This window comes from Leucoraja erinacea, unplaced genomic scaffold (genome assembly GCF_028641065.1).
Source record: "Leucoraja erinacea ecotype New England unplaced genomic scaffold, Leri_hhj_1 Leri_558S, whole genome shotgun sequence".
In the NCBI taxonomy this organism is placed as follows: domain Eukaryota; kingdom Metazoa; phylum Chordata; class Chondrichthyes; order Rajiformes; family Rajidae; genus Leucoraja; species Leucoraja erinaceus.
Genome location: NW_026576463.1, coordinates 8,616 through 79,559, shown reverse-complemented (window position 1 = coordinate 79,559; position 70,944 = coordinate 8,616). Strand labels below are relative to the sequence as shown.

General features: G+C 48.4%; 3 protein-coding genes across 10 annotated transcripts in view; 2 read left to right on the top strand and 1 right to left on the bottom strand.

Annotated features, from left to right (window-relative positions):
* Positions 1-3,607, top strand: part of LOC129694151 (gastrula zinc finger protein XlCGF7.1-like) — a 12,608-nt gene extending 9,001 nt beyond the window's left edge. Inside the window, exon 2 of the mRNA XM_055630869.1 lies at positions 1,083-3,607. Within this exon, the coding sequence (XP_055486844.1) occupies positions 1,209-1,643 (435 nt within the window). The 5' untranslated portion in view covers positions 1,083-1,208 and the 3' untranslated portion in view covers positions 1,644-3,607. The remainder of the gene's footprint in view (positions 1-1,082) is intronic.
* A 26,156-nt stretch (positions 3,608-29,763) lies between these two features.
* On the bottom strand, positions 29,764-48,694 carry LOC129694150 (zinc finger protein 239-like). 8 transcript variants are annotated; one of them, XR_008722964.1, is made up of 4 exons: positions 48,570-48,694; positions 36,944-37,761; positions 33,843-34,371; positions 29,764-30,843 (listed from the first exon to the last, which is right to left on the bottom strand). XR_008722964.1 is itself a non-coding variant. In XM_055630868.1 (3 exons), exons 2-3 carry the CDS (start codon positions 37,663-37,665, stop codon positions 31,954-31,956), a joined length of 726 nt encoding a protein of 241 aa, XP_055486843.1. In that variant the 5' UTR covers positions 37,666-37,761; positions 47,950-48,105; the 3' UTR covers positions 30,851-31,953. The 8 variants fall into 8 exon arrangements, 2 of the variants coding, with proteins under 2 accessions (XP_055486843.1, XP_055486842.1); XR_008722962.1 differs by lacking the exon at positions 48,570-48,694 and adding an exon at positions 47,950-48,105; XR_008722967.1 differs by lacking the exon at positions 48,570-48,694 and adding an exon at positions 47,809-47,900.
* Positions 38,207-40,501, top strand: LOC129694149 (zinc finger protein 383-like). Its single transcript, XM_055630865.1, has 2 exons — positions 38,207-38,351; positions 39,419-40,501. Exons 1-2 carry the CDS (start codon positions 38,207-38,209, stop codon positions 40,207-40,209), a joined length of 936 nt encoding a protein of 311 aa, XP_055486840.1. The 3' UTR covers positions 40,210-40,501.
* Positions 48,695-70,944: the final 22,250 nt, after the last annotated feature.

Genomic DNA, 70,944 nt, shown 5'->3' with positions numbered 1-70,944 from the left:
CAACTCGAGGTTAGAAATAAACTTGAATGACTTGGAAAGTTCAGATACTAGTCTCAGCTGAATAAAGAATCGATTTCAACAGCAACAAGTGTTTGAGTCAAGTTGACTTTAGATTGACAAAATAACTCAGTTTAACATTTGGTGTCAGGAGTGGGATTCTTCGATTCTCAGCCAACAAGTTACCGAAGTTAAGAGTCGAACTACCTACAGATAGGACCAGAGGAATTGGCCAAAGCAGAGTGAGTAGTCATCACTCTGTTTTCGTCTCTTCCATTTTTCTGTTGGTAGTAGACCTTTCGTTATTGCGTTGTGTGGGATCTCGACAGAATCAAGTCAATCTAACAAACCTTGTTGAGTGGTAAGATAGACTTTTAAACAGACTGGTCCATTGGGAATGGGGAGACTTGGTCAATAGATTCAATCCATTAGACTTCAGATTGACAAAATAACTCAGTTTAACAGCGAGAGGTCAGGTTGGTTATTGCGAACTGAGTGGAGGTGTTGTGCTTCCGAGGTTGATCATACGCTGAATAATCCAACCACATTTTTGTTTGGAAGTGGAAAGAAATAATAGAAATTGCATTCATTGCAACGTGTAAAAAGAGTTGAGATACTGTATTATAATTTTTGCTGCATGTCATTGTGGTATATATCATGTCTTGATTGGTGAATATGTTTAGTTTGTGACTTTATTTGAAGCAGAAATAATATGCGAATGCTTCATTGAGCATAATTCCGACTGGTAACTACGCACTTCGTCCGAGCACATTATCGCACGCGTCATGCAAGCCGTCTTAAATTACCACCTAAACTATCATTTGGCAACTTAAAAAGCTGCCGAGGTTGCCCAGCTGACAACAGTGACAAAAAGTTAAGAGTGAGCCCTGCTCCCCCCTCTCGCCCTCCTACCCAACTCCCCTCCCTTCTCCTCTTCACCCCCTCCACCCTTTTCCCCTCCCCCTCCCCCCCACTCTCGTGCCCTGCCGCCCCCCCCCCCCACCCCTTTCAAGCACTAGTAATGTTCATGTGTTAAGAATGTCCTGTTTGCCAGCATGTTGACCCTCTGTGTTCCCCTCCAGCAGGGTTTAGGAGCCGTTGCTGTGGACGGAGAGATGGGGACGTGAACGACCATTGATGGCGGCCAGGGTTCCGGTGAGCCCCTCCCATCTGCTCGCTGTGCGGGTTGAGCTTTGAGGGGCTGAGCTTTGATGGAGGACCACATGGCATGGCACAACGAGGATAAGGGTTGTGAGTGCGACGTGTGTGGCAAGGTCTGGCAGTACCCGAGCGAGCTGGAGACCCACCGGCGGATTCACACGGGAGAACGCCCCTTTGACTGCTCGGTGTGCGGCAAGAACTTCACCCGCTACGACAACCTGCTGCGGCACAACCGTGTGCACTCCGACGAGAGGCCCTTCACCTGCTCTAACTGCGGCATGAGCTTCAAGACAACGCAGGTCCTGAAGATCCACCAGCGAATTCACACGGGAGAGAAGCCCAAGGCTGCTCAACCTGCGGGAAGCACTTTGCCCAGTCGTCGGGGCTACAGTGGCACCGGTGGGTGCACAGCAGTGAACTACCCTTCACCTACTCCAACTGCAGCGACTGAGGCAAGGGCTTCACCTCCTCCAACAACCCGCTAGAGCACAAGCACACTCATACTTGGAAGCGGCCCTATACCTGCAGCGACTGCGGCAAGGGCTTCACCCACTCCCACTGTCCCACCAGCGGGTGCACTCCGTCAAGAGGCCCTTCGGCTGCTCCGACCGCGGCAAGAGCTTCAAGATGACGAAAGAACTGAAGGTCCACCAGCGGGTGCCCACGGGCAAGAAGCCCTATGGCTGCTCCACCTGCGGCCCAGTTGTTTGGGGCTGTGGGTGCACCGGCGGGTGCACAGCAGCGAGAGGCCCTTCACCTGCTCTGACTGCGGCAAAGGCTTCAAGTCATCGCCGGAACTGAAGGTGCACAGGTGCCTGCCACCGGGGAGCGGCCCTATTCCTGCAGCAACTGCGGCAAGAGCTTCACCCACTCCCAAAGCCTGCTGGATCATCAGCGCACCCACACCGGCGCCCCTACACCTGCGCCCAGTGCAGCAAGGGCTTCATCCGCTCCTCCAAGCTGCTGTCCCACCAACAGCTGCATGCCGACGACCGTCCCTTCCCCAGCCCACTATGTGGCGAGCACTTTGCCATGGCCTACCACGCCCTGTCTCACCAGCGCTTGCACACCAGTAGCCCGCCCTGCAACTGCCCGTACTGAGGTGAGGTGTTTGACAGCTCGCGGGCGTTGCGGCAGCACTGGCGAGCCCACGCTGGCGAGCAGCTACTCCGATTGCGGCAAGCGTTTTAAGAGAGCACGGGGGCTGCGGGAGCACCAGCGGATAAACACCGGAGAGAGACCCTTTCTGTGCGCTGAGTGTGGCAACGGTTTCACCCGCACGTCCAGCCTGTGGCAGCACCAGCGTACCCACAGCAGTGAGCGTCCCTTACCCTGCCTGTCCTGTGGTAGGGGCTTCACCTGCCTTGACCATCTGCTGGAGCACCGGCGAGTCCACACCGGCCAGCGCTCCACTGTCCGCTCTGTGGCAAATCCTTTGCCTGCTCCAGCCTGCTGGCGCACCACCACATGGATAGATAGGCATTGTTTAGGTAGACACAAAATTGTGGAAGGAATGGGTTCCATTTCGGATCGAGACCCTTCTTCAGTCTCGACCCGAAACATCACCCATTCCTTCTATCCAGAAATGCTGCCTGTCCCACTGAGTTACCCAAGATGGCGGATTGAAGGAGTGGGGCGCCGTTGTGTATGGCTGCTCTGCCTGCAGCCCTGTTAGATCAAAATGTTTGTTGTAGGTCTTTTATGTGGTGGGTGGGGGGAGGGGAAGGGGGAAACTTTATTTCTACGGTTTTCCTCCGAATCCCATCTTCGCCCTCTCCGTACGGCCTACCATCGGACTGGAGCGGCGTTTCCTGCCGGGACCGGCCGGGACTACAGCTTCGGTGGCGGCACAGCGCTGGGTCACCATCACGGAGCGGGCGATGCCTTACCGGGTCGCCTTGGGGTAAGCTCCGGAGTGCTGTGACCGCTGACTCCAACATCCGAGGCTGCGGAGCGTCCAGCCGCGGGCGGCGCTGGATTTAAAACACCGCAGAGCCTGGGATCCGAGATCGCCAGTCGGAGCTCCAAACAGTCTGAGGACTTCGGGTGCCGCGGTCTCTGGGGAGGGTGCGACCGTTCCAGCCATTTCCATACCGCTGAGGACTTTTCACCCGATGACGGTGTTCTATCTTCCCGGCAGGAGGGCCTATAACATTGGGCCGTCGTTGCTGAGACTGGCTGCGGAGGCCTCAAACAGGCCCCGACCTCGGGTGGTCTAGGAGGAGGAGGAAGACTGGACATTTTGGTGCCTTCCCGCACAGTGGAAAGTGTTGATTCTGCTCTGGGGGGGATGTTCATGTTGACTCCTATAATGTATTGTGTCTTTTTTCTTCTTTTTTTATTTTATATGGATGTATGGTAATCTAATTAATTTTCTCTGTTAAGCACTTTGGCTTCAACATGAGTTGATTTAAAAGTGCTCTATAAATAAAAATTAATTACTTACTTACATACTCCAACATTTTGTGTCTTTTTTGAAAACCAGCATCTGCAGTTCGTTGTTTTTAAACCATTCTGGTTAACCATCTCTGCACCTTCCCCAAAACCTCCACATCAGTCCTGTAATGGAGTGACGAGAACTGTATGCAATACTCCAAATGCTACCTGACCAATGTCCCTTCAAGCTGCACATTTACATTCCTCTCCTTATCTCACACCCTTTTATCTCCTTATTTTCTCTCACCTGTCACTTTCTTCACTCATCTGCCAATCACCCCCTCATCTGTTAACATAGTGTCAGTCTGAGGAATGTCCCGACCCGAAATGTCACCTATCCACGTTCTCCACAGATGCTGCCTGATCCACCGAGTTAGACAATAATAGACAATAGGTGCAGGTGTAGGCCATTCAGCCCTTCGAGCCAGGAACGCCATTCAATGTGATCATGGCTGATCATCCCCAAACAGTACCCCGTTCCTGCCTTCTCCCTATATCCCCTAACTCCGCTATTTTTAAGAGCCCTATCTAGCTCTCTTGAAAGCATCCAGAGAACCTGCCTCCACCGCCCTCTGAGGCAGAGAATTCCACACACTCACCACTCTCTGTGAGAAAAAGTGTTTCCTCGTCTCCATTCTAAATGGCTTGCCCCTTATTCTTAAACTGTGGCCCCTGGTTCTGGACTCCCCCAACATCGGGAACATGTTTCCTGCCTCTAGTGTGTCCAAGCCCTTAACAATCTTATATGTTTCAATGAGATACCCTCTCATCCTTCTAAACTCCAGAGTGTACAAGCCCAGCTACTAAATTCTCTCAGCATATGACAGTCCCGCCATCCCGGGAATTAACCTTGTAAACCTACGCTGCACTACCTCAATTGTAAGAACGTCCTTCCTCAAATTAGAGGACCATAACTACATACAATACTCCAGGTGTGGTCTCACTAGGGCTCTGTACAACTGCAGAAGCACCTCTTTGCTCCTATATTCGATTCCTCTTGTTATAAAGGCCAACATGCCATTCGCTTTCTTCACTGCCTGCTGTATCTGCATGCTTACTTTCATAGACTGATGTACAAGGACCCCCCAGTTCCGTTGTACTTCCCCTTTGCCCAATGGCGCCATTTAGACGGTAGTCTGCCCTCCTGTTTTTGATACCATAGGATACCATCGGTTTCATAGGTTACCAGTGGATAACCTCACATTTACCCGCATTAAACCTCATCTGCCATGCACCTGCCCACTCCCCCAGCCTGTCCAAGTCACTCTGCAGTCTCATCGCATCCCCCTCACAGTTACACCGCCACCCTGCTTTATGCCATCTACAAATTTGCTGGTTACTTTGAATCCCTTCATCCAAATCATTGATGCATATTGTAAATATCTGAGGTCCCAGCACCGAGCCTTGTGATACCCCACTAGTCACTGCCTGCCATTCTGAAAGGGACCCGTTAATCCCTACTCTTTGTTTCCTGTCTGCCAACCAATTTTCAATCCATGTCAGCACTCTACCCCCAATGCTATGTGCCCTGATTTTGCCCACTAATCTATGTGGGACCTTATCAAATGCTTTCTGAAAGTTCAGGTACACTACATCCACTGGCTCTACCTTGTCCATTTTCCTAGTTACATCTTCAAAACATTCCAGAAGATTAGTCAAGCATAATTTCCCCTTCATAAATCCATGTTGACTCGGACCGATCCTGTTACTGCTATCCAAATGTTTGGCTATCTCATCTTTTATAATTGACTCCAGCATCTTCCCCACCACCGATGTCAGGCTAACTAGTCTATAATTCCGTTTTCTCTCGCCCGCCTTTCTTAAAAAGTGGGATAACATTAGCTACCTTCCAATCCACAGGAACTGATCCTGAGTCTATAGAACATTGGAAAATTATCACCAATGCATCCACGATTTCTAGAGCCACTTCCTTAAGTACCCTGGGATGCAGACCAGCAGGCCCTGGGGATTTATTAGCCTTCAGGTAAATTGAATGGATTAAAGGCCGATAAATCCCCAGGGGCAGATAGGCTGCATCCCAGAGTACTTAAGGAAGTAGCTCCAGAAATAGTGGATGCATTAGTAATAATCTTTCAAAACTCTTTAGATTCTGGAGTAGTTCCAGAGGATTGGCGGGTAGCAAATGGAACCCCACTTTTAAGAAGGGAGGGAGAGAGAAAACGGGGAATTACAGACCAGTTAGTCTAACATCGGTAGTGGGGAAACTGCTAGAGTCAGTTATTAAAGATGGGATAGCAGCACATTTGGAAAGTGGTGAAATCATTGGACAAAGTCAGCATGGATTTACGAAAGGTAAATCATGTCTGACGAATCTTATAGAATTTTTCGAGGATGTAACTAGTAGCGTGGATAGGGGAGAACCTGTGGATGTGGTGTATCTGGACTTCCAGAAGGCTTTCGACAAGGTCCCACATAAGAGATTAGTATACAAACTTAAAGCAAATGGCATTGGGGGTTCAGTATTGATGTGGCTAGAGAACTGGCTGGCAAACAGGAAGCAAAGAGTAGGAGTAAACGGGTCCTTTTCACAATGGCAGGCAGTGACTAGTGGGGTACCGCAAGGCTCAGTACTGGGACCCCAGCTATTTACAATAAATATTAATGATCTGGATGAGGGAATTGAAGGCAATATCTCCAAGTTTGCAGATGACACTAAGCTGGAGGGCAGTGTTAGATGTGAGGAGGATGCTAGGAGACTGCAAGGTGACTTGGATAGGCTGGGTGAGTGGGCAAATGTTTGGCAGATGCAGTATAATGTGGATAAATGTGAGGTTATCCATTTTGGTGGCAAAAACGGGAAAGCAGATTATTATCTAAATGGTGGCCGATTGGGAAAGGGGGAGATGCAGCGAGACCTGGGTGTCATGGTACACCAGTCATTGAAGGTAGGCATGCAGGTGCAGCAGGCAGTACAGAAAGCGAATGGTATGTTGGCTTTCATAGCAAGGGGATTTGAGTATAGGAGCAGGGAGGTTCTACTGCAGTTGTACAGGGTCTTGGTGAGACCACACCTGGAGTATTGCGTGCAGTTTTGGTCTCCAAATCTGAGGAAGGACATTATTGCCATAGAGGGAGTGCAGAGAAGGTTCACCAGACTGATTCCTGGGATGTCAGGACTGTCTTATGAAGAAAGACTGGATAGACTTGGTTTATACTCTCTAGAATTTAGGAGATTGAGAGGGGATCTTATAGAAACTTACAAAATTCTTAAGGGGTTGGACAGGCTAGATGCAGGAAGATTGTTCCCGATGTTGGGGAAGTCCAGGACAAGGGGTCACAGCTTAAGGATAAGGGGGAAATCCTTTAAAACCGAGATGAGGAGAACTTTTTTCATACAGAGAGTGGTGAATCGCTGGAACTCTCTGCCGCAGAGGGTAGTTGAGGCCGGTTCATTGGCTATATTTAAGAGGGAGTTAGATGTGGCCCTTGTGGCCAAGGGGATCAGAGGGTATGGAGAGAAGGCAGGTACGGGATACTGAGTTGGATGATCGGCCATGATCATATTGAATGGCGGTGCAGGCTCGAAGGGCCGAATGGCCTACTCCTGCACCTAATTTCTATGTTTCTGTCCCATCAGTCTATCCAACACCATTTCCTGCCTAATGTGGATTTCCTTCAGTTCCTCTGTCACCCCAGATCCTCTGGCCACTACTATATTAGGAAGATTGTTTGTGTCCTCCTTAGTGAAGACAGATCCAAAGTACCTGTTCAACTCATCTGCCACTTCCTTGTTCCCCATAATAAATTCACCTTTTTCGGTCGTCAAGGGTCCAACTTTGGTCTTAACTATTTTTTTCCTCTTCACTTTATATTCTTGGCTAGCTTACCTTTGTACCTCATCTTTTCTCCCCGTATTGTATTTTTAGTTATCTTCTGTTCTTTAAACATTACCCAATCCTCTTGCTTACCGCTCATCTTTGCTATGTTGTACTTCGCTTTAATTTTAATACTGTCCCTGACGTCCCATGTCAGCCATGGTCATCCCTTTCTCCCCTTGGAGTTACTCCAGCACTCTGTGAAACGTCACCTATCCATGTTCTCCTGAGATGCTGACTGACCCGCTGAGTTACTCCAGCACTTTGAAACGTCACCTATCCATGTTCTCCACAGATGCTGCCTGACCTGTCGCGTTATCACAGCACTTCGTGTTAGAGTCATAGTGTGATACAGTGTGGAAACAGGCTCTTCGGCCCAACTTACCCTCACTGACCAACATGTCCCACTAGTCCCTCTTGCCTGCGTTTGATCCATATCGCTTTAAATCCATCTTATCCATGTACCTGTCTAACTGTTTCTTAAACGTTGGGATAGTCCCAGCCTTAACTACCTCCTCCAGCAGCTTGTTCCATTCACCCACTATGTGAAAAAGTTACCCCTCAGATTCCTATTAAATCTTTTCCCCTTCACCTTGAACCCATGTCCTCTGGTCCTCAATTCCCCCTCTGGGCAAGAGACTCTGCACATCTAACTAAATTGTGTTCCATGCAGGATCCCAGCATCTGTAGATTCTTGTGTCTCCTGCACATATATCTACCTATCACTTCTGAAGAAGGATCTCAACCTGAAACGTCACCCATTCCTTCTCTCTAGAGATGCTGCCTGTCCCGCTGAGTTACTCCAGCATTTTCTGTCCACCTATCACTTGCCAGGCTTTGTCCAGGCCCCATCTCTTTTCCAGCTTCCTCCCCCCACTCACTCCAATCAGTCTGAAGAAGAGTCCTGACTCAAAACGTCATCTGTCCATTCCCTCTAAAGCGGTGGAGGAAACTCATTGGTTCATAGAAACATAGAAAATAGATGCAGGAGTAGGCCATTCGGCCCTTCGAGCCTGCACCGCCATTCAATATGTTATATGGTTAAAGCACTGCTGTAATATCTTCCCTGATAAGCAATGCAACACCTCCACCTCTTGCCCCTCCAATTCTATCACACCTGAAGCAACAAAATCCTGGAATATTTAGTTTCCAATCACAGCCCTCCTGCAACCACGTTTCACTGATCGCCACAACATCATACTTCCAGGTGTCAATCCAGGCTCTAAGTTCATCCACCTTTCTTACAATGCTCCTAGCATTAAAATATACACATTTAAGAGACCCACCATCTCTTATTCTCTGTTTATTGTCTTTTTCTTCTCTCTCCCCTACATTTTGGGTCAGAGTGCTACCATTCTCTGCCTCCTGCCTTACAAGCTGACTGCTAGCTTTCCCAATTTGAGTCCCTCTCCCCAACCATACTAGTTTAAAGTCTCCCCAGTAGCCTTTGCAAATCTCCCCGCCAGAATATTGGTCCCCCTCGAGTTCAAGTGCAACCCGTCCTTTCTATACAGGTCGCACCTTCCTCAAAAGAGGTCCCAATGATCCAGAAACTTGAATCCATACCCACTGCACCAGTCCCTCATTCACGCATTTATTCTCCACCTCGCTCCATTCCTACTCTTACTGTCGCGTGGCACAGGCAGTAATCCTGAGATTGTTACCTTTGCAGTCTTTCTCCTTAACCCTCTACCTAACTCCCTAAATTCTTCTTTCAGGACCTCTTCTCTTTTTTACCTATGTCGTTGGTACCTATATGTACCACAACCTCAGGCTCCTCTCCCTCCCATTCCAGGATTTCTGGGACACGTTCAGACACATCCCTGACCCTGGCACCAGGGAGGCAAACCAAAGATCCTATAGCATAGGATCTTTGGTTTTTATACTCACAGCTCCAGGCAACTCCTCCTCTCACCAACGGCTCCCCGGGCCTCTGTAGAAGCAAGCCCCGCGCTGTTTTTATACTCACAGCTCCAATCAAACTCTCCCACCTAAATTTCAATTATCCAGGGGCAATAGACAAGGGTGTGTATTATCACCAATGTTAATTGCGATATATTTTCCTCAATACTTAAAACTAAATTGGATCCCGACATAAAATTGATCACACTAGGTATATCAGAGGCCTGATCTGAGCTACGATATTTCAAAGACGTTTCCTTAACTATGGCCTGATAACAGCAAAAAACAATACTTAAATTTTGGAAACAGACAACAGTCCCTACAGTGAAGATGTGGATCACAAACATGTCCCAGACACTATATTTCGAAAACATTAGGCAGATCAGTTTCTCAAGACATGGACACCCTTCACCGAATTCCTACAACAATAGTATGGTGCAACACAAATTTAAATTTAAATCCGATGCTGGGTTTGGGGCGGGGGGGGTGAGGGGAGGGGAAAGGTATATCTGTGGGTTTAGGGTTCAGAGGAGCTCAGCGGGATTTAGAGGGGTTTAGAGGAATTCAGAGGGATTTGGAGGGGTTTACAGGTGATTAGAGGTGGTCAGAGGGGTCCAGTATGTTTCAGAAATGTACGAGCCTGCTACGAAATAAACGAGCCTGGTACGAACAGTGCGATCCTGCTGCGAAAAGAGCGAGCCTGGTGCGAAAACTGCGATCCTGGTGCGAAAACTGCGAGCGTGGCGCAAAAGAATGCGAGCCTGGTGCGAAAAATGCGAGACTGATGCGAAAAGAACGAGCCGTCTGCGAAAAAATGCCATCCATGTCCGAGAGTGCGAGCTGGTGCGCAAAGTGCGAGCCTGGTGCTATATGTGCGTACCTGGTGCGAAATTTGCTAACCTGCTGCGAAAGCTGCGTACCTCGTCAGCAAACTATGAGCCCGGCGCACAAGCTGCGAGCCTGGTGTAAAAAGAGCACGCCTCAGTAAATGGGGAATTAGATGAGGGCACTAATAATTGGGGAATTAGAGAGCGCACCATTAAATGGTGAATCAGGAGGACACCAGTAAATGGGGATTTATGGGATGGCACCAGTAAATCGGAAATTAGGGGAGGGTGACAGTGAACAGTGGCACAGCAGTAGAGTTGCGGCCTCACGTTCAGACCCGGGTTCTATTCCGACCATGTCCGTACGGTTTGTAGACACACAGGTTTAAATGTAAATTGTCCCCAGTGTGTGTCGGACATCGATAATGTATGGGGATCGTTTGTCAGTGCGGACTCGCACTGTTTCCTTTTCGAGACACTTCTCCAGAGCTGCTTTGTCACGCGGGGTTACTCCAGCATTTTGGGAGGAAACCAGTATCTGAAGCTCCTTCCTATGCAAAGCTGATCTTAATTCTGGACATTTGAGGGGTTTACATAATTTTGAGGGGGCTTAGTGGGTTTTTTTTAGGTGGTTTAGACTGGGATAGATGGGTTTGTAGGGGGTTTGGAGGGGTTTAGAGAGGTTTCGGTAGGTTTAGAGTGGTTTCAATGGGTTTCAAAGGGTCAGAGTGGCTTATAGGGGTTTCGAGGGGGTTAGAGATGTTTCGATGGGTTCAGAGGAGCTTAGAGACGCTTAGAAGGCTTTAGAGGGTTTTGAGTGGTTTAGAAGCGTTTCGAATGGTTTAGAGGGGTTTAATGTGGCTAGTGTTCAGATGGTTTAGAGGTTTAGATGGGGTTATACGGGTTTAGAGGTGTTTCGAGGGATTTAGATTAGTTTTGATGGGTTTAGAGGGCTAGATGGGTTTTAAGGGGTTTAGAGGTGGTCAGACAGGTTCAGTATAGTTCAGAAAAGCAGGAGCCTGCTACGACTTTATAAACTCCACCATCAATAGTGTCACCTCCCTCAAACAGGTGACCATATACCCGAATCAGAAGCCATGGATGAACAGCGAGGTCAGGCTACTGCTGAAAGCACGGGACACCGCTTTCAGGTCAGGCGATGCTCGAGCCTACAGTTCATCCAGGGCTAACCTGAAGAGGGGCATCAGGAAGGCCAAGCACTGCCATAAGCTCAGGATTGAGGAGCACTTCAACAACAACTCCGACCCCCGACGCATGTGGCAAGGCATCCAGGTCATCACGGACTACAGACCCTCCAACATCACCCCCACATCCAGCGACGCCTCCTTCCTTGAGGAGCTTAATCACTTCTATGGCCGCTTCGACAGGGACAATCTAGAAACAGCCATCAAGGCTGTGCTACCTGCCGATCACCAACCCCTCACACTCACCCCCTACGACGTGTACGTGGCACTGAGTAGGACTAATGCACGTAAAGCTGCTGGCCCTGACGGCATCCCCGGGCGCCTGCTCAGGGCCTGTGCTGCGCAGCTGACAGACGTCTGGACTGACATCTTCAACCTGTCACTTGCCCAAGCAGTTGTCCCCACTTGCCTTAAAACCACCTCCATCGTGCCAGTGCCAAAACACTCCACTGCGGCAAACCTCAACGACTTCCGCCCAGTTGCACTTACCCCCATCATCACCAAGTGCTTCGAGAGGCTGGTCCTGGCACACCTCAAAAGCTGCCAACCCCCCACACTGGATCCCTATCAGTTTGCCTACCGCAAGAACAGGAGTACGGAGGATGCCATCTCAACGGCACTTCACTCCGCCCTCTCCCACCTCGACAACAGAGACACTTACGTAAGAATGCTGTTCATCGATTACAGCTCAGCATTCAACACCATTATACCATCAAAACTGATCACCAAACTCGGTAACCTGGGCATCGACCCCTCCCTCTGCAACTGGATACTGGACTTTCTAACCAACAGACCCCAGTCTGTGAGGTTAGACAAGCACACCTCTTCAACCTTCACCCTGAACACCGGCGTTCCACAGGGCTGTGTGCTGAGCCCCCTCCTCTACTCCCTCTTCACCTATGACTGCACACCTGTACATGGTACTAACACCATCATCAAGTATGCAGATGATACAACGGTGATTGGCCTCATCAGCAACAACGATTAGCTGGCCTACAGGGAGGAGGTCCAGCACTTAGCAGCATGGTGCGCTGACAACAACCTGGCCCTTAACTCCAAGAAGACCAAGGAGCTCATTGTAGACTTCAGGAAGTCCAGAGGCGGCACGCACACCCCCATCCACATTAACGGGACGGAGGTGGAACGTGTTTCTAGCTTCAGGTTCCTGGGAGTCAACATCTCCGATGACCTCTCTTGGACCCACAATACCTCTACTCTGATCAAGAAGGCTCATCAGCGTCTCTTCTTCCTGAGGAGACTGAAGAAGGTCCATCTGTCTCCTCAGATCCTGGTGAACTTCTACCGCTGCACCATCGAGAGCATCCTTACCAACTGCATCACAGTATGGTATGGCAACTGCTCTGTCTCCGACCGGAAGGCATTGCAGAGGGTGGTGAAAATTGCCCAACGCATCACCGGTTCCTCGCTCCCCTCCATTGAGTCTGTCCAAAGCAAGCGCTGTCTGCGGAGGGCGCTCAGCATCGCCAAGGACTGCTCTCACCCCAACCATGGACTGTTTACCCTCCTACCATCCGGGAGGCGCTACAGGTCTCTCCGTTGCCGAACCAGCAGGTCGAGGAACAGCTTCTTTCCGGCGGCTGTCACTCTACTCAACAACGCACCTCAGTGACTGCCAATCACCACCCCCCCCCCCCCCCCCCCACACTTATTATTATTTATTCAAATCGTTTCCTATGTCGCTCTTCAAGGGAGATGCTAAATGCATTTCGTTGTCTCTGTACTGTAGACTGACAATGACAATTAAAATTGAATCTGAATCTGAATCTGATCTGAATCTGAATCTGAAAAGAGCGAGCCTGGTAGGAACCGTGCGATCCTGCTGCGCAAACCGACACAAGCGCAAAATGTGGGAGCCTGGTGCGAAAACTGCGAGCCTGGTACGAAAAGAACCAACCGTCTGCGAAAAATTCCAGCCTTGTCCGAAATGTGCGAGCCTGGTGCGCAAATTGCGAGCCTGCTGCGAATGCTGCATACCTCATCTGCAAACTATGAGCCTGGCGCACAAGCTGCGAGCTGGTGTAAAAAGAGTAAGTCTCAGTAAATGGGGAATTAGGGGAGGGCACTAATAAATGGGGAATTAGGGAGCGCACCATTAAATGGCGAATCAGGAGAGGACACCAGTAAATTGGGATTTAGGGGATGGCACCAGTAAATCGGAAATTAGGAGAGGGTGCCAGTAAACAGCAAGGATCTTTGGTAAACAGTGGCACAGCAGTAGAGTTTCGGCCTCACGTTCAGAGACCCGGCTTCTATTCCGACTGTCCGCACCGTTTGTACGCTCTCCACGTGACCGCGTGGATTTTCTGTGCGCCCAGCTGTTACTCCAGCTTTTTGTGACAACATATGTTATATCTGTGATTCTCAGCTATAGCTCTCTAGCACGGTGGCACAGCGGTTGAGTTGCTGCCTTACAGCGCCAGAGACGTGGGTTCAATCCCGACCAAAGGTGCTGTTTGTACGGAGTTTGTACATTCTCCCCCTGACCGCGTGGGATTTTCTCCCACATCTTCGGTTTCCTCCCAAACAAGACGCATAGGTTTGTAGAATCACAGGTTTAAATGTAAATTGTCCCCAGTACGCCCCTCTAAAACATCGATAGGACATCGATAATGTGTGCGGATCGCTGGTCAGTGCGGACTCGCACTGTTTCCTTTTCGAGACACTTTTCTCCAGAGATGCTGTCTGTCACGCTGGATTACTCAAGCATTTTGTGTCTATCTTCGGATGTATCTTCTGAAGCTCCTTCCTGTGCAAAGCTGTTCTTAAATCTGGAAATTTGAAGGGTTTAGAGAGTTTTAGATTCATTTTGAGGGGGTTTAGAGGGTACAGGGGTTTTGAGGTGGTTTAGACGGGGATAGATGAGTTTGTAGTGTGTTTAGAGGGGTTTCGAGTGGTTTAAAGGGGTTACGGAGGTTTAAGGACGTTTGGGGAGGGGGAGGTTTACAGGAGTTTAGAGTGGTTTACAGAGATTTAGGGTGGTTTAGAGTGGTTTAGAGGTGATTGGAGTGGTTACAGGGTTTACATGGGGTTTCAGGTGTTTTAGAGGGGTTAGAAGGGTTCAGAGGCGTTTGGATGGGTTTAGAGGGGGTTTGCAAGGGTTAGAGGTGTTTTGCAGGGGTGCACAAGGGTTCAGAGGGATATAGATGGGGTTAGAGCCGTTCAGAGGTGTTAAGGTGGGTTTACAGGGGTTCAAGGGGATTTAGGTTTAGAAGGGATTATGGGTGCTTAGGGTTGGAGGGTTTTAAAGATGCTTTGAGGGGTTTCCGGGTTGCGAGGGGTTTAAAGGGATTTAGAAGGAATTAGGGGGGTTCAGATGTGTTTCAGAATTGTTCAGAGAGGTTAAGAGGGGTTTAGAGGGGATCTGAGGGGTTCAGATGGATTTAGATGTGTTTAGAGGGATTTAGGGCTTCAGAGGGGTTCAGAGAGGTTTAGATGGGTTCAGTGTGGTTTAGACGGGTTTCCAGGGCGTTAAAGAGGTTTGGAGGGGTTTACATGGGGTTTTTAAGAGCTACAGTGGTCTACAAAGGTCTACAGTGGTCTACATAGGGGTTTACAGTGGTTTATAGGGGGTTTACAGAGGTTTAGAGTGGTTTGGGGTGGTTTAAAGAGGTTTACAGGGTTTTACAGGGGTGTTCAGGGTTTCAGAGCGATTTAGAGGGGTTAAATGTTTTAGAGGGGTTTGGAAAGGTTTACAGTTATTTAGAGGCGTTTACATGAGGTTGACGGGTTTACAGGGGATTACGGGTGTTCACATGTGTTTTGATGTGTTTTGATGGGTTCAGATGTGTTTAGAAGGGTTTAGAGGGGTTGAGATGGTTTCAGAGTGGTTCAGAGTGGTATAGAACGGTTTAGAAGGGATCTGAGGGATTCATAGGAATTTAGAGGTTTAGATGGATTTACAGGGGTTCAGAAGTGTACATAGGGATTTAAAACGGTTTTGAGGGGTTCAGTGGTTTAGAGGGGTTTAAAGGGGTTCAGATGGGTTCAGAGGGGTTAGCGAGGTCCAGAGTGGTTCAGAAGGATTTAGATGAGTTTGTAGGGGTTCAGTGCGGTTTAGGGGGGTTTGGAGGATTTCAGAGGGGTTCAGAGGTGTTTAGAGACGTTTAGAGGGTTTTAGAGGGGTTCAGAAGGGTTTACATTGGTTTACTGTGTTGTAGAAGTGTTCAGAGGCGCCCCAAGGGGTTTAGAGTGGTTTAAAGGGATATAGATGGGTTTTGGACGGGTCCAGAGGGATATAGATGTGTTTAGACCCGTTCAGAGTGGTTCATAGGGGTTTAGTGGGTTTTAGAGGGGTGTAGGGTTCAGAGTAAATCAGAGAATTAGAGAGGTACAGAGGGGTTCAGAGAGGTTTACAGGGGTTTATCGGGGTTTAGAGGTGATTAGAGGTGGTCAAAGGTGTTCAGAATAGTTCTGGGCTGTAGTGGGGTGCAGAGGTGTTTAGAGAGTGTTAGACGGGTTTATAGTTGTTAAGATGGGTTTCTGGGGGTTACGAGGGGTTTAGACGGGTTTAGAATAGTTCAGATAGGTTACAGAGGGGATCAGAGGGGTTCAGATGTGTTAGTTTCGAGGGATTTACACTCATACTTGTACACTTAAACTGTACACTTGGTGTACAATTTTGGTCGCCTAATTATAGGAAGGATGTCAACAAACTAGAGAGAGTACAGAGGAGATTTACTGGAATGTTGTCTAGGTTTCAGCAACTAAGTTACAGAAAAAGTTTGAACAAGTTAGGGCTTTATTCTTTGGAGCGCAGAAGGTTAAGGGGGGTCTTTAAAATGATGAGAGGGATAGACAGAGTTGACGTGGACAAGCTTTTCCCACTGAGAATAGGGAAGATTCAAACGAGGGGACATGACTTGAGAATTAAGGGACAGAAGTTTAAGGGTAACATGAGGGAAAACTTCTTTACTCAGAGAGTGGTGGCTGTGTGGAATGAGCTTCCAGTTTTATCATTTAAAAATGAATTGGATAGTTATATGGACGGGAAAGGAATGGAGGGTTATGGTCTGAGCGCAGGTATATGGGACTAGGGGAGAATACGTGTTCGGCACGGACTAGAAGGGTCGAGATGGCCTGTTTCCGTGCTGTAATTGTTATATGGTTATATGGTTATAGGGGTTCAGAGATGTTTGGAGGTGTTTAGATTGGGATTTAGAGGGGTTTACAGAGGTTTAAATGCTTTAGATGGGTTTAGAGGGATTTACAAGTGTTGAGAAGGGTTTGGAGAGGGTTTGAGGGGTTTTGAGTGGTTTACAGAGGTTTACAGGGGTGCACAGAGGTTACAGATGGGATCAGAGGGGTTCAGATGTGTTAGTTTCGAGTGGGTTTGAGGGGTCCAGAGCGGTTTCGAGGGGTTAGATGTGTTTAGAGGGGTTTGGATGGGTTTAGAGGTGTTTAGAGTTGTTCAGGTAGGTTTCGAGGGGTTCAGAGGTGTTTAGAGGATTTTGAGGGATTTTAAGTTGTTTAGAGGTGTTTAGAGTGGTTTAGATTCGCTTACTTGTGTTCACAGGGGGTTTACAGGGGTCGAGAGTGTTTTACAGTGGTTTGCAGGCGTTTCAAGTGGTTTAGAGGGTATTTACAGGGGTGCAGCTTAGTTTAGAGGGGTTTACAGCAATTCTCAGGGGTTTAGACGGGTGTAGAGAGGTTTAGAGGGTTTTTTCAGGTGTTTAGATGGGTTTACAGGGGTTTAAGGGGTTTTACATATGTTTATAGATGTTTAGAGGTGTTTCGAGTGGTTTAGCGTGACTTTGAGTGGGTTAGAGGGGTTTGGATGGGGTTTACAGTGGGGTTTCAGGGGTTTAGAGGTATTTAGAGCGGTTTGGCGTGGCTTAGAGGGGTTTAGACGGTTTGGGGACAATTTAAATATATATGCGTACATACATAAGTAGTAGTGCAACTTTTAGTGCGAATGGTTTAGAAGTGTTTCGGGTGGGTTAGAGGGGGTTATACGGGTTTAGAGGATTTTCGAGGGATTTAGATTAGTTTTGAGTGGTTTAGAGAGCTAGAGGGGTTTAGAGGGCTTAGAGGGGTTTAAAGGGGTTTAGAGGGGATAGAGGGGTTTACATGTTTAGAGGGGATAGAGGGGTTTAGAGGGCGTTATAGTGTTTTAGAGGGTTTAGAGGTGGTCAGAGGGGTTCAGAATTGTCCATAGGGGTTTAGAGGGGTCCCGAGGGAGAGGGGTTTAGAAGTGTTTAGAGGGGTTTACAGGGGTTCGAAAAGTGCGAGCCTTGCACGAAAACTGCGAGCCTGTTGCGAACAGTGCGTGGATTTTGCGAAAAGCTGGCGACTGTGTCGCCAGGTCCACTACTAACCATATCATCAAATACGCGGATGACAACAGTAGTGGGCCTCATCCGCAATAACGACGACCAGGCATATAGAGAGGAGGTGGAACAGCTGGTGAGCTGGTGCAGCAGGAACAACCTTCTCCTAAATGTGAACAAAACCAACGAGATTGTCGTCGATTTCAGAAGGAAAATTCAGCCCAGTCACACTCCACTTTGCATCAACAACTCAGCAGTGGAGCAGGTGAAAAGCATCAAGTTCCTGGGGGTGCATATAACGGAAACCTTAACCTGGTCCACAAACATTACATCTCTGGCAAAACGGGCACAGCAGCGGTTGTACTTCCTCCGCAGGTTGAGAAGTTTACACCTCCACCCTCTCATCCTCGCCACTTTCTATGCACGGTTATTCCCAGATCCCTCTGTTCAACTGTTTTTTTCAATTCCCTACCATTTACCATGTACGTCCTATTTTGATTTGTCCTGCCAAGGTGTAGCACCTCACATTTATCAGCATTAAACTCCATCTGCCATCTTTCAGCCCATTCTTCCAAATGGCCTAAATCACTCTGTAGACGTGGAAATCCTCTTCATTATCCACTATCTTGGTATCATCTGCATACTTACTAATCCAATTTACCACACCTTATCCAGATCATTGATGTACATGACAAACAACAAAGGACCCAACACAGATCTCTGAGGCACCCCACTAGTCACCTGCCTCCAACCCGACAAACAACCATCCACCATTACCCTCTGGCGTCTCTCATTCAGCCACTGTTGAATCCATCTTGCTACTCCTGCATTTGTACCCAACAGTTGAACCTTCTTAACCAACCTTCCATGAGGAACCTTGTCAAAGGCCTTACTGAAGTCCATATAGACAACATCCACTGCTTTACCCTTCGTCAATTTCCCTAGTAACCTCTTCAAAAATTCAAGAAGATTAGTCAAACATGACCTTCCAGGAACAAATCCATGTTGACTGATCCTAATCAGACCCTGTTTATCCAGATGCTTTTATATATTATCTCTAAGTATCTTTTCCATTAATTTGTCCACCACTGAAGTCAAACTAACAGGTCTATAATTGCTAGGTTTACTCTTAGAACCCTTTTTAAACAATGGAACAACATGCGCAGTACGCCAATCCTCGTGGAGTATTCCCGTTTCTAATGACATTTGAAAATTCTTAAACCTATCTAGCCCCTCTAAACCACTAAACTATTCTAAACCCCTCTAAACCCCCGCAAACCGTTCTACCCCTATCAACCACTCTAAAACACTATGACGCCCTCTAAACACCTCTATCCCCTCTAAATACCTGTAAACCCCTCTATCCCCTCTAAACCCCTTTAAACCCCACGAATCCTCTGAGCGTATGTAAACCCCACTAAACCCCTCTAAGCCCCCTCTAAACCCCTCTATGCCATCTAAATCCCTCAAAATCCTTCTAAACCCCTCAAAAATAATCTAAATCCCTCGAAACCTTCAAAACCTTATAACCCCATCTGAACCACTCTAAACACATCTAAACCATTCGGACATTGTCTAACCCCATCGAAACCACTCTAAACATCTCTAAGCCCCTCTAAACACCACTAAACCCCTCTAAGCCCCCTCTAAACCCGAAACCCCCTACAAACCCATCTATCCTCGTCTAAACCACCTCAAACACCTTGTAAAGTCTTCTAAACTCCTCAAATCTCCAGACTTAAGAACAGCTCCTCTCCTGATTCACCATTTAATGCTCCCTAATTCCCCATTTATTAGTGCCCTCCCCTAATTCCCCATTTACTGAGGCTTGCTATTTTTGCACCAGGGTCGCAGCTTATGCGCCGGGCTCATAGTTTGCATACGAGGTACGCAGCTTTCGCATCAGTCTCGCAGTTTCCGCAGCAGGATCGCACTGTTCGTACCAGGCTCGCTCATTTCGTAGCAAGCACGTACTTTTCTCACCAGTCTCGCATTTTTCGCAGGCGCCTCGAGCTTTTGAATGAATGAATGAATGAATGAATGAATGAATGATTGATTGAAAACTTTATTGTCATTCAGATATACACCTAGACACAGTGCACCTTGAACGAAATTTCGTTGCATTTTACTCTCCAAAATCAGGTAATAGTTAAAAGTTCTAGGTGCGTCCATAAAAATGCCTCATGCGCATGGTTCTGTAAAATAAATATATATAAAAAGTTTTTAAAAAGTGTCGATATTTAAAAAGTTCTAGCCTCGGTTTTTTTGATTGTTCAGTAATCTTATGGCCTGGGGGATGAAGCTGTTGCAGAACCTGGTTGTCCTGCTCTTCATGCTGCGGTACCTCCTCCCAGAGTTAAGCAGTATGAACAGTCCAAATTGTGGGTGTGTGGGGGCTCTGGTAATGCCCTTAGCTCTAACCAGACAGCGCTTGTACCCCATGTCCATGATGGAAGGAAGAGAAGTCCCAATTATTTTTTCCGCTGTCCTCACCACTCTCTGAAGGCACTTCCAGTCCGCAGCTGTACAGCTGCCGCACCACGTAGAGATCTATTCCACTGGAAGCTCATTCCACACAGCTACCACCCTCTGAGTAAAGAGGTTCCCCCCTCATGTTACCCCTAAACTTCTGTCCCTTAATTCTGAAGTCATGTCCTCTTGTTTGAATCTTCGCTACTCTCAATGGAAAAACACTTGTCCACGTCAACTCTGTCTATCCCTCTCATCATTTTAAAGACATCTATCAAGTCCCCCCTTAACCTTCTGCGCTCCAGAGAATAAAGACCTAACTTATTCAACCTTTCTCTGTAACCTAGTTGCTGAAACCCAGGCAACATTCTAGTAAATCTCCTCTACTCTCTCTATTTTGTTGACATCCTTCCTATAACTGGGCGACCAAAATTGTACACCATACTCCAGAATTGGTCTCACCAATGCCTTGTACAATTTTAACATTGCATCCCAACTTCTATACTCAATGCTAGATTTATAAAGGCTAGCACACCAAAAGCTTTCTTTACCACCCTATCTACATGAGATTCCACCTTCAGTAAACTATGCACAGTTATTCCTAGATCCCTCTGTTCAACTGCATTCCTCAATTCGCTACCATTTACCATGCACGTCCTATTTTGATTTGTCCTGCCAACATGTAGCACCTCACACTTATCAGCATTAAACTCCATCTGCCATCTTTCAGCCCATTCTTCCAAATGGCCTAAATCTCTCTGTGGACTTTGGAAATCGTCTTCATTATCCACAACACCACCTATCTTAGTATCATCTGCATACTTACTAATCCAATTTACCACACCTTCATCCAGGTCATTGATGTACATGACAAACAACAGTGGACCCAACACAGATCCCTGAGGCACCCCACTAGTCACTGGCCTCCAACCTGACAAACAGCCATCCACCATTGCTCTCTGGCATCTCCCATTCAGCCACTTTTGAATCCATCTTGCTACTCCTGCATTTATACCCAACCTTCTTAACCAACCTTCCATGATGAATCTTGTCAAAGGCCTTACTAAAGTCCATATAGACAACATCCACTGCTTTACCCTCATCAATTCCCCTAGTAACCCCTTCTAAAAATTCAAGATTAGTCAAACATGACCTTCCAGGCACAAATCCACGTTGACTGTTCCTAATCAGACCCTGTTTATCCAGATGCTTATATATATTATCTCCTAAGTATCTAAGAGGTATATAGGCATTTAGAGATGTCTAGTGGTGGTGGAGGGTTTTAGATGGGTATCAAAGGGTTTAGAGGGAATTTTGAGGGGGTTAGGGGGTTTCAGATTGAGGTTTAGAGAGGTTAGAGGTGTTTAGAGGTGTTTAGAGGTGTTTATAGTGGTTTAGAGTTTTAGAGGGATTTATAAGGGTTTAGAGGTGTTTATAGTGGTTTGGAGAGTTTTTAAGAGGTGTTTAGAGAGCTTTAGAAGGGGTTTAGAAGGGTTTATGAGGGGATTAGAGGTCTTTAGAGTGGTGTAAAAGATGGGTTTAGAGGGGTTATGAAGGGGTTTGGAGGGGGAATGAGCTACAGTGATTTAGATGGGTTTCGAAGGGTTATGAGGGGTTTAGACTGGTTTAGAGGGATTTACATGGGGCTAGAGGGGGTTAGAGTGGTTTAGAGGGGGTTGGAGGGGGTTAGAGTGGTGTAGAGATGTTTAAAGGGGCTTAGGTGTATATTGAAGGGTTCCGAGGTGCTTCGAGGGACAGAAGGGTTTAGAGTGATTTGGAAGAGGGGTTTCGAATGATTTAGAGGGGTTTCTAATGATTTAGAGGGGTTTAGAGAGGTTTCAAGGGGTTTCGTGGGGTTTGGAGGAAAGTAGAGAGTGTTAGAAGGGTTTAGAGGAGTTTTGAGGGTTTTAGAGGGGTTTTGGTGGGTTCAGAGGGCTTTAGATATGTTTAGAGGGCCTTAGAGGCGTTTAGAGGGATTTAGTGATTTAGATTGGATTGGAGGGGTATATAGGCGTTTAGAGAGTTATAGTGGTGGTGGAGGGTTTTTATAATAATAATAATAATAAATTTTATTTATGGCGCCTTTCAAGAGTCTCAAGGACACCTTACAAAAATTTAGCAGGTAGAGGAAAAACATGTAAGGGGAATGAAATAAATAGTAGAGACATGACAAGTACACAAAGTAAATACAGAATTCAATACAAAACGCAGTATGAGGCAATTAATGCACAGATGAAAAGGGACGGCACGTGGGGCTAAGGATAGGCAGAGGTGAAGAGATGGGTCTTGAGGCGGGACTGGAAGATGGTGAGGGACACGGAATTGCGGATCAGTTGGGGGAGGGAGTTCCAGAGCCTGGGAGCTGCCCTGGAGAAGGCTCTGTCCCCAAAACTGCGGAGGTTGGACTTGTGGATGGAGAGGAGACCAGCTGATGTGGATCTGAGGGACCGTGAGGGTTGGTAGGGGGAGAGGAGGTCAGTGAGATATGGGGGGGCCAGATGGTGGAGGGCTTTGTAGGTGAGGATCAGGATTTTGTAGGTGATCCGGTGGGAGGTGGGAAGCCAGTGAAGTTGTTTGAGGACTGGAGTGATGTGATGCCAGGATTTGGTGTGGGGGATGAGGCGGGCGGCTGTGTTCTGGACCAGTTGGACTCAGTTGATGTAGGTGGGGCTGCTGCCAAGGAGAAGTGAGTTGCATTAGTCCTGTCGGGAGGAGATGAAGGCATGAATGAGTCTTTCAGCAGCGGGCGGTGTGAGAGAGGGTCTGAGTTTGGCAATGTTGCGGAGATGAAAGAAGGAGGTTTTAATGACACGGCGGATGTGAGGCTCAAGGGAGAGGGTGGAATCAAAGATCACGCCAAGGTTGCGGGCCTCGGGAGATGGGGGAGACAGTGGTGCCGTCGATGGTGAGAGTGGGGTTATTGATTTTGTTGAGTGTGGCTTTGGAGCTTATGAGGAGGAATTCTGTCTTATTGCTGTTGAGTTTGAGGAAATTATGTTGCATCCAGGTTTTTATAGCTGACAAACAGGAGTTGATATGGGAGATGGGGGGGGGGGGGGGGGGGGGGGGGGGTGGTGGGGGGGGGGGGGGGGGGGGGGATTTGGTGCCAAGGTAGATCTGGGTGTCATCGGCGTAACAGTGGAAGTCCAGATTGAAGTGGCGGAGTATCTGACCAAGGGGGAGGATGTAGATGATGAAGAGGGGGGGCCGAGTACAGAGCCTTGGGGAACGCCTTGAGTGACTGTGGCTGTAGCAGAGGTGTGGTTGTGGAGAGAGATGAAGTGGGATCTGTTGGAAAGGTAGGAACGGAGCCAGCTGAGTGCAGAGCCTTCAATGCCGAGGTCTTTGAGTCTGGTGAGCAGGATGTTATGGTTCACTATATCGAAGGCTGCGCTCAGGTCGAGGAGGATGAGGATGTTGAGGGAACCACTGTCAGCAGAGGTGAGGAGGTCGTTGAGGACTTTGAGGAGAGCAGTTTCTGTGCTATGGAGGGGGCGAAAGCCAGATTGGAGGGGTTCAAGTAGGTTATACGCAAGGAAGTGGGAATGAAGTTGCGACGCAACGATACTCTCCAGGGTTTTTGAAAGAAAGGGGAGGTTTGAGATTGGGCGGTAGTTAATGAGAGAGGAGGGATCAAGACCAGGTTTCTTTAAGATTTTAGATGGGTATCAAGGGGTTTAGAGGGAATTTCAAGGGGTTTAGTGGGTTAGATTGATTTAGAGAGGTTTAGAGGTGTTTAGATGTGTTTCGAGTTCTCGATGGGATTGGATGGATTTAGAGGTGTTTAGAGGGGTTTGATGAGTATAGAGGTGTTCAGAGGGCTTTAGATATGTTTAGAGGGCTATAGAGGCGTTTAGAGGGGTTTAGTAATTTAGATTGGATTGGAGAGGTATATAGGCGTTTAGAGAGGTATAGTGATGGTGGAGGGTTTTAGATGGGTATCAAGGGGTTTAGAGGGAATTTCAAGGGGTTTAGTGGGTTAGATTGATTTAGAGAGGTTTAGAGGTGTTTAGATGTGTTTCGAGGAGTTCTCGATGGGATTGGATGGATTTAGAGGTGTTTAGAGGGGTTAGATGAGTATAGAGGTGTTCAGAGGGGTTTAGAGGGAGTTAAACGGGTTTATTAATGTTCAGAAGGATTCATATGGGTTTAGAGGAGTTTAGAGGGTTTAGAGAGGTTTAGAGGGGGTTAGAGTGGTTTACAGATGTTTAGGGGGGTTTCGATGGGTTTAGAGTGGTTTGGAAGTGTTTAGAGGGGTTTAGACGGTTTCAAGGTGGTTCACAGGGGTTTAGAGGGGATCAGAGGGGTTCGAAGAGATTTAGATGAGTTTAGGTATGATTTAGAGGGGTTTAAGAGGAGTTTAGAAGGGTTTTGAGGGGTTTGGAGGAGAGTGCTAGAAGAGTTTCAAGGGTTTTAGAGGGGTTTTGAGGGGTTCAGAAGGCTTTAGATATGTTTAGAGGGCCTTAGAGGGGTTTAGAGTGATTTGGATTGGAGGGGTATATAGGTGTTTAGAGAGGTATAGTTGTGGTAGAGGGTTTTAGATGGGTATGAAGGGGTTTAGAGGGAATTTCGAGGGCTTTAGTGGGTTAGATGGATTTAAAGGGGTTGAGAGGTGTTTAGATGCGTTTCGAGGAGTTCTCGAGGGTTGGAGGGATTTAGAAGTATTTAGAGGGTTTAGGTGTATAGAGGTATTTAGAGGGTTTAGGTGAGTATAGAGGTGTTTAGAGGGAGTTGTAGGAGGTTTGGAGTGGTTTAAAGGGGTTTAGAGGGAGTTAAACGGGGTTTAGTGGTGGTAGAGGGTTTTAGATGGGTATCAAGGGGTTTAGAGGAAATTTCAAGGGGTTTCGAGGGGTTTATTGGGGCTTAGAGGTGCTTCGAATTGTTTGGAGGTGAGAGAGGATTAGAGGGGTTTCGAGGGGTTTCAATGGGTTTTGAGCGGTTTAGATGGGTTTAGAGTACTTTGGAGGTGTTAAGGGGTTTAGAGATGTTTGGAGGGATTTAGATGGGTTTACAGTGATTTAGAGGTGTTTATTGTACCTTATAGGGCTTTAGGGGTGCTTAGAGTGGTTTGGAGGGGTGTAGAAGGGTTTAGAGTGGTGTAGAGGGGTTAGATGTTTTTAGAGGAGTTTTGAGGCGTTTGGATGGGGTTTCGAGGGGTTTAGAAGTGGGTAGAGGGTGTTAGAGGAAGTAAGGAGGGGGGGTTAGTTAGGTTTAGAGGGATTTAGCAGGGTGTTGGAGTGGTTTAGAGGGGGCTAGAGGGGGTTAGAGGGATTTCCACGTGTTTAGAGGTGTTTAGAGGGATTTAGTGTTCAGTAGGGGTTTTGAGGGGTTTAGAGGTGTTTAGATTGGTTCAGAGGGGTTTGTATGGGCTTTAGATGTGTTTAGATGGCTAGATGGTGTGGTTAGAGGGTTTTAGATTGGTTTCTAGGGATCTAGGGAGTTGGAGGGGTTTGGAATGGTTTAGAGGGGTTTAGAGTAGTTCAGAGTGGTTTAGAGGGGAGTTAGGGGTTTAGTGGTGTTTGGAGGGCTTTACAGGGTTTTATAGTTTTAGAAGGGTTTAGATCGGTTTAGAGTGGTTTAGATGGGGTTTGAGGAGTGACAGAGATTTAGAGAGACTTAATCAAAAAATCTCTCTGAGATTTGACAAGCTCAAGGCAACATGTGAGGAAGACTTGGGCTCCTCTCTCTCGGAAGATACATGGAGTTCCATTCTTAAACTGGTTAATTCCACCTCTCTATGTGCTCGTCCCTGTCTGATTCAATTCAATGTGGTACATAGGGCTCATATCTCAAAAGCCAAATGATCCACTTTTTACCCTGAGGTTAGTCCATTTTGTGTTAAATGTAACATTTCTGAAGCCTCTCTTATCCATATGTATTGGTCATGCCCCAGCCTTAACAAGTTCTGGCTAGAGGTCTTTCATACATTATCCCAGGTGTTAAATATCAAATTGGAACCAAAGCCTCTAATCGCTCTTTTTGGGGTCACTGGTGATGAGGTTAGATTAACTGCAGATAAACGCCACACTATATCTTTTGCTTCTCTTCTGGCTCGGCGAACAATCCTGCTCAGGTGGACGGAACCTACCCCGCCCACTCATACTCAATGGCTGACAGATATTATGTCCTGCCTAAAACTCGAGAAAATTAGGTACTCACTTCAACACTCAAATGGAAGGTTTCAGAAAGCGTGGGGACCTTTTTTAAATGCATTCCAGACTTTATAAATGCTTGATCATCAAGCACAGTTTAACAGTCTACCCATTCATTTATCGTGGATTATTGTTGTGACGGGCTGATATTTGCATATGCTCACTGGCACTGACTGGGGAGGGGTTATTTTTGGTAACTAATTTTTCTTTGATTGTTGTAGTCTTGTTGCATAAGCTGTTTTTTATTTATTCTTTTCGTACACTCTGTCTGTAACAAATGGACAACTTTGAACTTTGTTATGTCCTGAAAACTAAATTAAAAAGTTTTGATTTAAAAAAAAGATTATACCATTTCACAGCTTCAGTTTTGATTGATGCTTCTAAGATGGCGTCAACTCCCATCCCAGACAGCGGGCGCCTTTCCAGTTCTCGCCAAGCCAGGGAACATTCTCTGTGACTATTGCCCGTTTCATGTTTTGGGATCCTGTCGGAAAGTTTCCACCACTTCCCATTAGAATCCCAGCCTTCAGCAGATACCAGTGCAGACTTAGACGCAGAAGTGCTAGTCTTGACTAGTCTTAGCGTAGGTTGGGCGATCGTTTCGCCGAACACCTCCGCTCAGTCCGCAATAACCAACCTGACCTCCCGGTGGCTCAGCACTTCAACTCCCCCTCCCATTCCCAATCCGACCTCTCTGTCCTGGGTCTCCCCCATTGCCAGAGTGAGCAACAGCGGAAATTGGAGGAACAGCACCTCATATTCCGCCTGGGGACCTTGCGTCCGGATGGCATTAACATTGAATTCTCCCAATTTTGCTAGCCCTTGCTGTCTCCTCCCCTTCCTTAACCCTCTAGCTGTCTCCTCCCACCCTCCTATCCACCCGCCCTCGGGCTCCTCCTCCTCCCCTTTTCCTTCCTTCTCCCCCCCCCCCCCCCCACCCCCCATCAGTCTGAAGAAGGGTTTCGGCCCGAAACGTCGCCTATTTCCTTCGCTCCATAGATGCTGCAGCACCCGCTGAGTTTCTCCAGCAATTTTGTGTACCTTCTGCTAGTCTTGACTGTCTTGTGCCAAAATAATCAAAATGGAAAGCAATATAGATTTAGACCAATTCCAAAACTACAGTAGGATGAATGACAGGATTGATAATTTGTAATGACACATCAAATGTCATGAACATTAAACTACTTTCCCTGCAACAGCAGTCAACTAGGATTACTTTAACCAGGGAATGTAACCTGGTCGAAAACAAAGTACTGGAGGTACTTGACAGATCAGGCACCATCTACCCGACCACAAAGGGAATGGACAAATGCTACAATTTCCTGTTGGGACCCTTTCAGACTGATGGAGTCGGGCAGAGTAAGTGGGAAAGAGGTTGGAGCAGGAAAAAGCATGTTATGTGATTAGTGGATACAGGGGAGAGGGTGATGGGTTCTGACATTGCTTAGGGGTGACAAGGAGACAAAAGGTGCAACAGATGAGAAAAGTGAAACGTAAAGCTGGAGGGAGGGATACAGGTGGAAGGGGATAGAGTGAAATACGAGACCGGTTTAGGAGGTGAGCATAGAGAGGGAAGGAGCAGAGTGACCAAGGTGTTGAGGGAAGTGTTCACACCAGGGTGGGGGTGCAGGGAAATAGGGGGTCCCCATCACCAGGATGGGGGGTGCAGGGAAAGAGGGGGTTCCCATCACAAGGGTGGGGGGGTGGGGTGCAGGGGAAGAGGGGGTTCCCATCACCAGGGTGCAGGGAAAGAGGGGGTTCCCATCACCAGTATGCTGATTCCCCACCTCCATGCCACATTTCCCTTTTATCCCCTCCCATGTCCCATTCACCCATAAACCTCCCTCTGGCTTCATCTTCCACACCTCTACCCTTCTTATCCAACATGTTTGATCACTTTCACCTCTGGCCTTTGTCACTTATTCCATCCATCTGCCAACCACCCACCCCCACATGCCACGCTTCATCCCACCTCCACTCTCCATCTTTCTCCTGCTACTCCAGTCTGTAGGTTTCCAACCCAAAATGCCATCTGTCTATTTCCCCCACAGATGCTGCCTGACCTTCAGGGTTCCTCCAGCACTTCCACTCAACATTCCAGCACCCTGAAATACAAGGATAGTGACCACAAAGCAATTAGGAAAAGACATTGTTAATCTTTGTCAAAGATTTATCCCCATTGAAACCATGAGAGGGTCGAAACAAGGCCCTTATCTTCATACCATCTCCACAAAGACTAGATTAGATAGACTTGGTTATAACAAAAAAACAGATCACTTTAATGATTGAAATCTCCTGACATCCTTGATCACACCCTCTATCACAAGCAGCACTTGGAACAACAAGTTGGCAACGCCCATCTATCACAAACCATAGAAAACTGGGGACATTAGAAGATCTCCAAAGACCTTGGCACCAACCAGAGACAAGTAGAGTGACTGTAGAGGGAAAAACAGCAACAGGCAAGAAGATTCTACATTCACCCCAAAATATCAAACGCTGGATGGACAGGGCCTGGAAAAATAATTCTAGGCCCAATGTTAAAAGGTCAGTTTATCGTCACAAGTACCAATTAAGGTACAGTGAAATTCAAATGTGTCTGCAGTACAGGGTAGAAGAATAATTGACTATTTTCATAATCAAACTGGCACAGCAACATGCCAGCTATAAAGATAACACTCCACACAAGCAGTGAACTCCCTGACTGCGTTGCCCAATGCTGTAACTCTTACTATGGGCATCAAACCCTGTGCACAAACAGGGACGTGCAGTCAGTTCAAAACATTTAGAACTTCACACAGACTCTACAACTGGGTGAAATACTTTGAATTAAATGACTTAAGTCAGACGAACAGCGATGGGGAAGGATTTTCCCCCAGGTCCTAAGAACATTTGGCATCATGGGGAAGGGAATGTGTAACCACAGAAGACACTTCCAGCAGAGTGGGGCCCAGTCTTTGGAGATACGCCGTGGAAACTGAATGTCACCCCTTCACAGGGAGAGGAACAGGAAATAGACTGTGGCAGTTCCCACTCAGACTAAACCAGATATGGATTCAGACGGACTAAAAACTACAGTAGGGTGAACAGAAGGGGCAGGATTAGCAGATTGTAAACTTGAAACAGTGTCCACAAATGTTAAACTACTTTCCCTTCGACAGACCCAACTAGGGAATATAATTAGGTCTAAAAACAAAGAGCGAGAGGTTCTCTGCATATCAGGTAGCATCTTCGTCAGCACAAAGTGAATGGACAAGCATCATTTTGATCAGGACCCTTCTTCAGATTGAAGATGTAGATAAAAGGAATGCTGAAGAGATGAGGTGAGCCAAACCCGTGCAACTGGTAGGTAGATGGGGGCACTTTTAACCTATCCATGTCCTACAGAGATGCTGCCTGGCCCACTGAGTTACTCCAGCACTGTGAAACGTCACCTATCCATGTTCTCCAGAGATGCTGCCTGACCCGCTGAGTTACTCCAGCACTCTGTGAAACGTCGTCAACTTTATTTGTCACACAAACAAGATGTACAGGGAAATGAATGTGGCAACGCTTGCGGGATTGTGCAAAACAAAAGAATGGAACAGAACCAGTATTTACATTTTTTTTTTAAAAGGCACAACACAACAAATTAGTCCCTGGTGAGATTAGAGTTTACAGTTCTGATGGCCTGTGGGAAGAAACTCCATCTCATCCTCTCTGTTTTCACAGTGTGACAGTGTGCCTGACCGTAGCAACTGGAACTGTCCATTGCTGGGGTGGTAGGAGTCCTTCTTAAGTTGCTGGCTCTGGATCTGCACCTCCTGGTGTATAGGTCCTGCAAAGGGGAGGGAGGAATGTAGTTCCCATGGTGCGCTCGGCCGAACTCACTACTCTCTGCAGAGCCTTCCTGTCCTGGGCAGAGCTGTTCCCAAACCAGATCGAGTTGTTAGCAGACAGGATGCTTTCTACAGCCCTTTAGTAGAAGCACTGAAGGATTCTCAGAGACTCTAAATTTCCTCAGCTGCCCGAGGTGGTAAAGGCACTGCCTTGCCTTTCTCACCAATGTGGCAGCGTGTGTTGTCCATGTCAGATCTTCTGTGATGTGGACTCCCAGGTATTTAAAGCTGCTCACCCTATCCACAGTAGTCGACAATCAACTCCTTAGTTTTGGTGACATTCACTAGAGTGACGCCAGAGTGGCAGATCAGCCACCTCCTCCAGGTAGGCCCTCTCATCGTTATCAGAGATCAGGCCCACCACCAGTGTCATCAGCAAACTTGATGATGGGGTTGGAGCTGAACCTGGCCACACAGTCATGGGAGTACTGAGGACACAACCCTGTGTTCAGGGTGAGAGGTTTGGAGGTATGTCTCCCCATCTTGACCACCTGGGGCCTGCAGGTAAGAAAGTCCAGGGCCCAGGCACACAGGGGAGTGTTCAGTCCCAGCAGCTTCTCAGTAAGTCTGTGGGGACTATGGTGTTGAAAGCTGAACTGAAATCAATGAACAGAATCCTCACATTGCCCACCTTCTGGCTGTCAAGTTGAGAGAGTGGTGTGCAGAACCTGGGAGACCGCGTCATCCGTGGATCTGTTTGGAAGGTATGCAAACTGCGTCACCTATCCATGTTCTCCACAGATACTGCCTGACCTACTGAGTTACTCCAGCACTGTAAAACATAACCTATCCATGTTCTCCACAGATGCTGCCTGACCCACTGAGTTACTCCAGCACTGTCTATTTTTTTGTAAACCAGCATCTGTAGTTCCTTGATTTTCATCCCAAATCTCCACTGGTTTCAGGGCTTTTACAAACTTTGGCATTGTGCAATGGGTGCATTATAGGGAAAGGAAACTGGTCACAGATCAATAAGGAACCATTTTGCAGTAAAGAGCACAATTATGTCTAATTTGCAGACAGCACTCCCAATGTGTAGTGAATTTGTATAACAGGTCGCTCCAATTTGTGGTCAACACTCCCACCGTGTGGTGATCTGCCGTACTGCAGGCCCGTCCAATTTGTGAACACTCCCACTGTGTGGTGATCTGCCGCACTGCAGGCCCAACCAATTTGTTGTCAATACTTCCACCATGTGGTGATCTGCCGCACTGCAGGCCCGTCCAATTTGTGGTGAACTGCAGATGCTGGAAAAACCGAAGGTAGACAAAAATTCTGGAGTAACTCAGTGGGTGAGGCACCATTTATTATGGAGAGAAGGAATAGGCGACGTAACGGGGTGAGACTCTTCCTCAGACTGATATTGAGGTGGGAAAAAGAAAAGGCAGAGACATTAGGCTTGTGGGACACCTGGGAAGGGAAGGGGAAAAGGGAGAAAGCAAGGACTACCTGAAATTGAAGAATGGGAAGATGTGGCCAATGGTGGCAAAAATGTCGGAGGATTATCTGTTGTATGTAACGGCTGATAGGGTGGAAGGTGAGGACATGGGGGACTCAGTCCTTGTTATGAGTGGGGGGGGGGGGGGGGGGGGGGGGGGGGGGGTAAGAGTGGAGCTGCAGGATAAAGAAGAGACCCTGATAAGAGCTTCATCTATAGTAGAAGAGGGGAACCCCCATTTCCTAAAGAATGAGGATATCTCCGATGCCCTGGTTTGGAACACTTCATCCTGGGCACAGAGGTGGCCAGTGTAGTCCAGATAGCCTTGGGCGTCAGTGAGTTTGTAGATGTCAGTCAGTAGTCTGTTACCTGTGATAGATAATAGACATTAGACGCCAGAGTAGGCCATTCGGTTCTTCAATGTGATCATGGCTGATCATCCCCAATCAGTACCCCGTTCCTGCCTTCTCCCCATATCCCGATTCCGCTATCTTTAAGAGACCTATCTAGCTCTCTCTTGAAAGTATCCAGAGAGCCAGCCTCCACCACCCCCTGAGGCGGAGAATTCCAGACTCACAACTCTTTGTGAGAAAAAGTGTTTCCTTGTCTCCATTCTAAGTGGCTTTATCCCTTATTCTTAAACTGTGGCCCCTGGTTCTGGACTCCCCCAACATCAGGAACATGTTTCCTGCCTCTAGCGTGTCCAAGCCCATAACAATCTTATATGTTTCAATAAGATACCCTCTCATCCTTCTAAACTCCAGAGTGTACAAGCCCAGCTGCTCCATTCTTAGCATATGACAGTCCCGCCATCCCGGGAGTTAACCTTGTAAACCTATGCTGCACTCCCTCAATAGCAAGAATGTCCGTCCTCAAATTAGGGGACCAAAACTGTACACAATACTCCAGGTGTAGTCTCACTGGGGCTCTGTACAACTGCAGAAGGACCTCTTTGCTCGTTTTATAAAGGCCAACATGCCATTCGCTTTCTTCACTGCCTGCTGTACCTGCATGCTTACTTTCATAGACTGATGTACAAGGACCCCCCAGATCCAATTGTGCTTACCCTTTTCCCAACGATGCCATTTAGATAGTAATCTGCCTTCCTGTTTTGCTACCAAAGTGGATAACCTCACATTTATCCACATTAAACTTAATCTGCCGCAACTGTTTATCATATATATTAATGATTTGGAAGACGGAATTAGGAGCAACACTGGCAAGTTTGCGGATGACACAAAGCTGGGTGGCAGTCTGAACTGTGAAGAGGATGTAAGGAGGTTGCAGGGTGACCTGGACAGGTTGAGTGAGTGGGCAGATGCGTGGCAGATTCAGTATAATATAGATAAATGTGAGGCTATCCACTTTGGTGGCAAAAACAAGGGGGCAGATTATTATCTCAATTGGGTTAGGTTAGGGGGAGGTACAACGGGACATGGGTGGCATTGTACACCGGTCACTGAAAGTTGGCATGCACGTCCAGCAGGCAGTGAAGAAAGCTAATGGAATGTTGGCTTTCATAACAAGAGGATTTCAGCATAGGAGTAAAGAGGTTCTTCTGCAGTTGTATAAGGCTCTGGTAAGACCACATCTGGAGTATTGTGTTCAGTTTTGGACTCCTAATTTGAGGAAGGACATCCTTGTGATCGGTGCGTGTACGTGTGTCTGTGTACGTGTGTGTGTGTACGTGAATGAGTGTGTATACGCATACACACCCGCACCGATCGATGTTAGGCCAAGGGGGAGGCGACATGGAAATAGTCGGTTTCCCCCACACACCACCCCCCACACACAAGACACACCGAGAGACATTAAAAACACACATTAAAACAAAAAAAAAGTTGAAAAACTGAATCGCTGCTGGCAGGGCTGCCAGCTCGCAGTGCCCCCACCGAGCGGTACTGACCTCCCATTTACGAAACTGAATAAGTCACAGTCACCCAGCACAGAAACAGGCCCTTCCTTCAGCTCAACTTGCCCACACCGGCCAACATGTTTCATCTACACGTCACCCAGCATGGAAACAGGCCCTTTCTTCAGCCCAACTTGCGCACATTGGCCAACATGCCCCATCACTGAAACAGGCCTTCAGCCCAACTTCGAGGGAGCGCCGTTGCGTATGGCTGCTCTGCCTGCAGCTGGTTGTCCCTTTCACCCTTTTTTTTTGTTTTTAGTGTCTTAAAAGTTTTTATTTTGGAGGTTTTTGGGGGGGAGGGGGGGGGGAAAGGGGGAAACTGTATTTCTCGGACCCTACCTGGTCGAAGTTGCGGCTTTCCTCCGAGCCGCGTCTTCGACCCTTTCTCGCGGCCTACCAATGGGCCTGGAGCATCCTTTCCTGCCGGGACCAGCCAGATCTTCGGCTTTGGCAGCGGCACAGCGCTGAAGCAACATCACGGAGCAGGCGATGCCTTACCCAGGTCGCCGTGTGACACTCCCGACACCGGAGCTCCATCATCCGGCGAGAGGGCCTGTAACATTGTGCCGCCGCTGCAGCGACTGCGGAGGCCTAATAGGCCCAACCATGGGTGAACAAGAGGAAGAGGACTGGGCTTTGTTGCCGTTCCTCACAGTGGGAACATGTTGGGGGTTTTTATGTTAAATTCTTTAATGTTGTTTTATTTTTATTGGTTTGCTGCAGATGGCTCGGAAAACATGGCTGCTGGAGGCGAGAGTGAACGCTGGCGGGATTGGCTGCCGTTGCTCTCTTTCCGAATTGTGTATTGTTGCTGTATATGTTGTTTTTGTTTCATGCTTGAATTAATTGTAAGGTGTCCTTGAGAATCCTGAAAGAACCCATAAATAAAATGCATTATTATTATTAACTTGCCCACACCGACCAATATGCCCCATCTACACTAGTCACCCAGCACTGAAACAGGTCCTTCAGCCCAACGTATCTCTGGATAGAAGGAATGGCTGTCGAGACTGAAGAGGGTTTCGACCCAAAATGTTACCCATTCCATCCAACATATTTGTGTCCACCATAAACAGAGCCATGTCGTGATGTGCCAGCAGGCTGGAGGAGCGAGCAAAGGCCTTGACACAGAGCGGGCAGGTGAATGGGTACTGGCCGGTTTGGACTCGCCGGTGATCCAGCATGTGGTCAAGACGGGTAAAGCCCTTACCACAGGACGGGCAGGGGGAGGGACTCTCACCACTGTGGTTGAGATTTTTGATTGGAGAAAGGCTAACTTTGAGGAGATGCGAAAGGATTTAAAAGGAATAAATTGGGACATTTTGTTTTATGGGAAAGATGTGGAAGAGAAATGGAGGACATTTAAAGTTGAAATTTTAAGAGTACAGAAACTTTGTGTCCTGTTCGGTTGAAAGGAAATAGTAAAAATTGAAAAGAGCCAAAGGGTTTCTACAGCTATATTAATAGCAAAAGGATAACGAGGGGGTAAAATTGGTCCATTAGAGAGTGGACAGCTATCTGCAGAGCCAAAAGAGATGGGGAAGATATTGAACAATTTATTTTCTTCGGTATTCACCAAGGAGAAGGATATTGAATTATGTGAGTTAAGGAAAACAAGTAGAGTAGCTATGGATACTATGAGATTCAAAGAAAAAGAAGTGCTGACAATTTTGAAAAATATAAAAGTGGATAAGTCTTCAGGTCCTGACAGGATATTCCCTAGGACATTGAGGGAAGTTAGTGTAGAAATAGCAGGGGCTATGACAGAAATATTTCAAATGTCATTAGAAACAGGAATAGTGCCAGAAGATTGGCGTACTGCGTATGTTGTTCCATTGTTTAAAAAGGGTTCTAAGAGTAAACCTAGCAATTATAGACCTGTTAGTTTGACGTCAGTGGTGGGCAAATTAATGGAAAGGATACTTAGAGATAATATATATAAGCGTCTGGATAAACAGGGTCTGATTAGGAACAGTCAACATGGATTTGTGCCTGGAAGGTCATGTTTGACTATTCTTCTTGAATTTTTTGAAGAGGTTACTCGGGAAATTGATGAGGGTAAAGCAGTGGATGTTGTATATATGGACTTCAGTAAGGCCTTTGACAAGGTTCCTCATGGAAGGTTGGTTAAGAAGGTTCAATTGTTGGGTATTAATGGTGGAGTAGTAAGATGGATTCAACAGTGGCTGAATGGGAGATTCCAGAGAGTATGGGGGATGGCTGTTTGTCAGGTTGGAGGCCAGTGACTAGTGGGGTGCCACAGGGATCTGTGTTGGGTCCACTGTTGTTTGTCATGTACATCAATGATCTGGATGATGATGTGGTAAATTGGATTAGTAAGTATGCAGATGATACTAAGATAAGTGGGGTTGTGGATAATGAAGTAGATTTTCAAAGTCTACAGAGAGATTTATGCCAGTTGGAAGAGTGGGCTGAAAGATGGCAGATGGAGTTTAATGCTGATAAGTGTGAGGTGCTACATCTTGGCAGGACAAATCAAAATAGGACATACATGGTAAATGGTAGGGAATTGAAGAATGCAGTTGAACAGAGGGATCTAGGAATAACTGTGCACATTTCCCTGAAGGTGGAATCTCATGTAGATAGGGTGGTAAAGAAAGCTTTTGGTGTGCTGGCCTTTATAAATCAGAGCATTGAGTATAGAAGTTGGGATGTAATGTTAAAATTGTACAAGGCATTGGTGAGGCCAATTCTGGAGTATGGTGCACAATTTTGGTTGCCTAATTATAGGAAGGATGTCAACAAAATAGAGAGAGTACAGAGGTGATTTACTAGAATGTTGCCTGGGTTTCAGCAACTAGGTTACAGAGAAAGGTTGAACAAGTTAGGTCTTTATTCTTTGGAGCGCAGAAGGTTAAGGGGGAACTTGATAGAGGTCTTTAAAATGATGAGAGGGATAGACAGAGTTGACGTGGATAAGCTTTTCCCACTGAGAGTAGGGAAGATTCAAACAAGAGGACATGACTTGAGAATTAAGGGAAAGAAGTTTAGGGGTAACATGAGGGGGATCTTCTTTACTCAGAGAGTGGTAGCTGTGTGGAATGAGCTTCCAGTGAAGGTGGTGGAGGCAGGTTCGATTTTATCATTTAAAAATAAATTGGATAGTTATATGGACTGGAAAGGAATGGAGGGTTATGGTCTGAGTGCAGGTATATGGGACTAGGGGAGAATACGTGTTCGGCACGGACTAGAAGGGCCGAGATGGCCCATTTCCATGCTGTAATTGTTACATGGTTATATGGTATGCCACAGGCTGGACATGTGGGTGAAACCCTTGCCACACTCAGCACACACTAAGCGTCTCTCTCCGGTGGGTAGCTGCTGGTGCTCCCGCAGCCTCCGTGCTCTCTTGACACATTTGCCGCAGTGGGAGCAGCTGTTCACCGGCAGCAACCCCCATGAGCTGTCATATGCCTCACCGCAGTACGGGCAGTGTCGGGGTGGCCACTGGTGTGCACACGCTGGTGAGACAGGGCGTGGGAGGCCATGGAAAAGCGTTCTCCACACACCGGACGGGACGGTTGCCGACATGCAGCTGCTGGTGGGACAGCAGTCTGGAGGAGCTGATGAAGCCCTTGCCGCACTGGGCGCAGATGAAGGGGCGCTCCCCGGTGTGGGTATGCTGGTGCCTCAACAGGTGGCTGGAGCGGGTGAAGCCGTTGCCGCACTGGCCGCAGATGAAGGGGCGCTCGTCGGTGTGGGTGTGCTGGTGCCTCAGCAGGTGGCTGGAGCGGGTGAAGCCCTTGCCACAGTCACTGCAGGTGTAGGGGCGCTCCCCGGTGTGCAGGCGCCTGTGCACCTTCAGGTCCGTGGGCCACTTGAAGCTTTTGCCGCAGACAGAGCAGGTGAAGGGCCGCTCACAGCTGTGCACCCGCCGGTGATCCCTCAGCCCCGCCGACTGGGCAAAGCTCTTGCCGCAGGTGGAGCAACCATAGGGCTTCTCACCCGTGTGCAAACGCCGGTGGGACTTCAGGTCCTTCGCCGTCTTGAAGCGCTTGCTGCACTCGGAGCAGTCGAAGGGGCGTTCTCCCGTGTGCACCCGCCGGTGGGTCTCCAGCCGGCTCGGGTGCTGCCATGCCTTGCCACACATGTCGCACTCATAACGCTTCTCTTTGTTGTGCCCTGTTATGTGGTCCTCCATCGAAGCTCAGCCCCTCGAAGCTCAGCACGCACCCTGGCTGCCCTCAATGGCCGCTCACGTCCCCATCTCTCCATCCACAGCAACGGCTCCTAAATCCTGCAGGAGGGGAACACAGAGGGTCAACCAGCTGGCAAACAGGACATTACTAACACATGAACATTACTAGTGTTTGGGGATCATGACAGAAGCCTCCTCGTGGTGATCCCTGGAAGCGACAACGCGATACACTTTGTGACACATCGGGCTACAATTCTGTCAACATGTGGGACGACGACAGAAGCCAACAGTGAGCTCCATCGTCTAACACACGATCAAATTAGTGCTTGAAGGGGGGGGGAGGGGGAAGTGGGTGGGGGGGTCAAGGGGATGGGGGAGAAATCGCCAATTCACACCCAGCCGCAAGAGCAACAAATGCACTATCCCGTGTAGAGCAGTGAAAGATTATGTTGTAGAATGCCTGGGGTAGCACGGGAAGAACGACTACTGACGCTGACTGTGTGGAGCTTGCATGAACCCTCCACCATGCGGTGTAGAGCCGACCATGCCGTGGCAATGTGCGGCTCCGATTGGCGGAGAGCGCTGTCTGCCCGAGAGGCTGGGCAACGGATCAACCAATAGGACGCGGCCACCTGCGGCAGGAGCGGGCTCCGATTGGTCGGACACAAGGAGGGGGCGGTACCTGGTCTGTGACATCAACTCAGGAGACGCAGGACGCTGCCCGTCAGTGGGGGGAGGGGCGGGGCAGGCTCCCATTGGCTGCTGGTGCTGCGCATCAGTGAGGGGGAGGGAGGGGGCAGGACCTGCTCCCATTGACTGCTGGCACTGCCCATCAATGAGGGGAGGGGGAGGGACCTGCTCCGATTGGCCACTGGCACTGCCCATCAGTGGGGGGGGGGGGGGGGGGAGGGGGGGGGGGAAGGGAGGGAGGGGGCGGGACCCGGCCATCAGTCACGTGATGCAGACCAAAGGGACAAGGCCTGCTCTCAGCGCCGGGAGCTCAGGTGGGAACAGCCGCTGCCGCTCGACCCCCGCGTCCTTTCCCCACACCCTCCTCCCTTCCCGAAGGTGATCCTGTGGCCGGCAACCCGAGGCGTGGGGGTGAATGTTAGGTCTGGGCGCCTTCTGGTCCTCCGACTGTTGCACCCCCTGGCGGCGGGAGGCCGTGGTGCAACATCTCTGGTCCTCCGATTGTAGCGCCCCCTGGCGGTGGGTGGCCGCGGTGCAACATCTCTAGTCCTCCGACTGGAGCACCCCCTGGCAGCGGGAGGCCGTGGTGCAACGCCTCTGGTCCTCCGACTGTGGCTCCCCCCTGGGGGCGAGAGGTCGCGAAAAACCGTCTTTGTATCTCTGTCTACAGCGACCCGTCCATTGAAGGGCTTGTTACAGCACCTCTAGTCCTCCCAGTGCAGCGCCCTACTGGGAGCGGGAGGCCGCGCTGCAGCTTCTCTGGTCATCCGAGTGCAGTGCCACCCTGGCAGTGGGAGGCCATTGTGCAGCACCCCCTCGCTCACCCCCCTTTCACGCACTAGTAATGTCCTGTTTGCCAGCTTGTTGACCCTCTGTGTTACCCTTCTGCGGGGTTTAGGAGCCGTTGCTGTAGATGGAGAGACGGGGACGTGAGCGGCCATTAAGGGCGGCCAGGATGCCGGGGAGCGGCCCCCCCCCATCTGCTCGGTGTGATGGGTGAGCTTCGAGGGGCTGAGATTCGATAGAGGACCACATGGCGGGGCACTACAAGGAGAAGTGTTATGAGTGCGACTTGTGTGCCAAGGCCTGGCAGCACCTGAGCCTGTTGGAGATTCATGGGCGCACACGGGTGAGAAGCCCAATGGCTGCTCCACCTGCAGCAAGAGCTTTGCCCGGTTGTCGAGGCTGCTGTATCACCGGCAGGTGCACAGCAGTGAGCGGTCCTTCACCTGCTCCGACTGCGGCAAAGGCTACAAGTCATCCACGCACCAGAAGGTGCACAGGCGTCTGCACACTGGGGAGCGGCCTTCACCTGCAGCAACTGATTCACCCTCTGCACCAGCCTGCTGGTGCAACAGCGCCCCAACACCGGCAAGCGCCCCAACACCCGCGCCCAGTGCTGCAATGGATTCACTCGCTCAACCTATCTGCTATCCCACCAGCGGGTTCACACCAGCCACTGTCCCTTCCCCAGCCCGGTTTGTGGAGAGCATTTTGCCATGGCAGATACTCACTGGAGAGAGACCCTTTGTGTGCGCTGAATGTGGCAAGGGTTTCACCCGCAGGTCCAGCCTGTGGCAGCACCGGCGTACCCACAGCGGTGAGTGTCCCTTTCCCTGCTTGTCCTGTGGTAAGGGGTTCACCTGCATTGACCACCTGCTAGAGCACCGGTCAGTCCACACCCGCGCGCCTTTACCTGCCCGCTGTATGGCAAGGCCTTTGCCCGCCCCTCCAGCCTGCGTGGATAAGCGCTGTTCAGTTAGACACAAAATGCTGGAAGGAATGGGTAATGTATCAAGTCGAGACTCTCTTCAGTCTCCACTCAAAATGTCACCATTCCTTCTCTCCAGGAGCTGAAGTAACTCCCTGGAGTAACTCTTGCTTCTTGGTTTCCTGGTCCTCCAAAAATATTCCAAATGGAATTTAAAGAGTGAACCCACCACTACCAAACTCCAAACTCTGAACAATAACAGCCTATTGCACTTTATCTGTTTATTTATTGTGTATATATATGGTCTATTGTATATAGACACACTGAACTTTTATCTCCTGTTCTGTATTATGTTCACATATTCTGTTGTGCTGCAGCAAGCAAGAATTTCATTGTCCAATCTGAGACACATGACAATAAAACTCTCTTGACTTGACCTGGACTTAATAATAATAATAATAATAATAATTTTATTTATAGAGCACTTTAAAAACAAACATAGCTGCAACAAAGTGCTGTACATCACTAATCATTGACAAAAAAGTTAATACACACCAAAAATAACAATCAAAAGAAATAGTAGGAAAAGACATGTAAAATAAAGAAACATCAAAAACACCACAAACAGAAGCAAAGCCTCAGGCATGGTCAAAAGCCAGGGAGTACAAATGCGTTTTAACACTGGATTTGAAGATGGACAGTGAGGGGGCCTGTCTGATGTGCAGCGGCAGGGTGTTCCAGAGTGCCGGAGCAGCAACAGAGAAGGCTCTATCCCCTCTGAGCCTCCGACTAGACCTCGGTACCTCCAGGAGCAGCTGACCAGCTGACCTGAGGGACCGGGCAGGAGTGTATGGGTGGAGCAGCTCAGAGAGGTAAGGCGGGGCGAGCCCATTCAGAGATTTAAAAACAAATAACAGTAACTTAAAATGAACCCGAAAGTGCACCGGGAGCCAGTGTAGGGAGGCCAGAATTGGCGATATGTGCTCCCTCTTTCGAGTCCCTGTTAAAAGGCGAGCAGCAGCATTCTGAACCAACTGGAGACGAGCCAGTGAAGAACGAAAGCACAAAAGCCACCTTAAATTTAGTTGTATCTGGACTATTCTATGCTTTAATTGTGCGGGGGAACTCCAGGGAGCAGCCAGCATCTTCAAATAGAAGAAATTGGGTGGTGTTTTGGGTAGAGACCCTTCTTTAGATTTCCTCTTAGATTCAATACAGCATGGAAACAGGCCCTTCGGCCCAGCATGTCCACGCCGACCACCTGTACATTAGTTCTACCAAACACATTAGTGACGTAAGTCAACAGTGTTTTATTCTCTCACGTCCCTGTTATAACAATGAAATCCTTTCTTGCAGCAGCACAACAGAATATGTAAACATAATACAGGTGCACAACCTTTTATCTGAAGATCCAAATAACGAAAACCTCCGAATAGCGGACATTTTTTCGGTCCTTGAAAACGTTCACCGAGGGTGGCCCGCAGAGGTGACAGCGGAACCTCCGGTCGGTCCTCGAAGAAAGGGGAACTAAATCCCCATTCACAAAAGAGAAGGTGAGGGTATATTGTGCGGGAGGGTTAATAATTGACAATATGCTACTACCTGCCCGCCGAGTTAAAACGTTCCCACGATAGACTCACAATACACAGTGTATCGTGAGTCTTGCGTGGGAACTTTTTAACTCAGCGGGCAGGGAGCAGCAGATTGTCGCTCCCTTCAGTTTCACCCCACCTACACCCCTCTGCTTCCCGGCCATGTGTGTGACCCCTTCCCTCCCCTCTCCAGCTCCCCGCCCATTGCACCGGCGCGGGGGCTTTGCACTGTCTTCACGTCGTCGATGCCAGCATACAATGCCAGTCACCGGAGACGTCAGGACCAACGGGACACCGACCCCCAGGCCCACTGCAAGCACGGAGATCCCAGAGACCCACCGCCAGCAGCATCCCAGCCCCGTTCCAACTCCAGAAGAAAACTGCAAACTGGCCGGAGACGTCAGTACCACCAGAAGCCGCTCCCCAATGAGCCGCCACGGCGACAAGTGGCAGTTCGCCCACAGCCCGAGCTGCGCCCCCTCATCGGGACACCGACCCCCAGGCCCACTGCAAGCACGGAGATCCCAGATCAGCAACTCCAGCCCAGCCCCGCTCCAACTCCAGAGGAACACGCTCCCCGTAGGGGCAGAACCTGATGGTGTGCAAGGTACGTCTTGTTCTTGCGGTGGCGCAACTAGGGCTGTGGGCGAACTGCCACTTGTCACCGTAGCGGCCCATCGGGGAGCGGATTCCTCTGGAGTTGGAGGGGGAGGGGGAGGGGGATATTGTGCTGTTTGATCGCCCCCTGCTATCCCAGGGACAGGGAGACAGGACGTTCACCGAGGGCGGCCCGCAGAGGTGACAGCGGAACCTCCGGTCGGTCCTCAAAGAAAGGGGAACTAAATCCCCTTCATAAAAGAGAAGTGGAGGGTATATTGCCCAGGAGGGTATATCGCCTACCTGGAAGAAACTGGACATTTTTTCCAGGATGTCGTCTGCACACCAAAGCTCACCAAAGCTCACGTTTGGCGCCAAACGCACGTCGCCTCTGCTGCACACGGATATAAGAGTGTGAAAATGTCGCCTTAGGCCGCCTAAGGGCATGTAGGCCCGCTAGGGTAACATGAGTGCGAGAGGTGATTCAATGCTGCGGTAACATTTACAAATTCAGGAATTCATTCAACACACTGCATTTCATACAGACATTTATTCTGCAAGAAAAAACTACATTGAAGACTCAAATTCGCGACCGAGGAACTGCCGGAATCAAGGCGCAAACTCGCGACCTTGCGGATATGAGCCGAGCACTCTTCCACTGAGCCAGCCATTAAAATCTACGCTAAAAAATTTCCATTCCGAAGGCCGGCAAATTCCGAATTACGAAAAGTGTCTGGTACCAAGGCTTTCGGATAAAAGGTTGTGCACCTGTACTCAGTAAACAATGTTATAAATGAGAAAACAAAATGGTGTATATTTATATATGAATATATAACTATATATATATAACTATCTATATCTATATCTATATCTATATCATATCTATATCTATATCTATATATAGAGTCTGAAAAGGGTTTCTGCACACCTTTGTTGAAGGAAACATCAACACCCGGAAAAAACCCATGCAACCAAAACGAAATGGAGCAAACTCCATACAGACAGCACCCATATTCAGGATCAATTCTGGGTCCCTTGCAATTTTAGGCAGCAACTTTATGGCCAATGTACTGCCCATAGTCTTGAACTGAATTAAAACATACAGTAACTGTAAAGGGGTACATAGCTTGACTTTATAATAATAATAATACATTTTATTTTCAGGCGCCTTTCAAATCTCAAGGTCACCTTACAAAGATTAACAGAAGAGAAAAAAACATATAGTCGGAGAAAAATAAATAATGACATCATCAATACACAAATTAAAGATAGAAATCGCTCCAAAGACACAAAATCAAAAAAAAAAAAAAACACAATGTGAAGACTTAGAGATTTAAGACTGAAAATGGAGTTTCTTTTTTTTAGTAACCAAAGTTATCAACGTATAATTTTTTGTGTGTTGGAAAATAAAATATAGTGGCACAGCTGATGGACTTGCTGCCTCACATGCTAGAGATCTGTGTTCGATCCTGTCTATGTTGAATTTGCACATTCTCCCTACAAGCATGTAGGTTTCCACCCACATTGAAAAGATGCATTGGCTTTGAAGCTTAACTTGTCTCACTAAACTTGTCCCTTATGTGGAGGGAGTGGGTGAGGAAAGTAGGATAACAGAACTTGTGTGAATAGGTAGACCAAAATGCTGGAGTAACTCAGCGAGTGAGGCAGCATCTATGGAGCGAAGGAAATAGGCGATGTTTCGGGTCGAGACACTTCTTCAGACTGATGTGAGGGGGGGGGGCGGGGAAGGCATGAAGAAGAAAGGAAGAGGCGGATGCAGTGGGCTGAGGGAGAGCTGGGAAGCGAAGGAGAAAGCAGGGACTACCTGAAATTGGAGGTCAATCTTCATACCGCTAGGGTGTAGACTACCCAAGCGAAATATGATGTTTCTCCAATTTACAGTGGGCCTCACTCTGGCCATGTAGGGGGCCCAGGCCAGAAAGGCCAGATTCGGAATGGGAGGGGAGTTGAAGTGCTGAGCCTCTGGGAGATCAGGTTGGTTATTGCGAACTAAGTGGAGGTGTTGTGCGAAGCGATCGCCAAGCCTGCGCTTAGTCTCACCGAGGTTGATCATACGCTGAATAACCCAACCCCATTTTTGTTTGGAAGAGGAAAGAAAGAATAGAAATGCATTCATTGCAACGTGCAAAAAGAGACGAGATACTGTATTATAATTTTGCTGCATGTCATTGTTGTATATATCATGTCTTGATTGATGAATATGTTTAGTTTGTGACTTTATTTGAAGTAGAAATAATATGACCATAATTCCGACGTAACTGCACACTTCGTCCGAGCAATTATCGCACGTGTCATGCAAGCCGTCTTAAAAGGATTTGAGTGTAGGAGCAGGGAGGTTCTACTGCAGTTGTACAGGGTCTTGGTGAGACCACACCTGGAGTATTGCGTACAGTTTTGGTCTCCAAATCTGAGGAAGGACATTATTGCCATAGAGGGAGTGCAGAGAAGGTTCACCAGACTGATTCCTGGGATGCAGGCCTGTCTTATGAAGAAAGGCTGGATAGACTTGGTTTATACTCTCTAGAATTTAGGAGATTGAGAGGGGATCTTATAGAAACTTACAAAATTCTTAAGAGGTTAGACAGGCTAGATGCAGGAAGATTACTCCCGATGTTGGGGAGGTCCAGGACAAGAGGTCACAGCTTAAGGATAAGGGGGAAATCCTTTAAAACCGAGATGAGAAGAACTTTTTTCACACAGAGAGTGGTGAATCTCTGGAACTCTCTGCCACAGAGGGTAGTCGAGGCCAGTTCATTGGCTATATTTAAGAGGGAGTTAGATGTGGTCCTTGTGGCTAAGGGGATCAGAGGGTATGGAGAGAAGGAAGGTACGGGATACTGAGTTGGATGATCAGCCATGATATTGAATGGATCGAAGGGCCGAATGGCCTACTCCTGCACCTAATTTCTATGTTTCTATGTTTCTAAATGACCACCTAAACTGTCATTTGGCAACCTAAAAAGCTGCCAAGGTTGCCCGGCTGCCAACAGGGGAAAAGAAGTTAAGTGAGAACCCTGTTAACTTCCGATTTTCCTAACCTGACACCATTCAGATAATAGATTGCTGGAGTGCTCTAATTTTGCCTACTAATCTCCTATTTGGGACCTTATCAAAGGCTTATTGAAAACCCAGATACACTTCACCCATTGTGAAGACAGATCCAAAGCACCTGTTCAACTCATCTGCCATTTCCTTGTTCCCCATAATAAATTCACCTATTTCTGTCTTCAACGGACAGTCTTAACTAATTTTTTCCTCTTCACATACCTAAAGAAGCTTTTACTATCCTCCTTTATATTTTTGGCTAGCTTACCTTCGTACCTCATCTTTTCTTCCCATATTGCCTTTTCAGTTATCTTCTGTTGCTCTCTAAAAGTTACCCAATTCTCTGGATTCCCATTCATCTTTGCTATGTGATAGTTCTTCTCTTTTACCGACCCCACCGTCAGCCACGGTAGCCTCTTACTCCCCTTGGAATCTTTCTTCCTCTTTGGAATGAACTGATCCTGCACCTTCTGTATTATTCCCAGAAATACCTGGCATTGTTGTTCCACTGTCATCCCTGCTAGGGTCTCTTTCCAGTCAACTTTGGCCAGCTCCTCCCTCATGGCTCCGTAGTCCCCTTTGGTCAACTGTAACACTGACAACTCCGATTTACTCTTCTCCCTCTCCAATTGTAGATTAAAACATCATATTATGGTCACTACCTCCTAATGGCGCCTTAATCTCAAGTTCCTTTATCAAATCCAGTTCATTACATAACATTAAATCCAGAATTGCCTTCTCCCTGGCAAGCTCCAATACAAGCTGCTCTAAGAATCCATCTCGGAGGTACTCGACAAACTCCCTTTCTTGAGGCCCAGTACCAACCCTATTTTCCCAGTCTACCTACATGTTGAAATCTCCCATAACAACCACAGCATTACCTTTACAAAATGCAAATTTTAACTCTTGATTCAACTTGCGCCCTATAGGGGGGGTTGCACGAAATGTCACTGGGTCAGAGGCTCGACGCACGGAGCCGCTAAATCCATCTGGACGACATCCGTCACTTCCGGTATATGTTATTAATGCTAAAAATGCGTACTTTCCTACCTGTTAAAAAACGGCAAAAGTTTGAGTTTTTGCGCTGAATAAAATTGTGGTAGTCGGGGTAAGCGTGAGAGACATGTACCAAACTTTAGAATTCCACAAGTGAAGCGAAATGAAGGTATAGAGAAGCGAGAACTGAAGGGACAACAGCTACTAAAGTGCTTGATAAATATTGGCCGTGCAGATATCGGAATTAAAAATATTGGGAATTATCGCATTTGCTCACTGCATTTCATCAGGTAAGGCATTATTTGTGTTTTTTCTTGATTCCTTTGGTATCTAAAAAATCTCAGAAGTGATAAATCCGGCTCTACATTTTCCTTCAGAAGCGTTTTTATTTTGTACGTAAAAATCCACGGGAACTATGGGCGATTTAAAAAAATTACAGCCAGATCTATCACTTCTGAAACTTTTTAGATGCCAAAGGAATCAAGAAAAAAACACCTTAGTTGATGAAATGCAGTGAGCAAACGGCCAATGTTCACCAAGCTGTCTGTTGTTGTCCCTTCAGCTTTCGCTTCTATCCACCGTCATTTCTCCTCACTTTTGGAATTCTGAAGTAGGCTAAATGTCTCACACGTTTATCCCGATTTCCATAATTATTTACAGGCAAAAATTGACAATTTCAGCGGGTTTTAATGGGCCCGCTACGCTGGAAACAATGGTAAGTGCCTACCTGCAGTTCATCGCGTGTAATCCATTTGGAGTAGCGTAGCAACAGTACGGGTCATGGGTCGTGACCCGACTGCCGTGAAACCTCCCTATATCCAGGCTACTGTTTCAGGCTAATCTACCCTGTAGATTAGTTCCATTAGGGTCTTTTTACCCTTACAATTCCTTAGTTCTTTCCATACTGACTCCACATCTCCTGTTTCAATGTCACCCCTTGCAAGGGTCTGCCCTTTTGCTGGGACGTATAACCCTGAATATTCAGTTCCCAGCCCTGGCCCTCTTGCAGACATGTCTCTGTAATTCCCACAACATCATACTTGCCAATTTCTAACTGAGCCTCAAGCTCATCCACTTTATTTCTTATAATTCGTGCATTCATTACTCCTCTCACCTTTCACATCCATTCCTATTTCACTTGGCCATACTCTCCTACCCGTTCCTCAACTTTCTGCCCCGTTAATTCTGGTGAATTTATTAACTTTTCCTGTACTCGCTTTCCCTTTAACTCCATTCTTGCAACGCGTCCTCCCCCCACCAGGGGGAGCTACAGTCCGACGACCAAAGACGATTCAATTGATAAGGGTCGCTGCAGACAGAAACAAAGGCTGTGCGCCACGGCGGGACGCTACAGTCAGGGGACCAGTGGCGCTGCACCGCGGACTCCCGCCGCAAGGGGGCGTTGCAGTCGGAGGCCCAGTTGCGCTGTACCGCGGCCTACCGCCGCCAGGGGCGCGCTATACACGGAGAACCAGAGGGTGCTTCCTCACTCACATACATCTGTCTCTCCTTCCCCGCCCGCACGCCTCGGGCTCCGGCTCCTCGGGTCGCCGGCCGCAGGATCGCCGTGGGGAAGGGAGGAGGAGGAGGTGGGGAAAGGACGCGGGGCCGAGCGGCGGCGGTGACTGTTCCCACCTGAGCTCCCGTTGCTCCTTCCGTCAGCCGCCGCGACCAAAGACCTGCTATAGGATCCAAATAGGATCCTTGGCGGCGACCCCGCCTCACGTGATCAGAATCACGTCACCGACCCGCCTCACGTGATCAGAAGCACTGCCCCGGCCATCGCCGCTTATCACCGCGTCCTATTGGTCGAACTGTCGCCCCGTCCCTCGGACAGACAGCACCGTCCGCCAATCGGAGCCGTCCTCCCATCGCCACGACCCCGCCCCCGCGGCTCCTACACCACGTTGGGGGCGGGGCTGGGGGACCCATCACAGCAGCTGCAGACAAAGTGTTTAAGAGGGAACTGCAGATGCTGGAGAATCGAAGGTTACACAAAAAAGCTGGAGAAACTCAGCGGGTGCAGCAGCATCTATGGAGCGAAGGAAATAGGCAACGTTTCGGGCTTCGGCCCGAAACGTTGCCTATTTCCTTCGCTCCATAGATGCTGCTGCACCCGCTGAGTTTCTCCAGTTTAGCTGCAGACAAAGGCTCCTCTAGGATCTTTGGTCTGAAGAAGGCTCTCGCCCAGAAACGTCACCCGTTCCTCCTCCCCACTGACGCTCTTACTCCAGTAACAAAGATGGCCGACCAACCTGCATAACGCACAAGATGAGGTCACAGTAGCCGCCCAAAACAAACATGGCCGTTCACAGGTGGCCGTCCGGGACGTCACGGCTCGGCGAGGGTCCTCTCCCCTCAGTGCGCATGCGGGGCCACTATCAAAGATGGCGGCGACCAGTTTTGGGCCGGCGGTCTGCCAGGACCTGCGGTGCATGTCGGGTCGGGCCACGTCGGGGCCGGGTCGGTGTGACGGAGGAGCGAGATGAAGTTGCTCAGCAAAATGATCGAGCGGGACGACTCGGGGTGACCGTCTAACAACCCCCCCCCTCTCTTCCCCCCCTCTCTCCCCCACCTCTCTCTCCCCCACCTCTCTCTCCCCCATCTCTCTCCCCCATCTCTCTCCCCCATCTCTCTCCCCCATCTCTCTCCCCCCCTCATCTCTCTCCCTCATCTCTCTCTCCCTCATCTCTCTCCCCCCATCTCTCTCTCCCTCTCCCCATCTCTCCCCCTCTCTCCCCCTCTCTCCCCCCCCCCCCCCCCTTTCTCATTCCACCCTCACCCTGTCTTTCTGCCTTCCCATCAATTCCCATTTCCTCTCACCCCCGCCGCCCCTTCTGACCCTCTCTCCTCTCTCTGTAGACAAGTCACCCTGATGCCGGAAGAGGCAGAGGACATGTGGCACACGTACAACCTGTTGCAAGTCAACGACAGTCTCAGAGCGTCTACCATCAGGTGTGGTGGGGTTTGTGGGGGGCTTGGTGTGTGGTGTGAGAAGGAGAGCTGTGTACATGCTCTTTCCCTCCTCTCCCCCCCTCTCTTCCTCTTCCCCTCCTCCCTCCCCCAGCCTCTTCCTGCAGCTAATACGCTCTGATCCGGGCAGCATTCTGGTAAACCTCCTCTGCACCCTCTCTAAAGCCCCCGCATCCTTCCTGTGATGGGGCGAGCAGAACTGTGGGTATTACTTCAAATGCAACCTAACTAAAGTCCTATATATCTGGGAGTGGTACAGCACAGGAACAGGCCCTTTGGCGTACAATGCCCATACTGTCGGCTTACAACTTGGTTTGGAGACAGTTCTGCCCTAGACTGCAAGAAATCGCAGAGATTTGTGGATGTAGCCCAGTCCATCACATAAACCAGACTCCCCACCAGTGACTCCATCTGCACTTCACACTGCATCAGGAAAAGCAGCCCACATAATCAGGGACAAGTCTTTGATTATGTGGGCTGCTTCTACTGGACAGGAGCAGGGAGAAGAAGATACAGAAGCTTGACAGTCTGCACCGCTAGACTCAGAAAGAGCTTCTTCCCCTCTGCTATCAAATTTCTGAATGGTCCGTCCATAAGCTAGGGTACTGTCCGATTCATCTCTACCCCATTGCAGACATTGGACTTTGTCTCTGGAACTATAGTGCTGAAAACAATATTCTGCACTCATTATCTTTTCCTTTGCTCTACCTATTGTACTTGAGTTTGACTTTATTGTATTTCTGTATGGCATTGTCTGATCTGTTTGGATAGACTGTACTTTAGAGATACAGCGTGGAAGTAGACCCTTCGGCCCACTGAGTCAGTGCCTAACAGAGAACCCTCCCCCCACATACATTAGCACTATCCTATATACCATTGGAAATTTACAATCTTAGTGAAGCCAATTAACCTACAAATCTTTGAAGTGTGGGAGGAAACCAGCAAAAATTCACAAGGTGCGCGGGAGACGTACAAACTCTGTATGGACAGCACCAGTAGTCAGGATTGCACCGGGACTCTAGCTCTATTGCTGTGCCACTGTGCCACCCCGATAGAATGCGAAACAAAGCTGTAGTTCGGTACACGTGACGATAATAAACCTAATCCTTACCTGCTGATCACAAAGTTAAACTAATCTCCTCTGCCTGCACGTGATCAATATCTCTCCATTCCTTGCATTTACATCTGAAAGTCTCTTAAACGCCACTATCATATCTGCCTCCACAACCACCACCCCTGGCAGCGCATTCTAGGCACTCACCATTCTCTGTGTAAATAAAATATTGGCCCGAACACCTCCTTTAAACTTAGCCTATCTCTGAAATTGGCCATACAAGTAGATAGAGCCAGAGCTCCTTCCGCTATATGATCTTTGGATTGAGCGGTAAACAAGTTGTACCGAATGCTTGCCTTCGTTCGTTAGGGCATTGAGTATAAGAGTCAAATATATAAATATATTTATATTATGGTATATGGACACACTGATCTGTTTTGTAGTAAATGCCTACTATGTTCTGTGTGCTGAAGCAAAGCAAGAATTTCATTGTCCTATCAGGGACACATGACAATAAACTCACTTGAACACTTGAACTTGAGGAAGTCACAATGTAGCTTTATAGACCTGATCAAGTTGCATTTTGAATATCGCATGCAGTTCTGGTCGCCCAATTACAGGAATGATGTGGAGGCTTTGGAGAGTGCAGAGGAGATTTACCAGAATGCTGCCTGGATTAGAGGGTTTCATATACAAGGAGAGATTGGACAGACTTGGATTGTTTCCTTGCGAAAGTCGAAGGTTGATGAGAAACCTGATAGAAGTTCATAAATATGAGAGGAGTAGAGAAGGAAGACAGACAAAACTTTTCTCCCCCTGGGTGGAAATGTCCAATGCTGGAGGGCGTAGCATTAAGGGAAGAGGGAAAAGGTATAAAGGAGATGTGCAGGACAATTTTTTTTTAAATAGGTGTCTGGAATGTGCTGCCGGTGGTGGTGGTGGTGGAGACTGATACAAGTGGTGTTTAAGAGGCTTTTGGATGGGCGCATGGAAGTGCAAATAAGAGATTTGTTTAGTTTATTGTCACGTGAAAAGCTTTTGTAGTGTGCTAACCAGTCGGCGGAAAGACAATACATAATTACAATCAAGTCGTCCACAATGTACAGGATAAAGGGAAATAACGTGAAGCGTTTCGTGCAAGAACAAGGGATATGAGGGGAAGGCAGGAACACGGTACTGATTTTAGATGATCAACCATGATCATATTGACTGGATGCATGACAGATGCAGTATAATGTGGATAAATGTGAGCTTATCCACTTTGGTGGCAAGAACAGGAAGGCAGTTTATTATCTAAATGGTCAGATTAGGCGAACGGGGGGTGCAACGAGACCTGGGTGAACTTGTACATCAGTGACTGAAAGTAAGTATGCAGGCACAGCAGGCATTGTTTTCAGTGAAGAAAACAAATGGTATGTTGGCCTTCATAGCAGGAAGATTTGAGTATAGCAGCAAGGAGGTCCTACTGCAGTTGTACAGGGCCCTGGTGAGACCACACCTGGAGTATTGTGTGCAGTTTTGGTCTCTGAATTAGAGGAAGGACATTTTTGCTATTGAGGTAGTGCAGTGTAGGTTCAACAGGTTAATTCCCGGGATGGTGGGACTGACGTATGACGAGAAAATGAATGGACTGGACTTCTATTCACAGGAATTTAGACGGATGAGAAGGGATCTTATAAAAACATATGAATTCTTAAAGGACTGGACAGGGTAGATGCAAGAAAAATGTTCCCAATGTTGGGGGAGTCCAGAACCAAGGTTCACAGTTTACGAATAAGGGGTAGGTCAAGAGGCAGTTAGATATAGCTCTTAGGGCTAACGGAATCAAAGAATATGGGGAGAAAACAGGAACGGGGTACTGATTCTGGATGCTGGCTCGAAGGACCGAATGACCGACTCGTGCACTATGTTTTCCATCCCGTCATGTCAGTTTCCTCAACTCTACTCCCTTCAGTCCCTCCCCTCAACTCTCCGCCCTTCCCTCAACACAACTCCCCTCCCATTTCCTCAATTCCAACACCTTCCCCCTCCCCTCTGCTCCCCCCCCTCAACTACGCCCCCCTCCCTCAACTCGGCTCCCTTAAAACAGCAACACAAGTAGACAGAGTGGTAAAGAAGGCACACAATATGCTTGCCATCATCCATTGGGGCATTGTGTACAAGGGTCAGGAAGTCACGTTTCAGCTTTATATGACTTTGGTCAGGCCACATTTGCAGTATTGTGTGCAGTTCCCGTCCCCCCACCCCATTACAGGCTCGAAGGGCCGATCGGACTACTCCTGCAATGTTTCTACAATGTGCACTATAGTCTGATCAAAGATAGTCCACAGGTTTCCAATGAGGTAGATAGTAGTTCAGGACTGCTTCCTGTTTGTGGTAGGATGGTTCAGTTACCTGATAACAGCTGTGAAGAAACTGTCCCTGAATCTGGAGGTGTGTGATTTCACACTTCTATACGATTTGCCGAGTGGGAGACGGGAGAAGAGGGAGTGGCCAGGTTGCGACTAGTCCTTGATTATGCTGCTGGCCTTGCTGAGGCAGTGTGAAGTGTAGATGGAGTCAATAAAAGGGAGGTTGGTTTGTGTAGTGGTCTGGCTTGCATCCACAATTCGCTGCAAGTCCAGGTTCCAAACCAAGTTGATTCTAAACCAAGCTGTGATGCATCCCAATAAAATGTTTTCTAAGGCGCATCTAGAAGTTGGAGAGAGGTGTTGGTGACATGCCGAAGTTCCTAAGCCTTCTAAGGAAGTTGGTGTAATTTGATGACCTATGCTTCAATATGGGTGGTCCAGGAGAAGTTGAAGTCTCCAACCATCTCTACTTCTGCAGCGTCAATGCAGACTGGGGGATATGTCGATCACTATCTCCTTTGTCTTGCTGACATTGCGAGAAAGGTTGTCTCAACACCAGTCACAAGGTTCTCAATCTCCTTGGTCTTGGCATCATGTACGGACATCAGACATCGTGCACCGAAGTGCCTGTTCCTGAGCTGTTGTTGTGTACATCATTCTAGTTAACCTCCTTTGCACCCTTTCCAAAGCCAAGGAGGATGGGGGAGGAACTAGAAATGCATGCACATCCCCAAATGCGGCCTGACCAAAGTCATATAAAACTGCATTGTGACTTCCTGACTCTTGTACACAATGCCCCAACGGATGAAGGCAAGCATATCGTGTACCTTTTTACCGCTCTGTCTACTTGTGTTCCTGCTTTAAGGGAGCTGAGTTGAGAGGGGGAACGGAGTTAAGGGGAGGGGGAAGGTATTGGAATTGAGGGGATGGGAGGGGGGTTGGGGGAAGGGAGCAGAGTTGCGGTGAGTGATGGTAGTTGAGTTTTGGGCATGGGAGATGGGGGGTTTGGAGGCTAGTTGAGTTGAGGGAAGGCAGGAGAGTTGAGGGGAGGGGCTCAAGGGAGTAGAGTTGAGGGAACTGAGATGACGGAATGGGAACACATAGAAACATAAACAACAGGCGCGGGGGAGTCCATCATTCGGTCCCTTCGAGCCAATATGATTGGGTCCCTTCGAGCCATTCAATATGATCATGGACTGATCATCCAAAATCAGTACATCGTTCCTGCTTTCTCCCCATATCCTTTGATTCCATTAGTCCTAAGAGCTATATGCTAACTCTCTCTTTGAATATATCCAGTGAATTTGGCCTTCACTGTCTTCTGTGGCAGGGAAGTCCACAGATTCACAACACTCTGGGTGAAAACAATTTTCCTCTGCTATCTCTAGGCAGTACGTTAAAATTGTGACCCTACCCCTTATTCCGCTAACTGTGACCCTTGGTTCTGGATCCCCCAACATCGGGACCCAGCCCATTATTCTCTTTTGCATAGCTTGTCCAATCCCTTAAGAATTTTATTATATTTCCATCAAGATCCCCCTCATACAATCTAAATCTCTCGTGGATATAAACCCAGGGCCCATTCATTCTTTCAATGTATATGTCAGTTACCGCCATACTCTAGCAAACGCTGCATCGGATTCAGATGGGCCGATTTTCCCCTCAATAGCACAACTGTGTTACGTCTTTCCTCAAATCCAGAGGACCAAAAACTGCACAAAATTCCTCCAGGTGTGCAGCGGGAGAGCACCGGGGGCAGGCGGCGGAGCGGAATCTGTACAACTGCAGGAGATTGGTTACTGTGGGGTACTGCCGAATACTGCGCTCCATGAGCGGGATTGTTGGGTATGGCCGGGGCTCAGCGGAGAGGGAGTCCTGCTACGGGGCAGGTTGTTGGCCATCTGTTGGGCTAACGAGTGGGTGCAGCGGGGAGAGGTGACTGCGTGGCCATAGGGCCCAGCGGGAGGAGAGTATAGTTGTGGGGCCCCGGGGCAGCGGTGGGAGAGGGTGTGTCGGGCCAGGGAGAGGACGAGAGTGGAAGGTTGTCGCGGGCAGGTGTGAGGGGTGAGTACGGCCGGGGCAGCAAGAGGGATGTTGTGGCAGGCGTCCAGTGGGAGAGAGGGATTCATGGGGCCGGGGCAGCGGATGACTCAGTGTGTGGTAGGGGCCCAGTGGGTGAGAGGAGTGTGGGGCCAGGGGCAGCGGAGTTGAGGCGGTCGGGTTCCCCGGGGGCATGTGGGGACCCACGTGAGAGGGAGTGTGTGGGGTCCGGGCTTCCCCGGCGGAGAGAGAGGGAGTGTGGGGCCAGAGAAAATTTGGATCCGGCAGAAGGGAGGTGGAGGGGCAGCGGGGGGGAGGGGTGGTGGCGTCGGGGCAGTGGAAGAGGGAGTGTGGGGGCCAGGGTGAGAGGGAGTTGGTGGGTCCGGGGTGCAGCGGGGGATGCAGGGAACGTGTGGGGCAGGGGAGAGGGGAGTGTGTGGTCCGGAGGGCCAGCAGTGGGAGAGGGCTGTGTAGGGGCCAGGGGAAGATGGAGTGTGGGGTCGGGGCGAGCAGGGAGAGGGATGTGTGGTCCGGGGGGCACTGGGAGCAGGGAGCACGTGTCGGGGCAGCGGGGGGAGGGAAATGTGGGGCCGGGGCAGCGGGAGAGGGAGTGTGGGGTCCGGGGAACGCGGGAGAGTGGGGTGTGGGCCCAGTGCGGAGAGGGGCAGTGTGTGCGGGCCGGGGGGCAGACGAGTGTGGGAGAGGGGGCAGTGTGAGTCCGAGTGGGGGCAGTGGGAGATGGAAGGGTGGGTCCGGGGCCAGCGGGAGGAGGAGTGTGGGGCCAGTGGAGAGGGAGTTGTGTGGTCGGGGGCAGTGGGAGAGGGAGTGGGGGGTAGGGGAGAGGGAGTGTGGGGGCCAGGGGCAGTGAGGGAGAGGGAGTGTGTGGTCCGGGGCAGTGGGAGAGGGAGTGTGGGGGTACGGGGCACGCGGGAGGGAGGGAGGGATAGGTGGTGCCAGGGGAGAGGGAGGGTGTGGTCGGGCAGTGGGAGAGGGAGAGGGGGGGCTAGGCGGAGAGGGGTGTGGTGTCCGGCGGCCGGGCAGCGGGGGAGAGGGAGTGTGGGGAGTCCGGGGCAAACTCGGGAGGGAGTGTGGGCGGGCGGCCGGGCTGGCCAGCGGAGAGGAGGGAGGTGGTAGGGGCCAGTCGCAGCGGGGGAGGGGAGAGGGAGTGTGGGGGTCGGGAGGCAGCATGGGGAGGCGGAGGGTGTTGGTCCGGGGAAGCGGGAGAGGGAGTGTGGGGCAGGGGACAGAGGAGAGGCAGTGTGGGGTGTAGGCAGAGGAAGGGAGACAGTGGCGGGGGGCAGCGGGAGAGGGAGGTGTGGGGCCCGGGCAGACGCAGCGGGAGAGAGGGAATGTGTGGGCCCGGGGGCAGCGGGAGATGGAATGGGGCCCGGGGGGGGAGGGAGTGTGGGCAGGGGAGAGGGCAGGGGGGCCCGGGGCAGCGTGTGGGGAACGTGGGGCACGGGGAGTTGCGGGGTCCGGGCCAAGTGGCGGGGAGAGGGAGTATGGGGCCCGGGGCAGCCGCAGAGAGGAGATAAGGGCCTAGTGAGTGTGAAGTTGCGGGTGAGGTTTACAAATGTTCTTATTTACAATGTTTCTTATTTAATTGTCGCGTCTAGTCTGAAATAAAGTTCATTTTGGATCAGAAATTATTGTGTGTGTTATATGATTATATACATTTATATAATTTTCATGTATGTGTGTTTATATAACATTTTATTCTTTAAACAAGAAGTTAACAGAATTATGAAGACTAACAGAATTATGAATCTAACCCTATATCACCACACAAAAAGTTCCCCCGCAATGTCAATTACCCTGCGAGTCGGTCGGATTCCGGTTACTACAACAAATCAAATCAAGTAGCACTGTTTTGTGAGCCATTTAAAAAGAAATGATTTAAAAACATTAAAAAAGACAATTACCAGAGTCAAATTTTATTCTTGCACAAGAAGAGTATGAAACTGACAGATTTATGAATCTAACCCCATCACAAACTGTTGCCCCGCAACATTGAGTTACACTGCGAGTCGGGTCGATCAGGTAGGCTCAGGTTTGCTAAATGGGCGTGTGGACAAAAAAAATGCTCAGGATCCCCTCCATAGCGTTCACTAACACGTCAGCCCATTGCATTTGTTTCGCAGGGTAGTAGCCCATCTTGCTCTGCGATAGAGATTGCTGATTGTACAAGTTCACCCAGGTCTTCGTTTCACCTCCCCTTCTCATAATCTGACACATTTAGATAATAATCTGCCTTCCTGTTCTTGCCATCAAAGTGGCAATAAATTCACATCTATACACATATACGGGACATTGTCAGGCAAACTGCCCTCTCACCCAAACCTATCCAAAGTCACCTGCAGCCTCCTCACAGCTCACACTGCCTCCCAGCTTTGTGTCATCCGCAAACCTTGGGAGGGTTACATTTAATTCCTTCGGCTAAAATCTTTAATATATATTTTAAAATAACGGGTCCCAGCACTGAGCGCCTTGTGGCACAGGCCACTAGTCAAGTGGCGTGCCATTCTGAAAGAGGACCTATTACTTCCTACTCTTTGCCTCCTTTCTGCAAACACATGTCAATTCTTACCCCCAAGACGCTTGTGCTCTAATTTTGCACATTCTTTTGTGGGGACCTTGCCAAAGTCTTTTTGAAAGTCCAGATCCACATCCACTGGCTCTCTTATCCATTTTGTACCTTGTTACCGTCCTCCCAAAAATTCCAGAATTTTAGTCAAGCATGCTTCCCCTTGCATAAATCCATGCTGACTTAATCGATCCCATCACTGCTTTCCAAATGCACTGCTATAACATCTTAATTAATCGACTCCAGCATCTTCCCGCGCAATCGGATGTAAGCTGTCTAGGCTAATAAGTCATAATTAATTCCTCGTTTTCTCGCTCTCTCCGTGTCTTAAAAAGTGAAAGGTTTCATAGTGCCCTCCAACTCCCAAGAGAACTCACCAAGCATCCACATATTTCTAGGGCCACCTCCTTGAGTACTCTGGAAGGTCTAGCCAAACCAGGCCCTTGAGATGTATCTGCTTTTAGTCCCAACATGTTTACCTAACACCATTTACTCAGGACTAATGTGGATTTCCTTCAGTTCCTCCCTCCCACTAGATCCTCGGTCACAGTCACCGCAGGTCCCGTAGTTAGTTCTGGAAGATATATTGTGCCCTCCGTTAGCGGAAGACAGACTTGCCAAAGCAACTGTACATTGTTTTCATTAACTGTTCTGCCATTAATTGTATGGACCTCCATTTGTCTTTAATGTTCCTGTTTTCTAACTGTATAATTTTAGACCCTCCAATTGTGTCGGGGATTTAGTCACATAATGTTAAAAATTAAAGAAATTTTGCTCTTAATTACTATACAATGGAATGTCTTTTAAAAACCAGTTCAGTCTTATTTCTTTAACCAGGCAAGCTTTTCTTTTTATCATGGAAGCTTTTTAACAGTCTCTATTTTTGCACCTACTTTTGTTCCATGCTCTAAACCCCTGTGTCCTGTGTCCCTTGTTGGCACTCTGGAAAATAATAGCCTCTTCCTTGGGTTTAACACTATCGCTAATTTCCCGCCCGCCTTCTTCCCTGTTTTATTTTTACGCGCAGACAGCGGAAATGAACAATTGTTGTAATTCATGAGGGTAGGTGAGGAAGTTGAGGGATGGAAGTGGGTGAGAGGGGAGGGAGGTGGTTGAGGGAATTCAGGGTGAGGAGGGGACAACTGAGGGGTGAGGGAAGGGAATTGTGTTGTAGTTTGAGATGAGAGCAGAGGGGATAGTTGTTGAGGGGGAGTTGACTTGAGGGAGGATGGAGTTGACAGAGAGGAGGTAAGGGAGGGAGAGAGTTAATGGAGGATAGTTGATATTGGGGGGAGTTGAGTTGAGGGAGGGAGAGAGGTGAGTTGGAGGAGAGGGAGTACATTTGAGGAGAGGGTGGAGATTTGAATTGAAGGAGTTGGAGGGAGTGGGTATTGAGGGGAGTCAGTTGAGAGGAGGGGCAGTTGAGGGAGGGAGAGTTGAGTTTTGATGGATGGCGAGGTTGACGAGGGGGGAGTTGAGTTGAGGGAGGTTAGGTGAAGGAGGCAGGATGGGAGTTGGAGTTGAGTTTGAGGGAGGGTAGGGGTGAAGGAGGGCAGGATGAGGAGGGAAGTTGAGTTTGAGGGAGGGTAGGGGTGAAGGAGGGCACAGGATGAGGAAAGGGGAGGTGCATTGAGGGAGGGAAAGGGTGAGGAGGTGGAATAGTGTGTCGAAGGGTGGAGCCAGGCCCCGATTGCCGTTCACAGGGCCTGGCTCTGCCGTTCACTACCTCTGTTCTTCCTCCCACAGAACGTGTGCAGACGGAGTCGGCACGGGCAGTGTGGGCAGTAACCGGGTGCGAACCACCCTCACCATCTGTGTGGGAGACCATCGACTGTCGATGTTCAGGAATGTACTGCTGAGGGTGTAAGGGGACCAATATCCAGGAGAAGTGACCCGTGAAGGTGAGGGACAGAGGGGTGAGGGACTGTGGGAGAGTGAGGTATGGGTGCTAGGGGAAGTAGTAGAGAGCGAGAGGGAAGAGGGGGAATGATTTGAGTTAACGCGTATGATGAGTGTTTTGACGAAACCTTTAGGAGTTTGAGAAAGGATGAGGGGACAACCTAATTGAAACTTACCAAATAGTGAAACGACGACCTGGATAGAGTGGATGTGGTTGAGGATGTTTTCACCCTGTGCGAGAGTCAAGGACCAGAGTCACAGGCCTCAGACGCTCAACTAAAAGGGACGTATTGTTGAAAGAGGATGAGGAGGAGGATCTTCATAGTTAGAGGGTGGTGAATCTGGAATTTCATTGTCATGGGTGGCTGTGGAGGCCGAAGTCCTTGCGTATTTTCTAAGGCAGAGATTGATTGATTTTTGATTCGTAAGGGATAGACAGAGTTGACGTGGATAAGCTTTCCTCTCCCACAGTAGTTGACTTGGATAGCTTTTCCCCACTTAGAGTAGGGAATGATTCAAACAAGGGGACATGATTTGAGAATTAAGGGACAGAAGTTTAGGGGTAACATGAGGGGGAACTTCTTTACTCAGAGAGTGGTGGCTGTGTGGAATGAGCTTCCAGTGAAGGTGGTGGAGGCAGGTTCGTTTTTATCATTTAAAAATAAATTGGATAGTTATATGGACGGGAAAGTTATGGAGGGTTATGGTATGAACGCAGGTGTATGGGACTAGGGGAGAATACGTGTTCGGCACGGACTAGAAGGGTCGAGATGGCCTGTTTCCGTGCTGTAATTGTTATATGGTTATATGATAAGGGTGTCAGAGGATTCGGCCAGAAGGCAGAAGAATGGGTTTGGGAGGGGAAAGTTCATAATGTTTGGGACAAACACCTATCATTTCTTTATTTGCCTCTGTACTCCACAATTTGAGATTTGCAATAGAAAAAAAATCACACGTGGTTAAAGTGCACGTTGTCACGGTTTTAATAGAGGCATATTTTTCTATATTTTGGTTTCACCATGTAGAAACCAGTTTTCTCTTCAGCATATAAAAGTGCATGTTCCCATTGGATTCAGATTAAGTGATTGACTTGGCCCACTCCAGAAATTGATCATTTTTTAAGGCTTTGAAAGACTCCCTTTGGGTGTACTCTTATGCAGTATGTTTGGGATCATTGGTTCTTGCTGTAGAATGAACCCGCTGGCCAATAGAGTGTTGAGGCATTGGTTGAACTTGAGCAGATAGGATGTGTCTATACATTTCAGAATTCATTGCGACTGCTACCATCAGGTGTATCATCAATGAAGATAAGTGAGCACCAGTACCTTCAGCAGCCACACAATGCAAGCCATAACACCCCCACCACCAGGTTTCACAATGAGGTGGTATGCTTTGGATCATGGGCAGTTCCTTCTCGCTCCTCCATACTTTGCTCTTGCCATCACTCTGATATAGTAATCTTCGTCTCATCGGTGTCCACAAGACCTTTTCCAGAACTGTGGTTGGTCTTTTAAGTACTTCTTGGCAAAAGGTAACCTGGCATCCTATTTTTTGCAGCTAAACAGTGGTTTGCATCTTTGCAGTGTATCCTCTGTGTTTCTGTCCTCATTCTGGTTCATGAAGTCTTTCTGCGGACAGTGGTCCATTGACAAATCCACACCTGACTCGTGTTTCGAAGCTGTCGGTCTGACAGGTGTTTTTGGGGATTTTTCTTTATTATAGTGAGAATCCTTCTGCTCCGTCAGCTGTGGAGGCCTTCCTTGGCCTGCCCAGTTCTTGTTGCGATTAAGTAAGCTCACCAGTGCTCTCTTTCTTCTTAATGATGTTCCAAACAGTTGATTTTGGTAAGCCTAAGGTTTAGCTGATGTCTCTAACAGTTTAAATTCATGTTTCTCAGTCTCGTAATGGTTTTTTTGACTTTCATTGGCACAACTTTGGGCCTCATGTTGATAAACAGCAATACAAGTTTCCAAAGGTGATGGAAAGACTAGGTTCTGAGAGCTCTCTTATACCTGCATTAAGGGGGCAATTAAACACACCTGAACAATTACACACACCTATGAAGCCATGTGTCCCAAACATGATGGTGCCCTGGATGGGGTGGGGGGGGGGGGACTCTTATCAGGGCTCTCACTTTAAACTTTTTTCCCCTGTTGCCAGTCCCGGCAACCTAAGGCAGCTTTTTAGGGTTGCCAATGACCTTTTAGGTGGCCATTTAAGACTGCAGATTGCCTATTGACGGCCATGCTAATGTGCCTCAACGAAGTGTTCTCACGTAGAACAACCAGTCGGAATTATGCTCAATGAAGCCATAACACATATTATTCTCTCTGCTTCAATATAAAGTCACAAACTAAACAATCATGTATATATTGGTGTTTGAATGAATTCTGTCTTTAAGCTTTTGTGTTTTACTAATAGTCATGTCTCTAACTATGTGTTTTATTTCATTCCCCCTACAATTTTTTGCCTTACTCATCTAACATTTTTTACATACAGGTTTTCTTGAGACCCTTGTAAAGGCCCCCATAAATAAGAATTTATTATTATTATTATTATGATATTCATGTACCACAATCAGGCAGCTGGCTATCTACATTCAATTGCTGACATTGCAACAAAACTATAATACATGTCCCCATCTTAAACAGTTTTACACGTGCTGCAATGAAATCGCTCAATTGTTATATTATTTGCAGATGAATCCACGTTATTTCTTTCCACTTCAAACAAAAATGTGGTTGGATTATTCAGTGCTATGATCAACCTGTTTCACCTAAATCTGTGACCATGGTAACCATTATGATTACGTGATTAAACCATGCACTCATATAGATTGATGCAAGTCGCATGTGTTTCTGTTTAAGGAGACCGAAATTATATCATGACATGGCCATAGCATGTTGTCGTTATTGCTATTTAGCAACAGAAAGAACCTCTCTCATCGCTTTCCCACAATAATTTTATCCACACCAAAATAGACCCAGGTTTGCAAGGAAATTTTCTAAAGACATTTTCTAGGATATACAGCTGTTTGAAACCGAGCTATACCCCGTGGACATTACACTACCTGCCAAGAGACATGCCCAAAGACAGATACTGCAGCCAAATGTGCTTTTGGCATATGTTTAAAAGGGCCAAAACGCCACATTATACGGACATTCAGATGTCAGATGTATGTGTTGTGAACAGCAATGAAGGATCTCCGTTGTAGCACAGATTTCTGATTTACTGAGCGTGAAACGGCATGCAATCACCGCATTTTCACGCACCAATTTTAAAATGTTGATTGAGCACCGCTGTTTCCCCTCCTACTCCCACTTCAAATTGTAAACGTTACATTTTTAATAAAAATGTTTTACTATATACGAAGCAATTGCACAGAAGATAAAACATATGCATTTCTAACATATACAATTATTGTGACAGCTCTCAGTTTTCACCTTATTCCCTAAATTGTGAAAATGAAAAAAGAAAGAAAAAGAAGAGAGAAAAAGAAGTATAAATGAAAAGAAGATTGTAAGACAACAAAAAAAAATTCCCTAACCATACCAAAGCAGTGTAGCAGAAAAATAAGACATTTAAAAAAAAAAAAAAAAAATATTGAATACAGATATTACCCTTGCCCCTCGTCCCCCCCCCCCCCGCCTGCCTTAACGTTAAATTTCACTGAAATATTCTCATGCCCAAATTTGTGATGTATATGACCGACTGTAAGAAGTAAAAGCCTGGATACATCCAACGTGAATGTTGCTCATTAAATAACCACAGTACTGATACTCCATATTAAGAGCAGTTGATTTGTCGTGGTAAAATGATTCTGTATTAACGTGTCACCGGTAGCAGTGACCCATTTGAACACTGCGGGTTTTAAATGTTTTACACCTGTTCACAATTTAATTAATCCATCTTTATGGATTAAAAACAAATAACTTTGGGAATTAACTACAACATTAATTGCATTCCATTATCAAACATAGTCAATGTTTCAGCTCTGAAGACATTTCCAGCCATGCTAGTGGGGTCGGGTGAATCAGTGTGAATCAGCGCGGAATGGATAGATGTGCGGGGCAGTGGGGGGGGGGCGGTTGGGGAGCAAATCGTGCGGAATGGATGGATTGATGCTGGTAATTAGTGCGTGGTTTGTTGAGTATGGTAGAAATTGTGAGGGGGGGAGCGCAGGGGATGTCATTGGTGGTTGAATGTGGGTGGATCAGTAGGGGATGGATGGGGGTGTCAGTGCGGTGATTATGGCGGGATCAAATGGTGATCTTTGGTACGATCACTGCAGGATGAATGGGAGAGATCAGTACAGGATGGATGGTGGGGGGAATCAGACAGGATGAATTGGGGGATCAGTACGGGATGGATGGGGGGGCTTCTGTGCAGGAATGAATGGGAGGATCAGTACAGGATGAATGGGGAGATCACTACAGGATGGATGGGGGGGTTGACAGTGCAGGAAAAATGGAGGGGGGATCAGTACAGGGAGGATCGGGAGATCAGTGGGCAGGATGAATGGAAAGTTTAAAATGCAGGATGAATAGGGGTCATCAGTGTAGGATGGATGGGGGTGGTGGCAGGAGAATCTATGAGGTGGATCGGGAGATCAGTGGCAGGATGAATAGATGGGGGATGGGGGAGAATGGGGAGGGAGGGCACAGGGAATGTCAATGAGGATGAACAGAAGTAGGCATGGCGATCAGTGCGGGATGGAGAGGAGGGTCCCAGGATAAGGGGGGGTGGAGGGGGGCCATAACGAGAGAGAGAGAAGATAAAAGGGGCAAAGGAGGTGGGGAGGAAGGAAGGTCAGCGCTCCTCGGACATCACCGGCATCATCGTCCCACTGCAAGCGCTTGGCCGCCCTGGTCTCACCGCCAATGCTGCTGCTGCAAAAGGAGGAGGCAGTTGGGAATTTCCTCCTCGCCGACATTGCCGTTCCCTTCCCGTCCTCTGCCAGCCAACAGGAAGGTGCGGGTGTCCGGCATTGCAGGTGCTTCAGATGGCGGGAAGGGGGACCTCCCCCTTCCTCCCTCCCTACGGCCTCGGTTGTACGGGAGGGGTTGTGTTTTTGAAATGCAGTTATTACCGTGGTGGGACGCCGGGTTGGTTGGGTGCCCCCCCCTTCGCCTTCCCCCGTGGTCGCGCAAAGATCAGTGGTCTGCCCGATGAGGGCGGGTGGCGGTGAGGAAGAAGGAGTCGAGGACGAGTGGAGCCGAGCGTGCCACACTGTTGTGCGAGTACCCGTCATTTCTCTTACTCCCGCCCCTCCGTCCCCCCCGCGACGCACCATACGATAGCGCCAGAGCCCGACCAGCCCTTGTGTACACAGATACCGCCCGTGTTTGCAACCACAGCGACAAAAAGAAACTTCAGTCATTTTTTCCTGCGACCTCTCCAGCCCACGATGCCTGCCTGACGCGAGAGTACTGATTCAGACGGAGACAAAAATGCATGACACAAGACACAAGTTTTTTTGTGTCTATCTTCGATAAACTTTATGGTCCCTGCCCAAACGTATGCACCGACGTACTCGTCGTGCAGTGGTCACCTGTCTCGCGCAGGCCGCAATACGGCAGGACTCACGCGCTTTTTAGCAGGTTCGCGCCAGTGGGAAACGGGAGTAGGATTGAAGGCCATAGTGGGGATGTCCCAGAGCACCTGGGGGGACGACAGTGGCGATGCTTAATCTCGGCTCAGAAGCTCTAACCCCCTTGATGATCTAAAATAGCCGCACCTGCTAATTTTAAGAGTAGTTCTATCGCAGGTGAACCACCAAAAACCACCTTTATTAAAACTGACCAAACAAAGGTGCACTTTAATCACATGGCTTTTTTTTTTCTATATTACAAATTCTCAATTGTGGAGTACAGAGGCGCGAACACGCTGAATAAATGAAATGATGGGTCTTGGTGTCCGAACATTATGGAAGGCACTGTAATTGATCGTTCATGATTGAATGGCGGAGTTTCAGACGATGGTCTGTATAGCTGTATTTCTGCCCCTCTAACAGGATTCATGAGACAGGATTGGGCAGGCTGAGATCTAATCCAGGGGAAGTTTGGGGTTTCATATGTATAGAATAACAGATCTCTGGGAGGCAGGTTACAGAACCCTGCTCTAAATCCGGTGTTTTCAGGGGTGTGGATTATATAGGAAATAACAGAAATCAATGCTAGTACTGCAGTCTCTCCCCTTCCTCTCCTTTTCCTTTCTCCTCCTCTCCCTCCCCCTCCACACTAACCAAAATGACTGCCTGTACCATCCACGCCTTACCCTCCCTGCCTCTCTCCCCCCCCTCTCTCCCCTGCCTCTCTCCCCCCTCGCTCACCTTCCCTGCTTCCCCTGCCTCTCTCCTCCCCCCTCGCTCCCCCTTCCTGCCCCTCGCTCCCCTCCCCCTCTACCCCTCCTCTGCTCCCCTTCATCCCCAAAGATGGGAGCATACCACACTATCGAGCTGGAGATGAACCGTACGTTTTACGTTGGCCAAGACAACACATGGGACAGCGTAGTGTTGGAACGGATTGGGGAGTCTGCCGTGATCTTGGGTGGGGGGAGTTTGAGGGGTAGGTGAGGGGGAGACAGGGCGAGGAGGGGGGACAAGAGTTCCAGAGACAAAAATCCAATGTTCTGCAATGCGACAAGGTAAAGGTGAATCGGATGGAGTTAGTCCATGCTCTCCCCATCCACCAGTCACGTCACCCTCTCTGCTGTCTACAAGTCAGGAGTGTGAGGATCGCTCTCTCCCGCTTGCCCTGAGCAGTTAGTCTGTGCTCTCCACATCTACCACATTGCCTCTCTCCACTATACAAATACATGAGTGTGAGGGAACGCTCTCCCGCTTGCTTTCGAGTGGAGTTTTAGTCCCTGCTTGTTTTGCAGGCTTCCAAAAAGATCAGATAATGCTATACGAAATGCAATCAAGTCATAGGTAGAGCGAAGGCGAAGATTAGAGTGTTCGGGACATAGTTTCTCAGGATTGTAGCGCATCAGTTCCAGAGACAAGTCCAATGTCCGCAATGGGGTAGAGGAAAAGCGACAGTGCCCTAGTTTAAAAGAAGCAACCATTCACAAGTCTGAAAGCAGGGAAAGAAGCTGTTCCCTGAGTCGGTGGTGCGGACTTTTGAAGCTTCTGTATCTTGCGTCGGTGTCGGTTCTTTTCTTTTCCCGATGCAGCATTAGTGTAGATGGAGTGGAGGGTGGGAACTAGAGCAGGCCGAGGGTGGGGTGAGAGGGAGGGCTGTGTCAACTTTGCTTGCACATCAACAGGAAAGGGAGGTCACTTAGTTTAGTCATTAATTGTCACTGTACCGATATACAGTGAAATATTGTTTTTGTGACTGTGCTATCCAGTCAGTCGAAAGAATGCACTGATGACAATCAAGCTGTCCACATGCACAGAATAAATCATAATGGTTACCACATTTAGTGCAAGATAAAGCCCCGATTAAACATAATCCGATGGTCTACAAAAAGGGTAGATGAGAGGGTCTCTGGCTTTGTGAAATTGTAATTGGCTTGTTCTAAGCTTGCCCCCAGTCTAGTTTCAGTCAGAAATCAACTAACTGTTTTATTTGACAAAATGCAATTACAGTCATTCACCCTACTGTACCGTATCCCACCGCGGGTTCGATCCTACGTAATATGCCTGATCAAGCCCTCTAGGCCTTCGCTCAATACAGAGATACTTTAGAAGGTCAAGCAGTCCCAAGCGGCTCTCCCAAAGAGCCCGACGCTGGAACCTCATGGCAGGCGGACCACCTTTATATAAGTCCTGACCCGTCACATTGGGGTGGTCACTGATCAATCCAATTACAGATATCGATTAACCACATACATCCGAACCCTTACCCTAACCCAATAATGCTGCAGCTTAATACATTGTATTTCAAATGGCCTTCTGAAGGAAGCCAACAGCCCCATTTACCGCTGATCTGCCAGAAACCCTGGACCAAGCTCATCATACCTCAGCCCCATCAACACATCGACAAAGCTCAGAACTCTGCAACATTATTTACAATTATTTACAAGATGTCTGTCTGATCATGTGTGCAGCATCCAATCCATTCTAAGTTCATTTGGCCACCTAATTGACAGGGTCTGCAGATGTTCCCCTTCTTGTTTTTCTGCCTGCACTTGTATTTAGAGTTTGCATAGACTCACACTGGCAGACCACTCCGCCGCTTGTCCCAGTTGCTGCAGAAGAGCAATTCGTAAATTAAACCAAATCTTCAAGCATCCCTTAAAAGGCACTACTGCAAAGGGTGGCTTGGTGCGCTTGGCTTTGAAGTTAAAAGCACATACTGCAATGGTGGCATTGGGTGCTTTGGCTTGAAGTTAAAAGGCTCTAACTTGGCAAATGGTGGTTTGGGTGCGTTGTGCATTGAAGTTAAAAGGCACTACTTACTGCAAATGGTGGTTTGGGTGCTTTGGCTTGAAGTTAAAAGGCACTCTACTCAATGTGTGGGGTTGGGTGCCTTTGGGTAACTTCCTGTTTGCACTGTATATTGAAATTTTTAGATAAAACGCTACCCACTAACACTCTAATGATTTTTTTGCCATCTTACTCAGGATCCCCCTCCGCTCAGCAGGTGGCAGAGCCGATCTTCCCATCAATAAAAATATGTGTTATTAGTGTTTAAAATTTTTTGAGAATCTCTACCTGTCAATCACACCATGAAGGCCCCACCTTTTATAGGGGGAGGGGTTTATAACACTCAGAAGTGTGGGTGTGGCTCAGTCTTGCATATGGTGGAGGGATAGGTCAGACTCCTGTCTGCTGTGAATCAAATGAACACACTGAATGTCTACTGAACTGTGAGTGGTATTTTGTGTGGTTTTATGGTGTTTTCACTCTGCTTAAAATGGAATGAAACTGCATTTGAATGTTGTGGCCTTGCACCCTGCTTGAAGTGGTATGAAACTGCACTTGAATTTGGTGGCCTTGCACCCTGCTTGAAATGGTAGGAAAATGGATTTGAATTTGGTGGCCTAGCACCCAGCTTGAAATGGAATTTCAAGGAATAGGCATCTCAACCGTCAGCCCACCAGCCGGGAGTGAGCTGCCAGCACATCAGGCTTGAGGGACTGAGCTGCCACCCCAAGAACCCATACCAGCGCTCCAGAAAGCCCCCCCACTGGCCACAATATTGGAATTGGTGGAGAGGTGGAATATTGCACACACTCACATATATATATTTATATTGTTGTATATTCATATATAAATATACACCGATTTGTTTTCCCCCCCTCGTTTATAACCTTGTTTACCGAGTACTATGTTTTTACATATTATGTATGTTGCTGCTGAAGTAAGGGATTTGTCATAGTTCCAACTTGGGAGGTGAGTAGAAAAACACACTCTTGACCTTTATTCCGCATAATGTGTGGGATCAGAACTAGTTGTACGGGTGATCGTTGGTTCGCGTGGACTTCGGGGTGGGCCGAAGTACCTGTTGTCCACATGTGTATCTTAATTAAAACTAAAAACACTTAAAAACCATAGGGGAGTCTAAAGAAGGGGTCTCCTACCCAAACGTCACCCCCATTTCTTTTATTCCAGAGTTGCTGGCTGCTCCATGAGTTCCCCCGCACAATTAAAGCTTGGAATAGCCTTCCACCCTACCATAGTTAACCCAAACAGAGATGCACTAAATTTAAGGTACCACCCTCTTGTTTTCACAAGAACTCTTTGCTCAAGTCCAAGTCAAGAGTCAAGAGAGTCTTTTGTTGTCATGTTTCCAGATCTAGGACAAGTGAATTCTTCTGCTTGCCACAGCACAACAGATATATATAAACTTAAATACAGAACAGGAGATAAATATTTAGTGTGTTTATATACCACAAACCATAGACTATATACACAATAAATAAACAGATAAAATGCAATAGGCTGTTATTGGTCAGCCCTCCACCACCTCTAGCCGTGGTTGTGCGCATGTGCAGGGGGAGGATATGCTGGCCGTAACAATGCGCATGTGCAAGGCGGCCGGCTGTGCCAGCGAATGAGGAGCGAGCGGCCCCGGATACAGATTGCGGGGCAAAGACTAGATAGAGATAGGGGGTCCACACACCACAGATTTGAATTGCAGGTGTTCCTGCTCTGGCCGAAGGCTGCCTAGATTTTTCGAGGCCCTAGTGCTTCAACCTATGACGCCTATGGAAAATCGCCGGCTCTGCCAGGGCCCCCTAGATCTCGAAGCCCTAAGCTTAAGATTGGTCAAGCTTATATGATAATCCATCCCTGCTCCCACAACACACCCTTAGGCAAGGACTCTCTATCTCTCCTTCCCTTCAGTGCTTGCCAGACTACTATTCTCTGATCTCATCGGGATCCCCAAAACAAGCGCCGCAAATTATGGATTTGTCCCGATCAGCGAAGTGGGGAAAACTGATGCGAAACCCGCCCCGTGGCGCCGATTTCTCCCCCTCCGCAATCTGGAACGACTATTCAACTCCCGTGATCGCAAACTTCTGTCTGGGGCTTCCGTTTTGATCCAGTAAGAGCCCCCCAATGTAATTATGCTCTGAGAGCTTACCCCCATTAGTCTGGTTCAGTTAAACACTGAGTCAAGGACTGGATTCAACTAAACTTTTTATTCTTTAATCACAAATGAACTTCCTCTATGATACCTAACCAACACTGCGGGTCCGATCCCTGTTCTACTCATCACCAAAGCTCTGTTCGATAGACTACCTCCAGACAGTCACATAATCCCAAATGTCCCGCCAGAAGATTTCGACCCAGACCCTGTTGTTTCCCCTCCTTTTATACAGTTATCGGAACCTATGGTCGGCGAAGTAACATGGGGGGTGTGGTGCAACCCCTACAAACCACCAATCTCATCAAACTTCCCTTGACATTCCCTCACATATTCACAAAACTGTCCCATTCCTAAAGGTCCTAAACTTCACCAAACAACACCAATTACAGTTCTTTCTTCTAGCCAGAATTTCCAGTGCCCAGCTACATACAAGACCTTTCACCAAAGTAAACACCACCCCATTTCCTCCCCATCAAGATCCCCATTTTTGTAACTCTAATTGGCCAATATTATCAGATCTGGGGGGCCATGCTCCATGCTTTGCGACCAATCACCGTCCCTCAAACCAGTATTCAAAGACATCCTTCTCACAGAGTTCACCTCCCCTTTTACGTACCGCTCCCCTTCTGTCCTCCTACCTCCTGGCCATGCCTTTTTCTTCCTCCCCCCCTACTTCCCTTCCATTCTCCCCATCCCCCCTTTTTGTCCCATACCTAATTCGCCAATCCCCCCCCTTCCCCCTTCCTCTTTTTCCCGATTTCTCGAATTTATTTATTATCTCCCTCCAGCTTTTGGGGCCTCCCGTCTTCCCCACCTCTCCCCCTCCTCTCCTCCCTCGTCTCCACTCTCCCCCCTCTCTTTCCTCTCCCACTCCCCTCCCCCCTCTCTCCCCTCCCCCCTCCCCCCTCCTCTCCCTCTCCCCTTCTCCTCCTCCCCCTCCCCCCCCTCCCTTCTCTCCTCTCCTCCTCTCTCCTCCCCCTCCTCCTCCTCTCCCCCCCACTCCCCCTCTCCTCTCCTCCTCCCCCTCTCCTCGCCCTTTCTCCCCCCCGCCCCTCTCCCCCCTCTCCTCTCCCTCTCCTCTCCCCCTCCTCCTCTCCTCCTCCCCCTCTCCTCTCCTCTCCCCTCTCTCTTCTCCTCTCCCCCTCTCTCTCCTCCCTCCTTCTCCTCTCCTCCCTCTCCCTTCCC

Excerpts from the sequence above, each read along its gene's own strand:
- LOC129694150 (XM_055630867.1), bottom strand. The coding sequence starts at position 37,665 with ATGGAGGACCACATAACAGGGCACAACAAAGAGAAGCGTTATGAGTGC. Across the intron at positions 34,372-36,943 it reads CCGACACTGCCCGTACTGCG|GATTCTCAAGGACACCTTAC; the intron begins GTGAGGCATATG and ends GGGTTCTTTCAG.
- LOC129694149 (XM_055630865.1), top strand. The coding sequence starts at position 38,207 with ATGCCGTGGCAATGTGCGGCTCCGATTGGCGGAGAGCGCTGTCTGCCC. Across the intron at positions 38,352-39,418 it reads GAGGGGGCGGTACCTGGTCT|TGCGACTTGTGTGCCAAGGC; the intron begins GTGACATCAACT and ends AAGTGTTATGAG.